Raw genomic sequence first — 68781 nt, forward strand, 5'->3', positions numbered from 1 at the left:
TCCCTTCAGCTATGAGCTGTTGTTGGAGGGTGTTATCAATCGTGAGGTTGTGACCCCTAAAGGCGTCCATGATCTCAATGTCCACATTGTTTCTGTCGGAGTTGAGATGATGGAGGATAATGTCACCAATGTGTATGGTGGCTCCTTGGGGAACCACTAGGAACATTGTTTGGTTGATTAGGCTTAACTTAGTGGCTGTATCATGGCGGCCATAGGCCATTAGGGCTTCAGTGGCAGGTGTATTAACCAGCCATTGGTTACCGGCTTGCTCTACTCTAGTTTGTGCTTCCTCATCTTTGATGGACATGCTTCCTTGGCCCCTTTGTTCTGGGACATAGATAATTTGTAACATCCCTGATGAAAGGGTTGCTGGGACAGATCCAATGGATGTCTTTTGTTTTGGTGCACAAACTTAAATTTGGGATGAGATAGAGCGAGGGGTCTTCTTCATGGTAGGCGAGTAGTGGTGGTGTTTTAAGGTGAACATGCGTGTTACCTTGCCAAAACCCGACGTTGAGAACCAACTTCAGACGATACACATTATGCTGCTCAATAATAGGTAAGTTGATAATGAATCCTATTTCTAGGTTCTGCGGGTCTACTGATATTGGAATTGCACTGCCAAGACTAAATGCCAAGTGTACCTGGGAAGGTTGTTCAACAGTAGTGGTAGTAGACTTCAGGATTCTCTCAGTTCTAAGGAAACCAGATAGGCTGGGATCCTACCGGCACTCAGGCTGTTAACTGATAAGCTAACCTCTCTGATGAGGTCTTGCATCAGGTCTTTCACTACCTGTACATATGTTATGTCATCCCTAACAATTACTGACAGAGTCTGTAAGGCATGAAAGCGGGGATAATGAGGGATTGCAACAACGCCACCTGGGGAATTTCACCTCCAGGAAATAACTAAACTCTTGTGTGCAACAGCACAGGTTCATGTATATCACAGGGCAAGAGATGTGTTTTACTCGTAGAAAATAACTTTAATGTAACTCAATAAATGCAAACAAAAAGCACAATGAAACAAATGAAACAGAACACAAATTAACATATGAAATTAAACACTTTAGACAAGAGCAACACAGGGACAGGGCTGGGACTTACCACGGCGACGAGAATCAAAGGAAAAAGGGAAGGATTAATAAACTAACCACCCGTGACACTGCAAACCAACAAAACAGGTCGTGAAGAAAACGCCACCACCAGGGATTGGGTCGCCGCCTCAGGCCCACAGCACCTGACCAACAATAAAAAGATAATTAAAACATGTCAGTGTTAAATCAAATGGTGGAGAAAACAAACAAAACATACAAAACAAAATAAACCGAATCCAAACCCATATAAACAACAATTTGAATGGAATTAGAATATTGATAAAAGTTAGGCGTCCCTCTGAGGTGGTCACTCCACGCTTCAACTCAAATGAGCGTGGAGAGCCACAGTGAAAGAGAGATAACACTTCTTTAAAAGCGGCGCACTTCCTTCAAAGCCAGGACAGTCTTTAACAGCACACTTCCATAGAAGCCAGAACAGTGCCTTATCAGCCAGAACAGCAGGGCCGTCTGAAGCGTGGTGGCCAATGACGGCCGACGAAGGAGCAGGGCCTCTAGAAAGGCGAATAAACAAATTTAGTAAATAAAATGACAAATACAGAATTTCATGAGTAATGGGACCATACGCACCACCCTGTCAAGCTAAGGTACAGCCACATCAACCCGGAGGGTGAAAGTCTCCACAGCCGTAGCTGAATCAAGCTGTAGCACAACATGCACAACAATCAACTGGGATAAAATAGGCAAGAGATAGGCAGACAACGTTACCTACCAAGCAGACCCGCAACTGCGCCCCGAAGGTCCTTGGCGGAGCAATCCCAGCCACACTGTGTATAGGGGGGATGCCTGAGTGGTGCGCTAGCTGTTGCGCCAAACGCCAACTCCGCCACGACAACAAAGCGACTTCGTCCATGCCAAAACCAAGGACTACGCCACAGGAGACGAGCGGAAACGGGAGGGAGAGCTATGCACGGCCGCTTCCTTAAATACGGGGGCGCATGACGACATGAAAGCAGGTAAAGCACCCCGCAGCAGCAGGGAGGGAGCGCACCTCCGGCTACACATGCAAGGTATTGTTTAGGAGAGCGGAGTGGAAGTTTACAGCAAGTACTGTACCCTGGAGTGTTTTACCCAGGTCCTGTAACTGCTCTTGTTGGAGGTTAAGTCTCTGTTGGATTTCCGGCATTTCCTCGTCCAGTTCGCTCATATGTCTCTGGAGTGCATTGAGACTCACCGAATTGGCTGCTGATAGGCCAATCGAGAAGAGGGACCCAATAACTGATGCTGCCGCGATTAGACCCCCAAGGAACCTGTTTGGTCTTCTTTTGTCACTGAGATTTTCCTCAGTGACAAGGAACTTGCTGTTCGAGAATATACACAGTGGTCTTCTTAGCATGTTCCACTGTGTCATGAGTTTGGATTCCGCTTAATCTCCCCTCAGTCAACTGTGGGGGAGTACGGATGTGTTTACGGTACACATCCCAGAGATCTAGGCGTGCATAGACTCTTTTGGTGTAGAAGGAGATGCAACTTTAAGATGTTAGCGGCATTGTTCGACTTTGATCATGCCTGGTCAGTGTGACAATCTCATATTAGGTTCTCACAACTTCAAGCACGTGATTCATGCCCTGAAACATGACGATAACTACTGGGACATTGCATCCAGACATGGAAATCAGTCTGACCCAGATGTTGAATGCTTTTTGTCAATGTTCACTAATGTCGAACGCTGGAGAGGGAGCACAGTCCCTGACAAAATTGGTACTGTAAAACTCACCCAGGCAGTGATGCTTCTCCCCAGACACGAGCACCTGGTCTGGGGAAGACTCCCTGCTAATGTGCCTATGTCTCCTTGCAGCACTGTTATCGTGGAACCTACTAGTTCCACAGCCATGCCACAAGGTGTTCTAGTGGGTGATAAGTGGATCCACATGTTTAGCCATTGTAGATCTGACTGCTTTTCAGGGTCTACATGTGGTTGCAGAGAAATGTCAGTTTGACATAGACAACCTTGAACCTGACAAGGAGAAATCACAAGCTGACATATCATCTAGCGCCAGCCCTGATGCTCATTTGACCAGAAATCTGTTGGGGCTGGTTGATCTTGACATTAACTCCGGTCAGGTCAGTGAAGCTTGTAGGTCTCAGCTTGCAGGATTGCTGACTGAATGTCATGACATTTTTTCCAAGCACTCTCTGGACTGTGGTGAGGTCAAGGGCTACACGCACCACATTCGCCTCACCAATGAACGTCCTTTTTCGCTTACCATACAGGAGGGTTCCCCCAGCCCATTATCAGAAGCTGAGGCAGGTTATCACTGATATGGAGGAAAAGGGGATTATCAAACCCTAAAGGACGCGCACCCATTGCCACACCAGTCTGATTATTTGGCTGCTCTTGGAGGCAACTGTCTCTTTAGCACCATGGACCTCACTTCTGGCTTCTTCAACATCCCGATGCACGAGGATGATAAAAAGTAGACCGCTTTCATGACTCCCCTTGGATACCATGAATACAATCGCATGCCATAGGGTTTGTGTAACAGCCCAGCATCCTTCATGAGGATGATGATTGGTATTTTTGGAGACATGAACTTCACAATGCTTTTGTGTTATCTCGATGATCTTCTTGTCTTTGCGTCGTCGGAGGATGAGGATCTATGGAGAACGATGGGGCCACACCCTCTGTTCTCAGAATCAAATCATTTTTGGGCATGGTATTCTATTACCAGCATTTTATTCCAAACTGTTCTTTTGTTGCCAAGCCCCTATTTGCTCTCATAGCTGGGCAGAAGAGATGGGGAAAGTCAGCTCAAGACAAGAGGTCTCAGGGCATATTTCGTAAGCTCACACCTGCGGATTGGACGATGGAATGTGGAAATGCATTTGACCAGTTGAAAACTATGTTGGTGGAGTGTGTTGTGCTTGCTCATCCCAACTTTGAAGAGCCCTTCATCTTGTCGGTTGATGCATCATTGGATGGACTTAAACGTAAATACAGTAAGATCATAATTCACGTCGGCAGCAACGACTCCCGGCTTCGTATGTCGGAGGTCATTAAAGTTAATGTTGAGTCGGTGTGTGCTTTTGCAAAAACGATGTCGGACACTGTAGTTTTCTCTGGACCTCTCCCTAATACAACAGGTGATGACATATTTAGCCGCATGTTGTCTTTTAACCGCTGGCTGTCGAGGTGGTGTCCTGTAAATGGTGTGTAGATAATTGGCAAACTTTTTGGAGGAAACCTGGTCTTGTTAGGAGAGACGGCGTTCATCCCACTTGGGATGGAGCAGCTCTCTTATCTAGGAATATTACTCAGTCTATAAAATGACAACCCAGAGTTGGGACCAGGACGCAGAGCTGCAGTGCTAAACACTTCTCTGCGCTCCCTCTGGATCAGTCACACAACCACAAACCCATAGAGATTGTGTCTGTCCACCGTCCCATTAAATTATGTAAATCAAACAATAACAGAGGTAGAATTATACACAAAAAACTAATACAAATTAACACAACCTCTGCAACAACTTAACAAACAAAGACTTTTAAATGTGGACTTTTAAACATAAGATCACTATCATCAAAGGCTATTTTAGTTAATGAGCTAATCTCAGATCAAAAAATAGATTTATTGTCCCTCACTGAGACCTGGCTGCATCCCGATGAATATGTCAGCCTAAATGAATCTACTCCCCCCAGTCATGTAAATTCACACGTTCCCCGAGAATTTGGCCGAGGAGGTGGAGTTGCTGCTATTTTTAACTCCAGTCTATCAATTAATCCTAAACCTAAACTAAGCTACAACTCATTTGTAAGTCTTGTTCTTAGTCCACACCCATCCAAGAAATACCAACAGCCAATCATATTTGCTTTAGTTTACCGTGCTCCTGGGGTTTTATCAAACCTAGTCCTAAAGACCGATAAAATTATTATTGTTGGTGACTTTAATATTCATGTTGATAATACTAAAGATAGCCTTAGCGTAGCATTTATTTCAGTACTAAACTCAATTGGTTTCAGTCAGTGTGTACACCAACCTACTCATTGTTGTAACCACACACTTGACCTTGTACTATCATACGGTGTCAAAATTGAACATCTAATAGTACTTCCGCATAATCCGATTCTATCAGACCATAATCTAATAACCTTCGATTTTTCATTATCAGAATATATGTCACGAATAAAAAAAATCCTTTTCTAGATGCCTACCTGATAGTGCTGTAGCTAAATTTAAGGAAATAATTCCAATTACATTTAAACCCGTATTATCCGTCGATTTAACCAACAAATTCTTTAAAAACCCTAGCTCCACTGAGATTGACCATCTCGTCGATAGCTCTGTAAAGTAATTACGATTAACATTAGACTCAATAGCGCCTCTAAAAAATGAACGTGTAAAACATAGTAAATTAGCTCCGTAGTATAATTCCAAGACACATGATTTAAAACAAGCGTCAAGAAAACTAGAAAGGAAGTGGCGCTCCAGCAACCGTGTTGAATATCTCCTAGCCTGGGAGAATAGTGTTAAAGCATATAAGAAGGCCCTCCACAAAGCAAGAGCTGCCTACTACTCCAAATTATTAGAAGAAAATAAAAACAACCCCAGGTTTCTCTTCAGCACTGCAGCCAGGCTGACAGAGAGGCACACCTCCACCGAACCCAGTATTCCTCGATCCCTTAATAGCAATATCTTTATGACCTTCTTTAATGATAAAATTCTAACTATTAGAAATAAAATCAACCATCTCCTGCCCTCAATTGGCACTAATACCTCATCAAGAATAGAAATCTCAGAAACAGCTGAGAATCCTACCAATTATTTAGACAGCTTCTCTCTGATCACCCTTGATCAGCTGACCAAAATAATCTCATGTTCTAAACCAACAACTTGTATCTTAGATCCCATTCCTACAAAATGTCTTAAAGAAATTCTGCCCCTAATTGATAGTACGTTACTGAACACAATCAATCTCTCATTATCATCAGGATATGTACCACAGTCCTTTAAACTAGCTGTAATCAAACCCCTTCTGTAAAAAAAACACCCTTGACCTGGAGGTTTTAGCCAATTACAGACTGATATCCAACCTCCCCTTCCTGTCTAAAATCCTTGAAAAGGTTGTAGCTGTGTGAGTTTCTCCAGGAAAGTAATGTATATGAAGACTTTCAGTCAGGGTTTAGAGCTAATCACAGCATGGAGACAGCCTTGGCAAAAGTCACTAATGACCTTCTAATAGCTTCAGATCAGGGATTTGTGTCTGTCCTCGTGCTGTTAGATCTTAGTGCAGCATTTGACACTATTGACGATCAAATTTTATTACAGAGACTAGAACAGTTAATTAGCATTAAAGGAACCACCCTAAACTGGTTTAAATCCTATGTTTCAGATCAATTCCAATTCGTGCAAATTAATGATGAGTCATCTGTGCGCACTAAAGTTAACCACGGTGTTCCACAGGGCTCTGTGCTCGGCCCAATTTTATTCTCATTATATATGCATCCACTAGGAAACATTATCAGGACACACTCTGTAAATTTCCACTGCCAAGCAGATGACACACAGTTGTACTTGTCAATAAAACCTGAACAGTGTAATCAATTAACTAAACTCCAAGCATGTCTCAAGGACATAAAAACCTGGATGACCCGCAATTTTCTCTTCTTAAACTCAGATAAAACAGGTTGTAATACTTGGCCCTAAACACCGTAGAGATACATTATCTAATGATATAGCTGCGCAAGACGACATTGCCCTTGCTTCCAATGAAACAATCAGGAACTTGGGAGTGATCTTCGATCCTGATTTGTCCTTTAATTCTCACTTAAAACTAATTTCTACAACCGCCTTCTTTCACTTGCGTAACGTCTAAAAAATCAGACATGTCCTTTCTCAAAAAGATGCAGAAAAACTAGTCCACGCCTTTGTTACATCAAGACTGGATTATTGTAATTCCTTATTATCAGGCTCCAGCAGTAAGTCGTTAAAGACTCTGCAGCTTGTCCAAAATGCTGCAGCATGTGTCCTGACAAGTACCAGGAACAGAGACCACATTTCTCCAGTATTAGCTTCGCTACACTGGCTTCCGGTTAAATCTAGAACAGAATTAAAAATTCTCCTCCTCACCTTTAAGGCCTTTAATAATATGGCACCATTATACCTTAAAGAGCTGATAGTACCATATCAACCCACTAGAGCACTGCGCTCCCAGAATTCAGGCTTACTTGTCGTCCCTAAAGTCTCTAAAAGTAGAGTAGGAGCCAGAGCTTTCAGCTATCAAGCTCCTCTCCTATGGAATCATCTCCCACTTTCAGGTCAGGAGGCAGACACCATCTGTATGTTTAAGAGTAGGCTCAAAACCTTCCTTTACTATAAAGCTTATAGTTAGAGCCGGTCCAGGCTTGTCTTAGACCTGCTCTTAGTTATGCTGCTATAGGTGTAGAAGGTCGGGGGACACATGACACACGGAGCTTCTCTTTCCAGCTTCTCCTTCCTCTTCTCCATCCTTCACATCAAAGAAATTAATATCTCATCAATACATGTTACTGACTTGACTTCTTCCCCGGAGTCCCTTTGCCTTATCGTCCGCAGATCCAGGATTATCACATCATGGATTATGATGGTGGATCGCTTATCAGAGAGCGTGATAATAATGGCGGATCCTGTATCGTGTTGGCATCTGATAGTGGTGGTGGACCACGATTGAGGTGGCAGCTGATGGCAGATCCTAATGGCGGCAGTGGACAATGACTGTGGACTATAGTTGCATCCGATCTTGATGGTGGATCATGATCGTGGTGGCTGCTGACTATGGACGATGATTACAACTAGACTGCTTGATATATAATATTTCTACTCAGATACTCGACCATTACTGACAATAATCCATCAATTCATTTACCTTCCAATATGCTACAAAGTGTTTATTCTAATCAATGCTGCAAATACCCTTAGCTTTCTGATGTTCTCCTTTACATGTGGCATCTATTGCACTTCTGTCCGTCCTGGGAGAGGGATCCCTCACATGTGGCTCTCTCTGAGGATTCTACGTTCTTTTTACCCTGTTAAAAGGTGTAGTGGAAAATTGCACTGACCAGTGTCTAAGGTAGTGGAAATCCCCCTGACCAGGTGTCTCACTGCTGTGATACTGTCTACCTGACAGGATGGAAACCTTATTTGGTGGTGTCTCACTGCTATGACCTTGATAAACAGGGTGTATGCCCTTATTTGGTGATGTTTTCTTCCAACTGCTACAGCAGACCGACAGGCACAGATGATGATCTCATGTCTTTCATGTCTTTTTTTCATATTATGTTTTATGAAACGCCTCTTTGTATAAGTTCTGGCTTTTGTGAACTTGCGGCCAGTTCCATTTTGAGCACCCGTGCTTGTTGTGTAACCTCTTCAGAGTTTACTATTAAAAAGACTCAAAGGCAACTCCAGTCTGAGAATTTCATTATTAACCTTCAAGATGAATTTCCATCACAAAGGCTTTTTTTTTGTAGTTTTTCCTTACTCTTGTTGAGGGTTAAGGGCAGAGGATGTCACACCATGTTAAAGCCCTATGAGACAAATTGTGATTTGTGAATATGGGCTATACAAATAAAATTTGATTGATTGATTGATTGATTGTATGATCAAAAAGGAGGAGTGTAATGGAAACTTATCACTGTATTGATACTGCTTATGTAACTGCCAAAACTGACCTTTAATAACAGGAATATCAGAGCTCAAGCTCTCGTACTCGTCTCCTCCAGTTCAACCTTGTCGCACCCCCCTCAGCCTGTTTGTTATCTCCTGGGATTTCACTCCTGGGATTTCAGATTTCACCTTCTTCAAGACCTATGATCGCTCAGATGCATAAAAGAGCACGCCTGCAGAATGTTCGCCTTCGCATACTGTATGACTGACTGACCTTCTTTGCAAATAAATAACACAGAAAGACTATTATTCCCAGTACTCTTTATTTCAGAAGCCTTACCAGGTCAAATTTACATCACAGATGTCATCCTGATATCATATAGTATAGTAATGCATTGACTTTTGGAACCCAAAAAATCGAGACACAAGTTGATAAAGATTAAACAATCATTTATCATCATATAGTAGAGACAACATCATTATGAAATGGCATTACTACAGTACTTGAAAGAGCATAATTTACAGCAGTCACACATGTGTTGGCCTCGGGTCACTGGCTCATTATCCGTGTCCCAAAACAGGAGCTGCATCGTCATTCCTGTACTGGTGTGAAAGTTCACAGCCCTCAGCATCCCACAGTCCATTTTGTCCTTATTTCTCACTAGAATGAAGTCGCATTCATGCAGTCCATGTCAACTCATGAATCTGGAAAATATCATGTGACAACATGGTATTTGACAGATATTTGCCTTTAGGTGGTCATGAGTTACTGGTAAGTACATCACATGAACTGAATCAATGAGAAAGCTGCTGCATGATATAAGTAATGGAAACCAAGGCAGCCTGTCTATTGTAATCTACATCAAGTACAGCTTCAAATCTGGACAAGTTTTTGATCCCTGGTACTGACCAATATTTTAGCTATTTGAAAGTAAACTTAGGTCAAACTCACCCAGGATGAGGCTGAACATACTGAGGAGCCTGAGCCGTGACAAATAGATTGTTGCATGTCGCATCAATTTCCAAAAGGCTTTCAAAGCGACAAACTATTAACATGACTTTCAAGTGAATAATTCATTCATTGTGGGCCACTAAGTCGTAAACAAAAAAACATGAGACGTAAAAACGTTATGTTGATACATTAACCCTTGTGTTGTTCCTGGGTCGAATTGACCCAGAGTGTGTGTGTGTCTGTGTGTGTGTGTGTGTGTGTGTGCGTGCGTGAGTGCGTGTGATCATACGCAAGCCCTGGCCGGTCAGGGTTAGGGTTAGGGTGACCCAAGGATTGTCATTATCCAATTCTCCTGGGGTAATTGAGACCAATGGATTGTCATTCTCGATTGTCATGGGAGGGGTCATTTAGACCCCCAGAGAGGGCGCTGTGGTGCTCTGTGGGGTCATTTAGACCCACACCTGATTCCAATTGAAATCAAGGGGGGGTACATTAGACCCACATATAAGTCTCAGTGTGCCACTCTCTCACGGACCATGGCACGATGTCACGTCAGGAGCGTTTCACCAGAGAACAGGTTCTCCAACAGCTATTCTCCCAGCAACCATCCTCTGAACCCGAAGAGGACGGGATGCGGGATGAAGTCGTGGGTGGCCTGCGATGCAAAATCAAGCTACGCTTGGAAGATGCAAGTGTACACCGGAAAGCTGATGTAGTGCTCGATGTAACGGAGGGAATGCACGGTCGTAACGTCACGTGCGACAATTACTTCACCTCCTACGAACTCGCGCGGCAGCTCCTGGAGAGGAAGCTCACCGTGGTCAGCACTGTTCGGAAGAACAAGCCCGAGCTCCCGACCGGGCTGCTCGCGGTCAAGGGAAGAGAGGTGTTCTCATCCAAGTTCGCATTCACGCCCACTGCCACTCTTGTGTCCTACATCCCAAAGAAAAACAGTAATGTGGTGCTCCTGAGCACACAGCACCCTGAGGCCGACATCAGCGACCGCGAGGACGGGAAACCGGTCATCGTCCTGGACTACAACCGCAACAAAGGTGGCGTGGACAACCTAGACAAGGTGATCGGAATGTACAGCTGCAGGAGGATGACCGCGCGCTGGCCCCTGGTTGTCTTTCACAACATTCTCGACGTCTCTTCCTACAACGCCTTCGTGATATGGAGAGAGATCAACCCAGACTGGATGCCGGGCAAGCGGAACAAGCGGAGGGTGTTCCTAGAGCAGCTGGGAAAGGCTCTCGTGACTCCGTTCATCGCACGAAGGGAGTGCATCCCCCGCACGGACGCGTCAGCCGCGGTTGTGAAGGCTGTAAAAGCTGCCGCCGCCGCCGCACTGAGAGCTGTTGACTACGACCCTCGACCCGAGTGTCCGGCCTCCACCATAGCCCTAGCAGCAGCCCCGCTCGGGGCGAGTAAGAGGAAGAGGTGTCAGATATGCCCCAGGAAAAAGGACTGTAAAACTCACACCATGTGCCGCGGGTGTAACAAATACATCTGCAAGGGCTGCTCACTTGTCTATTGCGCTACGTGTGCGTCCTAATATGGGGTGGGCTATGTGAGGGGGCCAACAGCCGGGGGAAGCAGGGACAACACAAGGGTTATATGGCAAATCCTCCTACTTTCACTCTGGTAATGTTAGAAGTTTATCTTCCAGTCACACAGACTTTTAAAACAAGGTGATAAGTCTAAACAGCGGCAGCTTCTGTATATTCTAGAGTAGACGATGTGTAGGAAACCAGAGTAATGACGGGTTAACGTGCCTGGCATCACCAGATCCATTAGCAGGTCTAGAACCTCTTAGTTCCTTTTTGATTTCCAATTAACCGTTGCAGAACAGACCTAAAACTAATCGGAGCAATTAAATGTGTGACAAAGGCCAGAGCGACAGAAAAATGTTAACAGACTAAAATGAGCAGCAGTTATCTGTTCTTGTTTATGAGAAAATACACTGTCTCTTGGTTGTTAACAAAATGCTTCAGCTGGGCTCCCACTGGGTGCTTCTCTGGCTCTGTTTTACCAATTTAAGAAAAGATAGATGGATAGATAGATGTACTTTATTGATCACAAATTGGGAAAACATTGTGTTACAGCAGCATGTCAAGGGCATTGCACATAGAGCAAAGAACAAAAGATTAAATACAAAAGACGACAAAGGAGACAAGCATGCAAAATTGCAGTAGTTGTTTGCAAAGGTAAAGTTAGGAACATGACTAATATAAATGAATATGGATATAAGATGTGCAGTAAAATATGAATATGAATATAAGATAAAAAAAGATACAAAAAATATATTCTACAGGGACTATAGGGCTCATTGTTTTGAGAGTTCACCTTTGACAGAGGTGAGAAGTTGTACAGTCCTAATGCTGTGGGCAGGAAAGATTTCCTATATCTGTCCTTGCAACAGAAAAAAACATAACATGCCTCCATCCTGCGGTGTCATCCAACTGTCCGCAAGCCCCGACATTAATTCGACTCAAAACAGCATCATTTACCATGTTTTAAGCCTAAAAGTCCACTCCCTGAAGTAGCAATTCTAGCAGACGTAGTGATGAGTATGTGCACCCTGAACGTGCCCTTGGCTGAGAGTGTGTGCGGTTTTACAGTGTGTCTGTGAGAATGTGAATGGGCCTCCGAGGAGGATATCAGAGGACATTTAGGCTAAAGACACAGTGTAAATGACACCGTTTGGAGTCGAATATAAATGTCGGGGCTTGCAGACCCTTGGATGACACCAGACGAGCAGTATGGAGGCATGTTAGTTTTTTTTTCTGTTGTTTTATCACGTCCCCAATACCACAGTAATAAATCATTAACAGTGATAAGTGAAGAAACTAACAAAGAATCCAAGTTGAATTTCAGAGAAATAAAGGTCAGCATGATTAGAAAACTTGTTTGTTTACCTTTTTACTCTGTTCATGAGTTGTCCATATGAACTATCCCCTCTTGTGCTATTCACAAACACTGAATCTTCTGAAAGTTCAGAGTTCACAAGTTGTGACCTAAACATTTTTTTTTTTGCATGATGTTTTACATTTGAATGTGTTTAAATGGGTACGACTGGTAAAGTGAAGCTTTATTGGGGGCACTGACAAATAGCAGCGCAGGGGATGAAGGCTGGGAATTGAACAGGACTGGGCAACTGGTCAGCAGGCGTAAGAAAGAGCTGGGGAGCAGACAGATGAGGAAGGGGGCTGAGTGAAGCTGGAGACCGGTGGAGATGAACTCCTTATGGAGAGGTGGCAGTCAGAAAGCCAAGCAGACAAACATGCAAATTGAGGTGAGCCTGAAGCTCAAGGAAATGAAGCTTATCCTGAGGAAATTACATCAGGATAAATCGGAGCAAACATTTCAAAGCAGCCGGGAGCACTTGGACACAAACTGGCTGAAGCAATGATCTGTTATATAGTGGGTGAAGAACTGGAGTAGATGCACTGCAGGGCTTGTGAGTTGAGATATGGCTGGTAGACAGATAGGCGAATAAGACACAGGGAGGAAAGAGAAAAAAACACTAGAAGTAATCTACTTAAAGGGATAGTTCACAAAAAAAAAATCAATTCACTCATTATTTACTCACCACAAGGGGTGGGTGAAGTGTTTGAGTCCGCAAAACACTTCTGGAGTTTCGGGGGTAAACTTTGTTGCAGCAGAATCCAATACAATTGAAGTCAACGGTGAGTCCTTCTTCAGACGTAATAAAACAAAAACATAACATGCCTCCATACTGCTTGTGTGGTGTCATCCAAGTGTCCGCAAGACCAGACATTCATATTTGAATCCAAAATGAGGTCATTTACACCGTGTTTTAAGCCTAAAAGTCCACCAGAAGTGGCTAAGCTAGCGGACGTTAGCATTTCCGATGGTCTGAATGCACCTTGTCGGAAGATATCAGCGGACAGAGTTAATCTGTCACTTCATGCCTCTGGCTGCTGCACCCAGCTGCTCCACCTCTGGCCTGAATAATACAGAGGTAGGAATCTGTTCTTTACTAGCAAGACCTGGTAAACTGAACTGAAGAATCCTCTTGGATGAGTGACGAAACATTTCACTAAATCACATGATGTAGCCTCTTTAATGGGCTTTAGTTTGACACACACTGTCTGCACTGACTCTGAGGCCAGACTGTTGTGGAAACGTTTGCAATTAATAGTCAATAAAAACATATGGACCTATTTTCGTGCGCCTTGACCATACGCATTTGGTATTCTTGTGACAGGAAGTGCCTGACGCATCTGGAAACAGAGAGAGATCGAGATCTACTGAGACTTACTGAGTTGATAACCAGCGTCGTGTGACCGCTTAGCCTGATTGCGATTGTTAGATTAAGTTCTCCCAGATATCAGAAATATATCCTGGGTAAGTTGAACTTGTTTCGTAGTACAGGCCCCTGGAGCTCCTCACAGTAAGGATCTTCCAAGTGGATTAACAATAATTATGCAATTAAATTAAAGCAATTATGGCAATAAACCTTCCCACACAAGCTATGGCGCAGGTATTCCTTAAAAAGCTCATCAACAAACAGCTTACAGCTCGCCCAGATGACGTGATCATCATAGTAAGGGACTTCAATCATGCAGATCTCAAACTGGTTATACTCAAATGTCATAAACATTACCTCATTGCTATGCATCCTGCAAACAGCTGTGTCTATTTTTTCACTTCTTCCAAAACAAATAAACATACTGGCTAGACTAAAAGAGACAGTGGAAACACTACCGCCTTTGTCCACAAAGGCGCCAAAACCTTGAGAGAACTTCAATTTGGTGACTACTCACTGTGGGTTTATCATCATGAGGAACACCTTTATATTACACACAGTCATTTGATCCATGGTTAATATGAAAGTTTAAATGTGTCAGGTTTTGATAACAGGTGTTTCATAAATGTACATAAACACACTCTTTGTGTGAACTCAACCTGCAGACATGTGGAATGAAATTCAAATATGTAACAAAAATGCTATGTGATGTGTCCTTTGGTTAGATTAGCCTGTTTGTATGGTGACCTGAGCTGCTGCCTCTTGAAGCAGGGATGATGTGTGCTTGGATTTCAGATGCTGGTAAGTACAAACAGTGCCTGCAAATGTGTGGACAGGAATACAGAGGGAATATGTCTGCACTGGGTCAGGGAGGCTTTGTGGTGAGAGTCTCCTTCTCAGCTGAAGGACTTCTCCATCACCCAGTATCTGCTGTGTCGAGGATCCATGAACATGATCCTGAATCCTAATTAGCTTCAGGATGATCTTAAAGCCAAAATTAATCATACTTTCTAATGAAAGAAATTTTAAGAATAAACCACAACATTAATTTCACTTGGAAAAAATCTAGTATAGTGTTGAGACATTTTAAACAGATCTTTTTCCCTATTATACAAGACCAGGTAAAGAAGAGTCCAGTGGGTCCAGCGTCAAGAATGTAAATATGCTGTCCCCTGCTGGTGGAGCTATTGTAATGCAGATGGAGCGCATAGTATGTGCCATCATCCTGTACTAGACAGACCAGTGTGATTTAGGCACATTTATGAGAAGCCATTTTAACTTTTAATAGGTAGGTTTGACTATCCTGACTAAACATTACAGATATCTGCCTGATTACATTTTGACTAGTGATATTTCTATTTTGGATATCCATGACATCATTGTGACTATTTAAAATGACAGTAAGAGATATCTGTAACTCAGTTTTGACTAACAGCTCCTGCCAATTGTTCTACCCATTAAAAATGTATAATTAAAGACATCTTGAATTAGATTCAAAAATAATTTCAAGACATAAATAACTTGATATCTACATTTAAATTAAGAATATCTATAATTCCAGTTTGAGATATGTTCAAACTTAATTATGAAAAGTTCAAACTTATTTTAAGATATCTAAAAGGGACAATTTTCAGTTGAAGGGGAAATAGAGATTAACTTGAATTATGAGTGGTCAGAACTAAATTGTAAATATCTAAAACTGGAATTAGTTTGGTCTGTATATAGGGCTTTGCTAGCCTTGATGACCACTCAAAGCGCTTTACAGTAGGGTTTATTGCCATTCACCCATTCACATGCACATTCATTCAGTGCATCTATCCGCAGCACTTTGTTTTCTATGAGGAGCAATCAGTATCCTGCTATATACTATCTTATATGTCTGCTTGAAGGTCCTTCTATTCAAGCTGATCCTGACCCAGCTACAGCGACAACACATCCAGAACCATCATCCAGTTCACAAGTGTGTCCTACTACTGCTGGTCAGGGAAAATTAATACTAACTGTGTTATGTGTGACATTGCAGATATACAGTATGTCAGTATATGGTAAAGGTTTTCTGGTTATTATATATTATCTCAAATGTCTGCTTGAAAATCCTTTCTACTCGAGCTGATCCTGAACCAGCTACATCGACAACCCAACCAGAAACATCATCCAATTCACAAGTGCGTCGTACTACTGCTAGTAGTTTCAAAGTTAACACTGTGCATTAGTCTATTAATATAGTGTCTTATATGTCAGAGGTCCACTACAGTTAAAATCTGACTACACTTTCCCCAAAAGAAAAGATGGCAGAGCATGCCGCCACCACTACTTCTTTAGAAGATGGTAAATAGTAGCATTTGGCTACCTGGAAGAATTTAGAGTTGCATCTCAGAAAGGGGGAGACTATAGACAAGCACGAAATGCCATTACTGGAGGCTGAGAAGAGGCGTTGGAGGGATGTTCTTACTCATTTAGTGGCTATCATCCAATCTCTTGCACAGATAAACCTCGCTTTAAGTAGGTTGTACCAGCCAAACAATGGTCATTTTTTTAAAGAGGTGGAACTTCTTTTTGATTTTGATCCTGTGATACAGCAACATATTGCAAGGGTGCAAAGAGCAGTTGGATATCATCCACATTACTAAGGGAAAACTGTTCAGAATTAACTAATTGCAGCAATGAGTGGCAGAGTAATAGAAGAAATTCTAAACGTAGATTCAATCGGACATCTAACTTAGACCCAGGAGACGACTCTGCAGACAACGGGCCATAGTGTGGAAATGTGAAGGGCTTCCGTGTCGTTCCCTCCGGTCGGACAACAGGAGTTACACTAACGGGCTGCCCCATCCCCTCAGTTACCTCTGGATCAGAGGACGCCGATAAACTGATAATCCCCTTACTAATGAGGCTATCGAGAAGAAAAGCCTTCAGCTCAGCTTTGGCAAGGGAAATAGACACAGATATGTCATAATATTCCGCAAGTTTATAAAAATCACTCTTTTTTTCCGGTCAAATTTAATTAAAGTCGGGTTGGATATGAACAGATTTAAATCAAACGCTGTCATCTCAAAGACACACCGCAAAATAACCTTCAGCAATATGAAAATATTAATGTCTGATACCACACAAACTGTGAACACCGAGCCTTGCCCCACAGAAACAAAACTTCCCCGGAACCTGCCTGGTAAAAAACTTGTCCTTACTTATCTTCTGAAGCCGTGCCGGGCTCGAGGCGATTTAAAGGCACCAAATCAGCGGCCGAAACCCTGAAACGCCTGCCTCCTTTGGAGAGCACGGTCTCCGCCCAGGATTGGCTCCAAAAATAAAAAAGGAAAAATAATAAATGAGTGCCCGAAGGAAAAGCTGGATGAGCTAAGCTGGACACTCCCCTGCCTAGACCGAGGAAGCCGTTCAAACGTTAGTCAAGGCTACACTAGGGTTATACAACTTGTTTTGACCAAACTTGGCTGCAGTATTCCCAGTTGTAACCTTATCTGGACAAAAACACATGCAAGGTTGCACATACAATTGTTGGCTTGACTATAAGAAAGTCCTTCACATACACACTAAGGGCCTGATCTACTAAAGGTTTGCGCGTGTAAAAACGAGTGCAAACTTGAATTCACCCGCAAAAAAACACTCAAGCTGATCTACTAATGGTGTGCACTGAGGATTGCATGCAGAATAACACGCTCTGTCCATTTAGTATGTTTGCCTTAATGAATATGCAATATCGGGCGTTTCTACCCGAGTGCGCAAAATATTGGGAAGAGTAGATGCAAATACTTTAATTTAGCACACGCATTGTGATTTTCAAAGCCTGAAAATAATTGTGATTGTGACTGCGTCTATATTTAATATGTTTGAAAGGTAGGTGCTAATTGGCACAGCCTTGTGCACAGATGGCTGCAGCCAAACAAAACTGAGCATTCACAGCCACTGAAGAACAGAAAATGTACCTCAAGTCTAAAGAAAAATTACCTTTGACATTCATTATGTCTTCCTATTTCGCTACAATGGTCGCAGAAAGTGAACTGCACCTGCTGCTCAATATTGGTCAAGGGCATCTCTTCCACTGGCCCACCACCTGTTTTATTTACCGGTTTTATTATGAGCTATTTTTTCTTTTGTTCTTCTTCTCATGTCCTGCTATCTTCTCTTAATTTCATCGGTTGTTTTTTTTTTTCATCCACAGCAATTACTTTCTCGCAGATACTCTCCCATATCGCGTTTCTTTGAGTCAAGGCTGTAGTCATGAAGTGAACATTGGGGGGGACCAAAATCAAAATTTTGTATGTGTTTTGTTATTCAAAACAATGTTTAATACTGTATTGTAAGTCTAATGTGTGCATGGTAATATTAACTTGTTCATGTGTATTTTATACAACTATATTTATTTATTTTTTATATTTTTAAAACTACAATTACATAAGTATATCAAATTATACAAAATATACATAAATATCTTTAAATTAGCATGTATAAATTAGACTTAGATACCACTTGCTGGCCAAGCATACAGCTGATACAGAGAGCCCTCCTCCCCCTCACCAAAGGCAGACCACGGTGGATAGTTTGCAACGGAGACGCATGGACAACTCCACAAGCAACAAACCTTCAACAGCGATAGCTAAATGGGTGGCTACAGCTTGCAGGCCGATGAACATTGTCAATATGCCCATCTGTTGTTTATTGTTGGGCTTGAGTTTACCATGTTATGCTTTCACCATATGTTTTGAGCATGCAGTACTTTTGAGGGTATTCTGGAGAATATTCTGGGAAGGGGAAGGAAAAAGAGAGGAAAAAGAGAGGAAATGGAAAGAATCGAGAATTGAAACTGATCCTGGTGCCTGTCAGAAGTTATAGGATGTAGTTTTTATTGTATTAATTTGAGTAATATGACCAAAAAGACACTGCTGGAGTATGGCATAAGACCCAAAGGTCGCTGGATCAATTCCCGTCAGCAACATGTGTCTATTTACCTAAACTGTTACCTAGTATTATGAATCTTTCAAATGTCACTTAGTTACTTCATATTTGATACAAATTGGACAGTGACTCATTGAGAATAACCACAGAGCCAAATGGTCAAACATTCTGTTTGTAATGCTTATGTAGGCGGAGGCACGCTCCCTCCCTGCCGCTGCGTGGCGCTGTGCCTGCTTTCATGGCGCGCTGGTTGCTAGGCGACGTCATGCGCCCCCATATTTAAGGAAGCGGCCGCGCATGTCTCTCCCACCTTCCGTTTCCGCTCGTCTCCTGTGGCGGAGTCTTTGGTTTGACGTGGACGAAGTCGTCTCGTTGCCGTGGCGGAGTTGTCGTTTGGCGCAACAGCCAGCGCACCACTCGGACATCCCCAATACACAGGTAATGTGTACTACTTGTTGTAGTGCGGCTGACCGCTGGCGTGGGATTGCTCCGCCAGGGACCTTCGGGGCGCAGTTGCGGGTCTGCTTGGTAGGTAGAGTTGTCTGCCTATCTCTCTGGCCTATTCAATCCCAGCTGGTGATTGTTGTGCATGTTGTGCTACAGCTTGACGTGTTCTCTCTCTTTTTCACTGTGGCTGTCTATGCTCATTTGAGTGGAAGCGTGGAGTGACCACCTCAGAGGGACGCCTGACCGTTATTAATATTCTAATTAATATTCTAATATTCTAATTTTGTTGTTTTAACACTGACATGTTTTAATTATCTTCTTATTGTTGGACAGGTGCTGTGGGCCTGAGGCGGAGACCCAATCCCTGGTGATGGCGTTTTCTTCACGACACCTTTTGTTGGTTTGCAGTGTCACGGGTGGTTCGTTTATTAATCCTTCCCTTTTTCCTTTGGTTTTTGTCGCCGTGGTAAGTCCCAGCCCTGTCTTTTTTTCTCTGGTCTAAAGTGTTTAATTCCATATGTTAATTTGTGTTCTGTTGATTGTTTTTATTTAGCTTTTCGTTGATTTTATGCATTTGGGTTAAATAAAATTTATTTTCTACGAGTAAAACACTTCTCTCGCCCCGTGATATCAACGAACCTGTGCTGTTGCACACAAAAGAATTTAGTTATTTCCTGGAGGTGAAATTCCCCAGGTGGCGTTGTTGAAATCCCTCATTTCCCCCGCTTTCCCTCACGCTACACTTCCATAGAGATGTGATTCTTGTTAATTAAATAATAATAATAAATCTTGTTTTGATAGCAATGGAAAACAAATTCTTTACAATCTGTAGTTGCACCAACAAATATTGTTTATTTTGGCTAGAATGGTCTTTTCTTATTGAATAGTATATATATGTATGTATGTATGTATGTATGTGTGTGTGTGTGTGTGTGTGTGTGTGTGTGTGCTGTCAAAATTAACGTGTTAACGCAGGATGAGTTTAATATGTGGAATTAACGCGTTAATTTTTTTTGCGCAGAATGACCAGCTCGTTCACGTTAAGCAGCCAGTCAGTGACTTCGTAGAAGAATACAGAGTTTCTCTGGTCAAAGCTGCTCAGTGATCAGCGCAGAAGCTGCAGTTGGTTTGTACCGAGCTGGAGTCTCTGTGTCCTCCTCCACTCTGCTCTCACTTGAACTAATAAACTCATCACTAGTTATCAGGACCTGATCAGCACATGAAGTAAATTAGTGTTTGTTTGATTCGCTCCAGAGTTTATGAGGCTGCATTTAAACATCATGAAAATGACTCGTCAACATGAGACGTGATGCTCACAGTCAGAGATGGGCAAAAATACATCAAAATGTATTTTGATACAAAATACCCCTCAAATAAATGTATTAAAATAAAATACTGGTGCCAGAAAATGTAACAAAATACAATACATGTATTTTGTATTTAAAATATAGGAAATACTTTTTCTGGATTTTCCGTTTTCTCACAATTTGGTATAGCAGAGCATTCAGGTTTGGGCTATATAATGTACACAAAGCTCTGGTGAACCCCACAAAAAGGAAGAACAGTCACAGAATGTCAGTGTAACTAAGCAAAGCTATTAAAAGACAACTTGATTGATTATGTGTATATATATATATATTTTTATTAATGGGACTTAACAGCCCATAAACGTTGGCTTTGTATCAACAAGAAATATTCATCACATATGAATAGCATCACACATTAGGCCTATGTATACTATAAAAGCAAAATATAGAATTAAAACCAGTTGTACACAGGTAAAGAGCCTAAATAAATTACTGTACATCAAGTTCTGCACAGAAAAATGAATACAAATAAAAGGTAAATAGTAAATCAATACAGAAGTGAACAGGTAACTTAACAAGTGAGTAGCCTACTTACTTCTCTTTTACTGTACCTTGGCCAGTGGCATGGTAGCCTACTTATTTCTCTCTTACATTGGCCAGTGGCATGGTAGCCTACTTATTTCTCTCTTACATTGGCCAGTGGCATGGTAGGCCACATAGTTCTATATTACAGTGTTAAGTGTCTCATACAGGTTCACACTGACATCTTTATGACATAATAATCCTTCCATTTTGGTTAGGGGTATGAACATACAAGCTCCCAATCTCCCTCTTCCTATAGCTAGCTACTCGACTGATAAGTTAACTTGCTAAACACTGGCTATGCACTAGCCTAGACAGCATGCTAGCGTCATTAGCATGTTAGCATCGATCGCTAGCTTGATATTATAACCCTCACCATGTATATACAATAGGCTATGTACCCAGACATAAATTATACATCAAGCTAGTTGACATCTGTCACACTCAGATAAAATATTTACCTTGACAGACAATCCGTTGAACTTGAAGATCTGAAGACTGAACTCGTGAACTGTTTTTTGATTCGTGGAGAAAGTATTTTGAGTATTTTAAATACAAAATTACTCCACTCTAAAGTATTTTGTTACAAATTACGTTAGATTTTTTTATTGGCCCTATCAAATACAAATTACAAAATACTCAAAAGTAATTGAAATACGTATTTCAAATACAAGTAATAGAAATACTGCCCATCTCTGCTCACAGTCAGGACTCAGTGTTAAAGTGAGGGGAGCGACATGCAGACATGATCCGCCACCATCGATTCATAACCAAACACATGACTGTACGTTTGTCACCTAAATCATCCCAATAAAAAATTTACTATGAACGTGAACTAGTTAATTTTCATCTGCATGAACTGAACTTGAAACTTGTTCTTTTTAAGTGTGAACTGGCTCAGCACTGCTTCTACAGATGGGCTCAGATTCAGATTTCACATTTAATTGTGTAAAGGTTTGGTTGTTTGTTTGATTTAAAAAAAGTTTTATTAAACCATCCTATATTTGCAATCTTAATTATCATTTGGACTTGTCATCAGTAATAAACAAATGTTATAGCCACCTTCTGTCATTTATCTTTCCATTCCCACAACAATATACAGAGAAAATGGGGATTTTTCGGTCATTTAGAAATGGTGATTAATCTGATTTAAAAATTGTAATCGATGGCAGTATATATATATGTATGTATGTATGTATGTATGTATGTATGTGTGTATATATATATATATATATATATATATATATATGTATATATATATATATATATGTGTATATATATGTATGTGTATATATATATATATATATATATATGTATATATATGTATATATATATATATATATATATATATATATATATATATATATATATATATATATATATATATATATATATATATATATATTATGTATGGTCCTTCACTTTTCTGTGAAAATAAATCTGTTAAGAGTTGTCTGTGCTATGATGAGCTCTAAACCCTGACTGAAGAAACTCCCATAGCTGATTGGCTACAATCTTCTAGAGGATTTTAGACAGGAAAGGGAGATTCGATATTGGTCTGTAGTTGGCTTAAACCTCTGGGTTCAGGGTGGGTTTTTTGAGAAGGGGTTTGATTACAGCTATCTTAAATGACTGTGGTACATATCCTGATGATAATGATAGATTGATTGTGTTCAGTAAAGTACTATTAATTGGGGGCAGAAGTTACTTTCTTTAACTAACTCTGTAGGAATGGGATCTACGATAGAAGAATAAGAGAATATGGGTATCCAGTTTTAAATGATGCTGACAATCATAAGCGAAGAGGGAAGAAGAGAAACTATGATGGAGGTGAAGGAAGATTTATTACAGGAAGAGGAAGATGCTACTGATTTTTGAAACAAGCCATTTAACAAAGACAGAGCTATTTGAAAGAAAATTATAAATGAAAGGTAACATTATGTAGAAAGTAAAGGATATTTATCCAATTACCAGAGTAGCTTTGGACAGGTAGAAATACAATAAATCCAACTGTATGTTTGGAACATGAAATTAGGAAGGCGCAAATAAACAAAGAAAGTGTTGTGGCTGTTTTCTTTGATGTAGAGAATGCATAGGAGAAATGTATTATTAATAAGAATAGGCAAATTAGGCACTGAGGTTTGAATGTATAGATGGATAAAGGAATTTTTTATCAATAGGTTAATACAAGTCAGAACTGATTGAAAATGGCATACCTGAAGGCAGTATAGTAAGTCCTTCATCATTTTCCATAATGATGTGTTTATGGAAATAGAAAATGGGATAGGATTCTCACTGTTTGCAGATGATGGAGCAATTTGGAAGAGGGGAAGAAATCTGGAATTCATAGATAAAGTAAAGAAACTGCAGAGAGCAATTATGAAGTTAGACGAGTGGTCATATAAATGGGGTTTAAAATTATCAGTGGATAAGACAAAAATAATGTACAAGGAAAGTAATGTAATGGATAAATCTAAGAAAGTGTTAAATATATAAGGTGCTTCGTGTGAAGTGAATGGGGGGCAGATAGAACAGCTTTGAAGGCCATTTACAGTGGATTAATTAGATGAGCATTACATTATGGTTGTATGGTATATGGATTAGCAGCAATGAGATTGTGTACAGGTGCTTTTAAAACAACCCCAACAGCAGCATTACAGGTAGAAATGGGAGAATTGCCTCTAGATACGAGAAGGAGTCAGCATGCATTAAATTACTGGGCTAATTTACAGGGACGAAGTAAAGAACATGCAACACAGGACACTTTAAAACCTTGTTGGGGAGAGGAGAGAGACAAAAAGCTTTGGATGGGCAGTAGAAAAAAAGAGCAACAGAACTAAACATAACAGAATTAAACTTCAGTCCAAACGCACCATTACCAGCAATAGCATTGTGGATACTTCCTGATGCTAATTTAGATTTCACACTATTAAAAAAGGGTAGAGGGGCTATTTTCAATTTGAATACAATACAGGCACATATTGAAAGTTACTACAGTTATATCCAGTTTTTTACAGATGCATCAAATAATGTATTCAATAATGTGGGAATAGCAATTATAATTCCAGAATTTCATATTAAAATAAGGAAAAAGATCAGTGAGGGGTTATTGGTATATGCAGGAAAAATAATTGCAATAATGTTAGACTACATTGGATAGAGGACACACGACCATAAAGAGCAATTATTTGTTCAGATTCAAGTTCATCATTAGCCAGCATACAGAACAGTCATTCAGACAGCAGACTGGACATTTTGATTGAAATACAACAAAAGTTATACAGAATTCAGATGATGGGCCTGGCAGTAGTTTTTTTATTGATACAGGCACATGTTGGTGTTAAGGGAAATAAAATGGCAGATAAACTTGCAAAGGAAGCAACGGAAAAAAGCTGCACTGATGTGGCAGTCAGCCTCAGTAAAGCATAGACTAAGAGCATCATTAAACAGAGGTTGAAGGAAAGGTGGCAGAAACAATGGGAGGAAGACAGGAAAGGACGATGGTTTTACCAAATTCAAAGGAAAGTAGGAGAAATTAGATGTGCAGGAAAAAACAGGAGAGAAGAAACAATAATATCAAGACTGAGATTTGGACAAAAAATAGGAAAACAAGATACAGGAAAATGTGATTATTGTGGACAAGAGGAAACAGTTCATCATGTCATAGTACACTGTCCAAAATATGAGCAAGAAGAATGCAGCTAATTGAAAACCTTGGTAAGATTAAGAATTTAAATTTTGATTTAAGAGATATCCTACAAACAACTCAAAAAGCAAGTGTTATCGAATACTATTTGATTATCTTAGAAAAAAAGATATAATTAAGATAATATATATATATTTTCTCAATTGAATAGATAATATGACATCCTGGTCCTAACTCCATACCAGCTGTTGGTAATGTCCCAAATCGCTGTTTGCCAACCGCCAATAAAACCCCCCAAAAGATATGTTATTCATGCCTCTGACGCAAGACCAGACCGGGATAAAAAAAAAGGTGGTGGCAGTAAAACCTTGAATACATTTATTACAATATCAATGGCAATCACATAGATTTTTCATTGCCCGGTCTCTTAGGAAGAACAACAGGCAAGATTTACTGTGATATTATCAAGTTCATAAGAGACACGGATTTGGCTAAAAGGATATCGTTTTTTCTGCAGAATCTCATGCACACTCCAGTCCAGTTGATGGCGGTAATGCACCTTTAAGCTGGTTTGTCAAAAGCCAATATACACTGAAGAAGAAGAGGAGTAGGAAGAAGTTGGTGCGACATGCTTCTTCCCTACTTAGCCCGTGCTGCTTCTGCGTTAAACGTCATCCATAAGCCTGGTGGGCTCACATCCCGGACACCCTCGCTCTTGGCTCTTAGGAATGAGGAGAACGACGTTGTCTTGAGCTGAACACGTAACTTCCACTGTAAGTGTAGTTGCCTGTCTGTGCTCTGCATTAGTATGGTTAATTTATAAAGGTAAGACTTATTTACTTGTATGTCTCACGGTTAGCGGTGCAACCAGCTAGCAGCTAACAAGCTAACACCAGTCGTCAGAAGCCGAAGTTGGCAGCAGTTCAGACTGTACCCTTAGCAATAGCCGTCTGCCAGTCAGTGTCTAAACCAGGTGCTCCGTCTGCTTTAATGAGATAACGTCTCATCGCCTCCACAGAGAACCTTCCCCTTCTTGTCCTTCACAAAAACGGACCAAAGTCAACTAGCCTAAAATAGCCGCCTGTGTGAAGTTAGCACGAGTTAAAATGTAAACTTCCGGTTGAAACTTCTATAATAAGTGGGGAAAATGTTCGGGCTCATTGCTTTCCACAGGATAATTTTATTATTATTATATTATTACATTAGCAGTGGAATAAGTAGAATTGAAATGTTGCCACCCTTTTGTTTTGCTGGAGATGCTGCATTTATGACTCTGCAGTCCTAACATAAGGTATGTTTGTGACCTTTGTCCTATAACCCATGTCATCAGAGATTTAAAAATGAGAACATTACAACTAATGCATAATGGAATTTAGATCAAGACTGTTGCTCTGTGTTGTGGGAAACTTGCCTGTATAATGGTGATAAATTTACATCAGTGGATTTGCTGTCATGTAGGACTTGGTGTTGAAACACAAGTTGTCTATGTACACATGTACAACTCCTGAAGGGAGCAAATGTATATCTCTAGTAGTATTTACCGAGAAATATCATATACACTATAACTTGCTAGACTAACGATACTATAGTATTTATAATGTTCAGATCACACACACTGGACGATTTGGCCAGAACGTCAGACCACACACACCATTTGTAGGAAACATGAAATTTCTCAGAAAGTGAGCTGGAATGTGAAACACTCTAATGATTAAATGTTGCATCAGTTTTTAGAATATAGGACAAGATGGTCAAATCAATTGTACGTTTGAAGGTCTTCTGCAAAATTTAAGTTACCGTCAAACGTTTTGGCCTTGTAATCTGCGATACAAGCCGAACTTCAGGGTACGCTGAGGCGAAAGATAAATCTGACCGGCTACTGGCTTGTATGGCAGTACTATGAAAGCCATGTGGCTGGCATTTTATAGCATTTGGCTATATATTATATATTATTGTTAAGATCAAGGTCATAACATAGATGTACATATTATAACTGCGGCAGTGAGAGAAAGAAAACGCAGGTCCACAGGGAGGCACTGCAGGTTGTTCATTTTTTCCCACCTTCCACGCGCAGAATATAGAGAGAAATTCTTTCAGCACAGTTTTAGTGTTTATCTGACCAATATGTCACAAATGTTTGCAACACTCCCTGTAGGACACCCTTTTCCGAATAAAAGCACTCCAGCGTTTCTGTTGACCAAATCCATTCATTTGTTTTCAAAAGAGTTTTATTGTGAAACATTTTCAGGAGCAGAAGATGCATGGCTTATACTGTATGGTACCGGTATTTATTTGAGTACGTAGGACTACTTTTATACAAGGAAATACTAGGGATGCACGATAATAATTTTTCCGGCCGATACGATAACCGATAATTGCCTGCTTCGCATGACCGAAAAGATAATCATTTTATGTTTAATATTCCACTGTTAACACAACAAAAATAGGGCTGTCAAACAATTACAATTTTTAATCAGATTAATCACAGGGTAGCTGTGATTAATCTGATTAATCTCCATTTCTAAATGCCCGAAAAATCCCCATTTTCTCTGTATATTGTTGTGGGAACGGAAAGATAAATGACAGAAGGCGGATACATACATGTATTTGTTTTTTTTATTGATGACAAGTCCAAATGATAGGGTTATGAAGATTGAAAAATTTAAAACTTAAACATACAACACCATAATTAAATGTGGCTGTCTCTTTGCTATGCCTCTGAGCAAATATAGGATGATGTTATTTAGAACTTCTTTTTTTTTTTTTTATCAAACTCAAAGATAACTGTTATCCTAAACAATTGGGGCATCTTAGCCTTTGCTTTTTTAGCAAATATAGGATGGTTGAATACAACTTTTTCCATTTCTTTTTTAAATCAAACAAACAACCAAACGTTTACACAATTAAATGTGAAATCTGAATCTGAACCCATCTGTAGAAGCAGTGTTGAGCCAGTTCACACTTAAAAAGAACGAGTTCCAAGTTCAGTTCATGCAGGTGAAAATGAACTGGTTCATATTTCATTTTTTATTTGGAAGATTTAGGTTACAAACGTACGATCATGTGTTTAGTTATATGTGTCGGATCATGTCTGCGTGTCGCTCCCCTCATTTTAACACTGAGTCCTGACTGTCAGCTTCACGTCTCGTGTTGTACTGAACACAAAATGTTGAGTCATTTTCATGATGTTTAAATGCAGCCTCATAAACTCTGGAATCAAACAAACATTAAGTGACTTCATGTACTGATCAGGTCCTGATTATTAGTTACAGTGAGAGCAGAGTGGAGGAGGACACAGAAACTCCAGCTCGGTACAAACCAACTGCAGCTTCTGCTCTGATCATGACGCAGCGCCGCTGATCACTGAGCAGCTCTGACCAGAGAAACTCTGTATTTCACTGTTCTTGTACGAAGTCACTGATCGGCTGCTTCACGTGAACGAGCTCTGAACTCACTGCGTGTGTCACTCTGAGCGAGTGAGTAGGGGTGGGGCATATGGGTACATGGATCGGGTCATTCTGCGTATACTTTAAGGCGTTCAAAAAATTAACCCGTTAATTCCACAAATTAATCATCCTACGTGTTAATTTTGACAGCCCTAAACAAAAACAGTTCTTACTCAGTTCTGAGTGTTCATTTAGTTTCAACTTCAAACAACTTTAGTTTTTAGAACATTTCTCCTTCAAAATACTTTAAATTAAATAATTTTGACATGTCAATTTATTAAAATAGAAATTCAAATAAAATAAAGTGGATTTGAAAAGAAAGGCTGTTATAGAACTGAAAGCCTAATTAATAACTGACCAAAGCACATGGAATATTATGTGCAATAAAGGAAAAAGGTTGAGGATAGCTCATGTACTTTTTGTTTAGTTTAATTTGGGCTTCATGTAACATAAAGCTTATCAAATGTTTTGCATAAAAATTCAAATAAAATTTAATTCACTGACAATATCCCTGAACATCCTCACTCCGGAAGAAACGGTACAGAAACCTGTGTCTTTTGTGGCTTCCAACTCCGAATTATTTCAATTTCTGGTGTTGTGAAATTCTTATGTTTTTACCCTTTGGGACCATCTCTTATAACTTCAACTTCTCTGTTCAGCACACAGCTCTCTTACACCAAACAGATGTCCTTGTATAGAGAAATAGTTGTGGCAGTATGCAAAGCTACTGTGTGGGATAGAGGCCTCTCTTCTGTAGTGTTCAATGTCCCTCTCGAGCAGTTTCTGTCACTTTCGGCTCAGCTCCCAGAGCCCCCCTCTCTTCCATGTGTGAGCTCCACCTGCTGCCTCTTTTCCCCTCTCCTCAATCTCCTCAGCTGTGGTCTTTAAACAGCGGAAACACTGGCTTTAACCTTAATAAGCAGCAAAGAGCCCCCTTCTCCTTTTCAACACACACTCTCACTCTGATGCTCATGTTTCTATCACATGCACACACATTGCATAAATCCATTCATTTTTTTCAGTTGGTAGTACCATAGACCGTATAGATCAGGGGTGTCCAAACTTTTTTTCCCGAGGGCCACATACAGAAAAATATACGAAGGACTGGGCCACTCACTAGACGTGAGGTATACTGCCTCACCTCTCATGCACTAATATTGGCAAAATCAATCAAATGCAGGTAAATTACATTCGATAGTTGAACATGTTTGAAGAAAAAAAAGCCTCCATCAAAGCTCTCCATTAGTAGATTTTCATTTTATTTTTTACAAAAAGGTTGGCAGGTCATTCTCTCAGTGACAGCCTCAGATTGGTTCTTAGGGTGCTGATCCCCCTTCATTGTCCTGTATGAAGGGAGAGACAAGAAGAGAAATAGGGGATGTGGATATTTCAAGCTTATTACACAAATAAATGATTGGGCTTGTTAACACATCAACTAACGTTTGTTAAAAAATTGTCATCAACTTTAATTGACTGAATTTATTAAGTAATTGGGTTTATTAACAAATGAAAACTGTGTATATTTTTAACTCACCTGTAATGGGAAGAATGTTGCGCTCAGTGGGAGCAGTGATGCTGCGCTTTGGTCTGAAGGATAGCTGGCAGGTCAGGAGTAAGTTTGGTGGTTGAGATGCGAAGGACGTCACGGAGATGGCTGTCGGTCGTTCTGGTTCTCAGTCTGCTTCTGTTCAGCGTTAACAGAGAGAATGTCTGCTCACAGATGTATGTTGAGCCGAACAGACTCATCATTCGTTTTGCGTGGCGTCTCATCAGAGGAAACTTGGCCTTTTCCAAGCTCCGGTAGAAGTCAGGTAGGGAGAGAAGCTGATGCTGATTCTTCAGAGAATCATCACACTGAATTTCGATCAGTTCTAATTGCAGACTCTCCTCCACTTCTTCTGCATCCATTGAAAACGGAGCCGCAAACAGTGTGATTTCCTTCTCAATGACAGAAAAATCTTGGAAGCGCTGACTGAATTCTGTCATGAGAGATGTGATCACAGACACATATTCTCCCATTTTTGCAGAGAGCTTGGCATTTGGAAATGCGCATTTGATTTCGGTCAGCGTGGGGAAGTGCGCTACATTGAAGTTGCGCAGTTGTGACTCGAAGAGACGGAGCTTCGCACGGATATACTTCATAACTGGCTATTGTTGCATTTTCTTGAGCTTTGTTAGCACGGAAAAACTGTTGCTGCGTTAGCAGGCTAGCTGCCATTTGCTTTACCTTCTCTTTCCGCTCGGCGCCAGTGTAGGACGTGAAGGTCTGATGTTTCGTTTCATAATGCCGTCGTACATTGTACTCTTTCATCACGGCAACACTCTCATTGCAAATCAAACAAACACACTTCCCCTTGGTTTCTATGAAAAAATATTCATTTTTCCACCGAGTCTGACATTTTCTGCACTCGCTTGCAATCTTGCGTCTCTTCGGTTCTGGCATTTCTGGTGACCCTGAGCAAATTTTTTCTTCGATTGCTTGCTTTGTGGAGACGCTGCCTTGTTCAAGACAATAGCGCCACCTAGTGTTTAAACTAAGAAGTGCAATACAGTGGGCCATAGTCCATTATATTTTTAGACTTTGATACTGGCCAATTAAAAATGGATGGCGGGCCGCAGTTGGCCCGCGGGCCGTAGTTTGGACACCCCTGGTATAGATGGACGTAGCTTCTAGCTCCGATAGAAGAAGCCTATGCAAAGTGCTTAAAAGTGTAATACCGCGGAGATCCAGCAGGGGCTGGCTCCAACTGGCTAAAAGAAATCTCTTACTCCATAGACTGCCATTCAAAAAAACACCAATTTCTCCCATGAAATTAATTGCCCACCAGTGATTACGGTCTCATTCGCTAGATACTCTCCTTCTTATCACAGATCTGGTGGTCCATCTGAAAATAGTATCCTAATTAATTAGATATTAGACCTAAAATATTAGACTCCCGGATGATTGACAGGCAGCAGCTGCAACGGGTCTGACTAGAGAGAGAATCACCGGAGGAAAACTGGAGCTTTATTTACATCGTGTTCAATCACTTCTCTCACATATAGTAAGATTCTGTAAGTAATATATAGTAAGATCAGTCACTGGAAAAGGTTTTTACACTGACACGTTAACTGTTAGTTTGTCTTTATTACTGTCCAAGCACCATGCAAGGACCATATTGCTTTAGCTTTGATTATTAGTTTTGAGTTTACTGGGTTTAAGGCCTGTTCTTCATTAACAACAGACACGGAGGAGCTGATGTCTGGTTTGTTCGGTGAGTAAACTCTTGCGTTATTAACGATTTACAGTCTTTATCTTCACGTGTTTACTATGCTCCACAAAAGTTAGTGTTTCTATGTGTTCTGACCGGAGAAGAGTAGCTAGCTAGTTAGCCGATAGCTTTGCAATGCTGGGCCTACCAGTTCCCTCAGTGCTGCTAACCTGTGTTAACAAGGTGTTAAAGTTACGCTTGATTTAAAAAGGTAATTTTATAAAGTCCATGCAAATGTGGTGATAGTTAAGTTTAACATAATATTTAGGTAACTTCTTGTGGTTAAACAGTAGCATTAACATTTTGTTTTGTTGTGATTACCTGCTGTATGTCTAAAGTTAATCAGTTAAGAGGTTATGTAGTAAAGCTGTCATATTATACTGAGTGTGCATGAAAAACAGACAGTAAGTTAACTACATTAGATTTTTATGATTACATTAAGTTTTATGATTTCTCCTGGGCTGTGGATGCTGGATTTCTTGGTGCCAGTGTCTTTATTTCTACTTTTATCTTATTACTTATTTCTGATGTGCTAATGTCTGATTGTTACCAACTAATTCATTATTTTTTCTATCTCTCTCTCTGCTGAAGTGCTATTGGAATTATTATTATTATTATTATATATTTTTTTTAAATCATCAATGAATCTACCAGAGGCTGAAGGACTGAAGCTTTAGTTGATGATGTTGACCTGAAACAACTGCACCTCATCCAACGATCATGATGACTGGTGTGTAAAAAGAAGGAAGATCCATGTATGGAGCAGAATATTTGGTGCCATTTCTTCAGGATGTGGAGTAGAGAGACTGGATAACATATCTTTAATGAGATGTGATGATGTCAATAAGCCACCTTCAGTTTTGTCTGAGATGACAAACTAACAGAACATTGTGTTTGATTCTCTATATTCTCAGATTCCGTTTCTTACCTTTTACTTACTTTCTGCTGTTTTTAGAGGTGGTAGTACATTTTTTTTAAACATAACTTTCAAATGATTTACCTAGAATTAGTAAATGGATCAACTTCAGCAGACACAACCTTCACAGGTTAGTGTTTACCAATGTGACATGAAGAGTCTTCAATTGTAGAAAGCTGGAACTGTCCAACCTGAAGTTCACCTGGATAATTGTGACTACTATAGCCAATGCTTATGGCTGTTAACACTTTAAAAGTTTGTATTAGATATACATGATTAAGTGTTTACCTAACCTCTGATATTTATGATTAAACTGTACTGAGTACATTTTCCATTGACTACAGATGACTTGCCTGGTTTTTGCACATTTACCCCTTTCCTTATAAGTCAAACAGGACACTTTGGTGAACTAATCTTTTCATTGTCATTAAATTTAGCCATAGGACACATAAGGAAAGTATTAACTCATCTTAACTATCAATGATGGATTTGATTAAAACCAAAATGTAAAAGGCCTGTGATTAATTTCAAATTCCAACAACACGTTCATCAAAGTGTTCTTGTATGATTATAATACTGTGCATGTTGCTGCTGTTACTTTTTATCAGATGTGCTCCTTAGAATCATGAGTAGTAAAACACTTTCATAGATAACTTTATTGCACATTAAACTAAATTAATTATTTTAATAAAGACAAGCCTGGACCGGCTCTAACTATAAGCTTTATCGTAAAGGAAGGTTTTAAGCCTACTGTTAAATGTACAGAGGTTGTCTGCCTCCCGAATTGAAAGTGGGAGATGATTCCACAGGAGAGCAGCTTGATAGTTGAAATCTCTGCCTCCTACTCTACTTTTTGAGACTTTAGGGACGACAAGTAAACCTGAATTCTGGGAGCACAGTGCTTTAGTGGGTTGATAAGGTACTATCAGCTCTTTGATGTATAAGGGCCTTGAAAGTGAGGAGGAGGAATTTTTAATTCTATTGTAGATTTAACCGGAAGCCAGTGTAGTGAAGCTAATGCAGGAGAAATGTGGTCTCTTTTCCTGGTACTTGTCAGGACACGGGCTGCAGCATTTTGGACAAGCTGCAGAGTCTTTAACTGCTGGAGCTTGATAATAAGGAATTACAATAATCCAGTCTTGATGTAACAAAGGCGTGGACACATTTTTCTGCATCTTTTTGAGAAAGGACATTTTAGATTTTTGAGCTGTTACGCAAGTGAAAGAAGGTGGTCCTAGAAATTTGTTTTAAGTGAGAATTAAAGAACAAATCCAGATCTAAGATCACTCCCAAGTTCCTGAGTGTTTCATTGGAAGCAAGGGCAATGTTGTCTAGCGCAGCTATATCATTAGATAATGTATCTCTAAGGTGTTTAGGGCCAAGTATTAGAACCTCTGTTTTATCTGAGTTCAATAAGAGAAAAATGCTGGTCATCCAGGTTTTTATGTCCTTGAGACATGCTTGGAGTTTAGTTAATTGATTGCACTGTTCAGGTTTTATTGACAAGTATAACTGTGTCATCCGCATAGCAGTGGAAATTTACAGAGTGTCCTGTATAATGTTTACTACTGGAAGCATATATAATGGGAATAAAATTGGGCCGAGCACAGAACCCTGTGGAACACCGCAGTTAACTTTGGTGTGCACAGATGACTCATTAATTTGCACAAATTGGAATCGATCTGAAAAATAGGATTTAAACCAGTTTAGGGCGGTTCCTTTAATGCTAATTAACTGTTCTAGTCTCTGTAATAAAATTTGATGGTCAATAGTGTCGAATGCTGCACTAAGATCTAACAGAACGAGGACAGACACAAAACCTTGATCTGAAGCTATTAGAAGGTCAGGACTTTTGCCAAGGCTGTCTCCGTGCTGTGATTAGCTCTAAACCCTGACTGAAAGTGTTCATATACATTACTCTACTGGAGAAACTCACACAGCTGATTCTCTTCAACCTTTTCAAGGATTTTTGACAGGAAGGGGAGGTTAGATATCGGTCTGTAGTTGGCTAAAACCTCCGGGTCCAGGGTGGTTTTTTTGAGAAGGGGTTTGATTACAGGTAGTTTAAATCAGTGATTCTCAACTGGTGGGACCCCAAAAGTGGGTCGCGGACCTGTTTTCAGTGGGTCGTGGGGCTTTGCCTGGCCAAAAAAAATGTTCCGAAAAAAATCCTGTGCTTTTATTTTGAAGGGGATTTTTTTATGCAGTGGAGTGCTATCTATTCACACTCCTTAACTTGAAGTGAGTGCTGCTTAATTTTCTTCAAAGCACAATGTTTTTCAGTATTTACCTACTGATAAGGTAATCAAAAGAAAAGTAAATTTTGTTTACTTGAATCTTTTTGAATTGCACTTTTTGTTTAATTTATTTTGAGTTTGTGGATAAAAGCTGCTACTCAAGACACTGAATTTGTTCCATAGTGGAGTGTTGGTTGTCATAGATTCAGTGAGTGCGTATTCTCAGCTAAAGGTACATAATTTGAGTGTTTTTGAAACTACTTCTCAGTAGTTGGAATTTTTTTATTTCATGTTTGTGCATGAAAGCACTGTTGAGTCTGTTTTAAAAAAGGCTGAAGTTACTGAATTGTTATATATGTTGTATTACCTTGTGTCCTTAAGATGGACTTTTTGGTTTTTAATTCAAATGCAGCTAATTGAGTGTAAAAGGGAATATTTCCCTCTAGCATCGCCACCTGCTGGTCGTTTTGGTTTATCATTAAACTAGTTTTTTTGTGTTGGCATACTGTGATATTCTGTACTATCTCAGGTTCAAACTGCACCATCTTTTCATTAAATAAATTTGAGAAGTTGAACATTTTCCTCGATTTGGTGTCATTAAGGGGTGATGGTGAGTTGAGAACCACTGGTTTAAATGACTGTGGTACATATCCTGATGATAATGACAGATTGATTGTGTTCAGTAATGTACTATCAATTAGGGGCAGAATTTCTTTAAGTAATTTTGTAGGAATGGGATCTAAGATACAAGTTGTGGGTTTAGAAGATGAGATTATTTTGGTCAGCTGATCAAGGGTGATCAGAGAGAAGCTGTCTAAATAATTGGTAAGATTCTCAGCTGTTTCTGAGATTTCTGTTCTTGATAGGGTATTAGTGCCAACTGAGGGCAGGAGATGGTTGATTTATTTCTAATAGTTAGAATTTTATCATTAAAGAAAATCATAAAGATACTGCTATTCAGGGATCCAGGAATACTGGGTTCGGTGGAGCTGTGACTCTGTCAGCCTGGCTACAGTTCTGAAGAGAAACCTGAGGTTGTTTTTATTTTCTTCTATTTATGTGGAGTAGTAGGCAGCTTATTATATGCTTTAACACTATTTTTCCAGTGTTAACATGCTAACTTCAGCTTCAACTGAATATGTGGACATGTGCACCACTTGCTTTTCAGATTACTAAAACATTACAAACTTTACCTCAGATGATGGAAGCTAACTGTGTTAGCAGCTAGTTCTCAGTGCAGTTCAGTGTGGTCACTCCTCGAGTTGAAGGTCAGAGGTCAGGCTGGCTCAGCCTGGCTCCAAATCGCCAAGATGGCGCTGATCAAATTCAAAACTCTCGGCTTCAAAACGGCAGTTCACAAACCAATGGGTGACGTCATGCTTGGTTGCCACTTGGTTGGTAGTGGGAACATAAATTGAGTAGGTAGAAAACATTGTTACACACGCACATGGAAGAAAGCAATTTAAAGTGATATACCTGATTTTGCTGCAACTGTTTTGCCTTCTTCTCTACCCTCAGGAAGACAGCATGGCACTGTTTATGGTCTAGCTGTGGTTGAGCCTGGAACCTAGGGTCAAGCGCTGTGCACTCCAGCAGATAGTTGTATGCATCCCTGCTGTATCTGCCCGAAATATTTTTTTGAGGATTTGCTCTTTGTTCCGGCCACAGTGGTGGAATCGCCATTGTTTGGTGTCATGCTCTGTTTAATCATGCTCTTCAGTGGCACAATGAAGGACACTGTGGGGCTCTTCTCCTCACATAAGACTGTGGTGGCTGCCTTCAGCAGCTTCATGCTATATTGTCTTCGGTATCTCAGATATCGCAGCTGTCCTGTGTATAAATGATTCAGGCATTTTGTCTTATCTCTGCGCAGGTAATGATCCAGCATATCCGAGGTGCTGTTCCATTGCATGGTAATGTTCATGATTAACTTGTGTGATGGCAGTTGTAGCAACTTCTGCTTGGACATTAACACCGCGGTAGCTGTTGAACTCTGACGTCTCACCCGTCCGAGCAAACGAGTGAGGCGTGCTACACAGAGACCACCTTGGGTTGCAAGGTTTATAGTGTGCGCAAAGCACTTCATGTGCAGCTCCAATCCTGCCTCACGTGCAGCCACTTCCATATTATGCACATTTTCAGTCACAATATCGATGCCATGGTTTGGCCTTAAGCTGTCAGTTAGCTGCTTGTAAAAGTTTGGCTATGTTTGCCCCTGTGTGGGACTCAAAATGGGTCAGTCTGCAGTACAACATTTACCATTTCCCAGTCACTGTTGATTGTGTGGGCTGTAATTGTCATATAGCTCAGTGTAAGGCTTGTAATCTTCGTTTATTGTTTCCACCAGATTCCCAAAATACTGCAGAGTCTAAGTCAATGTTGTAAATATTGTGATTTTATTTGTGTGTTCAGCTACAAGCGGCATCTATTTCACTTCTGTCCCTCCTGGAAGAGGGATCCCTAACATGTGGCTCTGTCTGAGGTTTCTACGTTATTTTCCCCTGTTAATATATATATATATATATATTTTTTTTTAAAGGGGTTTTTGGGTAGTTTTCTCCTTTACTCTTGAGGGTTAAGGACAGAGGATGTCGCGCCTTGAGACAAATTGTGATTTATGAACAGAGCTATACAAATATAATTTGAGTACACAAACTCACTTGACAACTTTGTCTGTATTTTCTACGTGTATGGCATCACTTTTTCATCCTAAAATATGTTCTTTGTGTTTTTGCATCAGTTGCATGTTGAAGTGACATTAACACCCCCTACCTACTCACGCTTAATCCTGTGGACAATCTACTGGTGTGCTCTCACATTGGCTCATCCAGAGTTTCTTTGGGACTTTATACTAGGGGGCCAGACGGAGAATTCAGATGCAGGAATGACAGGAGCTGTAAAGCTGCCTACAGGTTTACCTGAGGGAGAAATATTTCAAGTTTAAACAACATGAGTGCTTTCAATGCTAAGGATAGATAACCCTTTCTTAATCACGCTAAGTCCTAATTTTAAACTGCACTCAGCCCCATGTCACCACTTCCTACATTTTGCAGTGAGGTCGTACGGTGGCCAGAATGCCACCCAGTTATTACTCTGACAGAAGAGATTGCAGATTTTTTTGATGCGTTTCACTGACTGTGGTTGTACATTTCTAGAAAGAGAAGTATGAAAGGTGCTGATTAAAAATTAATTAGATTCAAGAAATAAAGATTAATTGAAAGTGAAAATATTTGTTAGTTGCCACACTAGACTAAAATATAATCATTAGGTCACTGCCTGCATTTGGAGTTTATACTGTATTTAAAGACGGTGTTTTTTTTTGTCTGACCCCACAGTCTGGGTGAACATCACAGCAGCAGAAAGGAGGAGGAGGAGAAGAGAGGGAAGATCATGCAGCGTATTCTGACTCCTGGGACACTGTTGCGTATGGCAGCAGTGCGCCCACTGCTGGTTGACATCACCCTTCCTAAGCCAGCAGTAGCAATGTGCTGCTGTGCTCTCCGTCTGATACCAATGCCATCTGCAGGCCAACACTGGCTCTCAACCTCAGCCTCCAGCAGGGAGGCACATCAGCCGAAACACCAGCCACCACAGGAGGAGCCTCAGACCCAAGAGGTTCAGAGAGGGGAGGCTGGTCCTGATGCTGCAGAGGTGGATCCCCTGCAGGATAAGTCCATCGGCCTGTTCCAGAGGTTTAAGAGGACCTTCAAACAATATGGGAAGGTGATGATCCCTGTACATCTAGTGACGTCCTCGGTCTGGTTTGGAACCTTCTATTACGCTGCTATGAAGTGAGTTTACGTTTATTCTTAGTTTCTGGCTTTGTGTTTGACAGGATTTTATTTGTAGGGTTTTGTTTGTAGGCCCCCCAGTTGCAGGATAATATAATAATATTGTTCAGAACACAGTATAGCATTAGTCAGAAGTATAAGTCCTGGTCAAAGTAATTGCCATCTCTGAATTTAAAGAAAATAATTAATTATAAACATTAACAAACTTTGTCTAACCACTATATTTTAATAAAATGTCTAAGGTTACTGAACAGAAAAACCTCATAATAATTGCATAATACAGTGGAAACCACTTAGAGTGAACACGTTTGTTTTCCGGGCCGAATTGATAACTAAAAGCAATTGATTACTATATCCGTATTGTGTAGCCTCTGTATGATAGTCCCGGAACTTGAGGGAAAGTAATGGTGATATTTAAGTATGTGCGCGTTCACGCTTCTCTTTCGCTCTGTCTTAACATTAACACACACACCGACTAAGCTGACATCTCTGACCCGCCACAGTTCAAATGTTGATTTGTTTGAAATGACGCCACAATATGAATACTGATCACCACATAATGATCATAGCTTTTCTTAAATAAGTAAAATCTTTCCTCATATCTGTGCATTCATTCATAATTCAGCTTGTCTCTTGCGCTGACACACACATCACATGCGCACTCACACATAAAAATTGTCATGGGACACGTGTAAACAGACTTTGTTAAATTGGCAGCTCGAATGATTGACGGAGACAGGAGCAGTGAATTACTGACAGAGCTGGTAAAAACTGTAAAAAACAAAATCACTCTCTGACCCGCTACAGTTTAAAAGTTTATTTGTTTGAAATGATTATATCAACACTGATCACCACATAATGATACTTTTCTTGAATGAGTAAAATCTTTCTTTATATCTGTGTGCATTAATTCATTAATTCACCTCGTCCTGACTCCGCTTGCTCTCCTTTCTCTCTCACACTGACGTGCACATAGACACCCACACTCACACACAACAGTGTCATCGGATAGAAATTGCCCGACCCTACTGGGCGATATGACTTCAATATATTTATATCTATTTAATCAATATCAAGATTATTTGAAACTCCTACCTTGATTAGAATTAATGAACGATTATATATATTTTTTGAATTTATTTTTTACATTGCGCTCATATCTCTGAAAAGGTCTGCATTGGAAATAAGTACAAAATGATAACTTTGCATCTCTTGTAAACAAATTGATTATTTAAAAGAATGCCATGTTCAAAAATGTTATGCAACACTGCTGATTAAGAACAAGAGAAGGGCTTGCACTGGGCACCTACAATACTTCAGCAAGCTGTGTGCTCATAGTGTTGTAGATGTGTATCTCAACACTGGGCGGCTGTGGCTGAGGGGTAGAGCGGTCGTCCTCCAACCTGAAGGTCGGCAGTTCGATCCCCAGTCTTCCCCATCTGCATGCCGAAGTGTCCTTGGGAAAGATGCTGAACCCTGAATTACCCCTCATAGAACAAAAAAGTGCTGCTAATTGATGCACTGTATGAATGGGTGTATGAATGGGTGAATGTAAGTGTACTGTAAAGAGCTTTGAGTGGTCATCAAGACTAGAAAAGCGCTATATAAATACAAAACCATTTACCATTTACTCATACCCTCTGCTGAGAGATGAAATGATGTGAACATTTTGTATTATGATTATAGTGACCAAAATGATCAGTTATCAGTATTATCGCGGTAATTACTGATATCCTTACTATATTAATTTCACAAAATTTTACTTTGAAATAATGTATATCATCAATAAAAATTTGAGTGTTTTCATTATTCATCAAAGGTCAAAAACTTGTCAAAAACAGACGTCATCCTCAAATCAGGCACAAGTCGGGACAAAATATCCGTATTAAACGCACGCAATTTGGTGACAATGTATGTTAGCAATTCTTATCTATGGCCATATATTTCTAACAGCTCTCCTGCTGTTGCAGCCCCCACCTGCCTGCCAGACCTTTCCGCCATGTTTTTACAACACATAAAAAATGCTGCGCCTGCATCTTGGAGACTTGCTGACTTTGGTTGATGGACAGTATCAAGACTATATGTTGCTGGTTTTCCCATTAACATTTTTGAATTATTAGTAGGGCTTACTATCAAATTTATTTTACATTTAATTTGCCCCACCTTAGGGTTTCATGTTGGCACCCCCCTCCACAGTACCCACATAAGCGTCACTTGAGGCACCAACAGGCAGCACACATTCACACTTGGACCAATTGACTGGCATATATGCAAAGAACTATGCTGGAAATAATCACACACTTCTGCACTGACTCTGAATGAGTCCACACTATGGTGAAAATGCTTGCTGTTAATAGTCAATAAAAACATTCCAGCTGGTCTTCTCCATGCTAACTTGTTCCGAAGGCTAACAACATCTGCTCGCACCATTGCAAGGTAAATAGTGTCACAAAACCTGACTGGTTAGGGTTAGAACACCAACTGGTCTGTATTCTTACACAGTGATGCCTTTTGGCCTCCGGAATGCGCCAGCTACTTTTCAGCAACTCATGAACCGTGATTTGGTGATTTGTTGGGGTGTGCAGAGGATGATCTGGTGGTTTAATCAGACACCGGTGAATATCACCTAGAGCGTTTGTGCTTTTCACCCATTTGGCTTTGACAAGGCTCACTGTTAACCTCGCTAAGTGTGAGTTTGCAAGGTCAACTGTGACCTAGCTCAGCCTAGTGGTTGCGCAAGGCCTACTGCATCAATGCAAAATTACAGGGTTTAGAGCAGTTTAATCTTCACAACCAAAAAAGAGCTAATGCGCTTTCTCTGCCTCATTGGCTATATTTCAGTGGTTTTGGCCCCCCTTGCTGAAGGGAAAGGCAAAATTTCTCTGGTCCCTCAGTTGCCAGCAAGCCTTCAAACAGGTGAAAACACTTCTTTGCTTCACTCCTGTTCGCGTTGCTCCACGTTTTGAAAGACCATTTAAGCTTTATGTGGATGTCATGATCCAGCATCATCAAAAAATAAACTAAGCATCATGTTTTCCATTTTAATAAGAACACCAGCAGTCAAACCTACAAAGAAGTCTACAAGGTAAATGAATGACGCTGAGGCAGTCGATGAAAGGTTTCTGATGGACCAGATTGTGAACATCCCATATGGTTGTCAGTTTTGGTGTGAGGAGGGACAGAGAAGAGCGGGGACACAGAGACACACACACACACTCCCGCAGACAGAAGTTCCCTCCCGCAGATTATGACAGAGCAGTGTTTTAACTTCACTGTTGCAGAAGAAGTGATGCCCCGTTTATCCAGGTACATAATATGAATTCATCAGATTTTTATAAAGATTAGTTCAAAGTGTGATGATTAAAAAACATCAGAGGAGCAGAGTCACTTGTTGACCAGTGGAGTAATGTGCCTCAGTGCAGTGGTGCTGATATAAGATGAGATAAAAACTTTACTGATCCACACACCGGGAACATTGTGTTGTTACAGCAGTAGGCAGGTCAGAATGAGGTAGACACAGGAATAAAGAAATAGAAAAAGGCAATAGAAAAAAAAGATTTAAATAAACCCCCCCCCCCCGCTGATTATGTACATTATATACACCTTTTTACTGTAGTGGTTTGTATGAAATGTTATAAATAAAGTACAGTGGCAGAGGATGATTGTATGAGCAAGTAAAATCAGTTTTGTGCATTTGATTTATATTGCAATATAAATCGAAATCGACTGATATAAAAAAATTCCATATTGCCCAGCTCTATACATATGTCACTCAGTATTGCTTTGACATGGTTTCAATTATTTGCAAGCGACAGCTTTAATGCCGTGGGGAGCTGGGTTTGCTCTGAACTTGTTTTTTCCTTGTCCCACTAATGTTAGTGTTATTCCCAATGTTGGTGGGACATCACTCTGGTGATGCCGTTTCAAACGAGTCGACATGTTCGATGTGCTACCAGCTACATATCCGCATTGAATTTATCCAATAAATAATTAAGTTGAGAAAATTATCGACAGAGAAATCGAATATCAACATTATTGTAGCAACTAATGTCATACGCTCAAAAGGGTGCCAACACTTGTTTTTGCCGTGCATACTGTTTGTAGTTCAGTATTATGCAACTTATGTTACATTTTTTCTTAAGTAACTTTGGACATTTTATTTTTAAAATCTGTTTATATAAAAGAAGAAGAACTAAGTACTTGAAATTCAGGGGTGCCTTTAATTTTGACCAGGACTGTACTGATCATAATGTAGCTCACAGTTTATCATTAGAAGGCTATTTAATACTACATACAATTTGTAATATCTCTGGCGGATCTAATGCTGTGTTAAAATCTAATGTTACGCCACGTCAAACACGTACGATGCTCGAGAAATATTTGAACTCGGGCATCAATTGCGTGTGACATGATGTCACATCACCTAATCAGCGCTGAGAATGTTGGTCATGATTTGGTGGGAACACACCAAAATATCACAATTTCGAATGTGACAAATAATCACAGCAAGGTTATGAAATGTAATTCTGATGCAACCGTTTGAGAGGATTCTTCAACTTTATGCAGTTAGACAACTGAAAATGATTTGTGTGTGTAGCTACTTAAAGCCCCAACAAGTAACTTTTCTATTTGTTTCCACTGTCACCTGTCGTAAAAACCTCGGTCTAGACAAGAGGTTATTGCATCTTACAACACAACCAACTTAATTAAGCATCTGCAAAAGCATCATGTGAAGGAGCACCAGGAGTTCATGCTATCTAATACACAAAACACACCAGGCAGCAGGCCGTCACTGACGCATTTCAGAGTCAATGTAAGCTTCCAGCAGACAGTGCAAAGGCTAAAGGGATTACAGAGAAGTTGCTTAATTTCATCATACTCAATGACCAACCAATATCTGCCGTGGAAAATGCTCGATTTCGCAACCTCCTGGAGCACTTAGAGCGAAGGTATAGTTTGATGTCGAGGAAATATATATATCAGAGACTGCTTTACCCGAAATATACATCACAGTGTCCTCACAGTTAGCAGCACATAAAGGCGTTAGCTCCATGACTTTTACCACTGATATTCAGACCTCAGATGTGAGCCCAATGTTTTTAATAAATCTAACTGTACACTGGGTGAACTCGGATACATATACACTACAGAGCGTGTTGCTTCAAGTAAAAAAAGTGCTGGGGGTCACATACCAGCAGTTCAATTGTGGTCTCTATTAAAGGGATAGTTCAACCAGATAAAATTCACTCTATCTACTCGCCGATAGAGGGGTGGGTAAAGTGTTTGAGTCCACAAAACACTTTAGGAGTCTCAGGGGTAAACAGTGTTGCAGCAGAATCCAATGCAATTGAATAAATTAGTGACCAAAGCTTCAGATGTAATAAAACAATTGAAAAATATAACATGCCTCCATATTGCTCATGTGATTTCATCCAAGTGTCCGCAAGCCCCCACATTCATATTCGACTCAAAACAAGGTAATTTCCACCGTGTTTTAAGCCTAAAAGTCTACCAGAAGTGGCTAAGCTAGCGGATGTTGGCATTTCCGACAGTCCATGAATGCACTTCGTCGTAAGATATCATGAAAATATAAACGACGACGTTTCGAGTTGAATTTGAATGTTGGGGCTTGCGGACACTTAGATAGCACCACACGAGCAGTATGGAGGCATGTTATATTTTTTCTGTTTTACTACGTCTGAAACTTTGGTCACTAATTTCTTCAATTGTATTGGATTATGCTCTAACAAAGTTTAACCCTGAGACTCCTTAAGTCTTTTCAGGACTCAAACACTTTACCCATCCCTTCATCGGCATAGTGGTGAGTAGATAATGAGTGAATTTTCATTTCTGGGTGAACTATCCCTTTTAAAGGGCTGCTAAATGACTGGAAGATTCCGTTGGCTAAAGTACATGTGATTCTGCAAGATAACGCAAGTAACATGAAGAAGGCGATGGCAGAGATGTCAGTCCACAGCCTGGGCTGTTTTGCGCACACTTTGCAACTCAAATTCCCGTGAGCTGAAATGAGCTAGTAACACGAAACTTGGCACAATAACTGGCATTGATGTGCATCAACTTTCTGTGAAACATGAGCTCAATCGGCCTGATGGGGGCGTGCGTGCGTGCGTGCCAATATTTGGCTAGGTGCGCACACACACAGGCCCCTGGGCTATAGCATAACTATATATATATAAAACGCTCTGACCGAGCGGATAATCCATCCCGACCACAGACATTGACAATAGTTTATAGAAAAAGCAATTTTTCGCCCATATTTTCTCAATTGCTGTTGTAGGACATATAGACTGTTAAAATAAGATTGTTTCATAATATCTGTCTTCCCTTTACATTTTGTTTCCCCTCAGAGGTGTGAATGTTGTGCCATTCCTGGAGATAATGGGTCTACCGGAGACATTAGTGGGCCTTTTGAAAAACTCTTCGAGTGGCTACGCTCTGACTGCATATGCCATGTACAAGGTAATTTGATGGGTTTTTATTGTTTTTGAACATTTTGTTTCATTCCTTCATTGATCATTTTCAATTTGTTTTAAAACAAGCTTATTGTCAGGTTTTCTTAAATGTTCCCAATGCTGATTTGCATGTGTCTCTCATTAGGGCTGCACGATATATCGAAAAATGATCGTCATCGCGATAACAACATGCACAATATCAACACATGCGATATACGTATCGCAAAAGACTGCTTGAACTGCGATAAATGGTGTTCCATGTGCCATGCATTCATGATCTACATGTCTATATTATACACTGCTCGGGAAAATTGAGGGAACACTTAATTGTCACAGTAGAACACCAAGTCAGTTCAACTTCAGGGATATCAATCTTTCCATTTAGGAAGCACAAGTGATTGTAAATCAATTCACCTGCTTTGGTGCAAATAAAAGTGACAACAGGTGCAATGGAGAGGCTAAAGCAATACAACCCCCAAAAAGGGAGTGGTTTTGCATGTGATGGACACAAATATTTGTTCTCTCCTTATCCTTCCTGACTGATTCTTCTCTAGTTTTGTGTCCTGCTACTGTTGTTGTTACTACTGGTAGCATGAGGCTGTACCTGCAGCCCAAGTAGGTTGCACAGGTAGTCCAGCTCCTCCAGGATGGCACATCCATATGTGCGTTCGCAAGAAAGTTTGCTGTGTCTCCCGGCGCAGTCTCAAGAGCATGGAGGTGATACCAGGAGACCAGCCATTACACAATGAGAGCTGGACAGGGCCGTAGAAGGCCATCAACCCAGCAGCAGGACTGGTATCTACTCCTTTGTGCGATGAGGAACAGGAGGAGCACTGACAGAGCCCTCCAAAATGACCTCCAGCAGGCTACTGGTTTGCATGTTTCTGACCAATCTGTCAGAAACATATTTCATGAGTGGCATGAGGGCCCGACGTCCTCTAGTGGGACCTGTGCTCACAGCTCAGCCCTGTATAGCTTGATTGGCATTCGCCAGAGTACACCAGCATTGGTAGGTCCGCCACTGTTGCCTGTTAACTTCAAAAATGAGAGCAGGTTCACACTTAGCACATGTGACTGGCGTTAAAGAGTCTGGAGATGCTGTGGACAATGTTATGCTGCCTGTAACATCATCCAGCATGACCAGTTTGGTGATGGTCTGGGGAGGCATATCCTTGGAGGATCGCATAGGCCTCCATGTCATAGCCAACAGTATCCTGATTGCTGTTAGGAACCGAATGAAATCCTCAGAGCAATTGTCAGACCTTATGCTGGTGCAGTGGGCCCTGGGTTCCTCCTGGTGCCCAGCCTCATGTGGCCAGAGTGTGTAGGCAGTTCCTGGATGATGAAGGCTTTGATGCCATTGACTGGCCCTCACATTGCCCTGACCTAAATCCAATTGAGCACCTATGGGGCGTGATGTATCAGTGTATCTGGCGCCGCCAATTACCACCACAGACTGTCCAGGAGCTCACTGATGCCCTGATCCAGGTTCTGGAGGAGATCCCCCAGGTTACCATCCACCGACTCATCAGTAGCATGCCCAGACGTTGTCGGGAGTGCTTACAGGCACGTGGAGGCCATACACTACTGAGTCACATTATGAGTTGCCGTGATGAAATTCACGCAAGTTGGATAAGCCTGTGATTTCAATTTTCTACTTAGATTTTCGGTTTAGTTTTATATCCAGCCCTCAATGGGTTGATGATTTTTGACGGATCATTGACGGATTTTTCTGTTTGTCCCTGGTCAAATTCATCACTATGAGCGGTTGATTATATAGAAGAATTACGTAGCTTCTTTATGATAGTACCAGAACCTGAAGAAAAAGTAACCGCGTGCGCACACACACACACACACACTCTGCTGCTCTATATCTCCCTCTCACTCTCTCTCTCACAGACTCAGCTGACGTCTCTAACACACTACAGTTTAAGTGGTCATTTGTTTAAAATGACACCACAATATCAACACTGATCATCACATAATGATCAATACTCTTCTTAATTTGTTAAATCTTTCTTCACAGCAGCGCACGCATTCATCAGCTGACTCTGTCTCTCACTCACTCTCACACACACACACACACACACACACACACACACACACAACTTGCAACAAATTCGCATTGATTGAATCACTCTCGAATTGGTCTCAACACCATGGCTGCACTGGAACCATATGCTTAAAGAGTTGTTTGAAACTGGCAAGACGCATGCAGAGATGTTCACCACGCTGCAGCAGATGGGTATCCAGCGATGCTCTGAAATGCAGCAGCGCTGGGTGGGTGGTGGAAGGAAAAGCGGGTCGGGTGTGTTATTGGACGCTAGATGAGTTATCAACGCTGATACTCTCGTCATGCACCTCGTAATGCCTAAAGGGCAAAAGTGGCCATCACCCCCAGGAAATATGGCTACATTGCTGTCATCAGTGATTTAGAGACTGAGACCATGTAGCTTTTCAAATGTAAACAGTGAGGCAAGGGTTTCACCACAACATAACTTCCAGATCAAACAAATCATACAAATTAACTATCAAAATGACCCGTTTTTTAATTGTCTAATATCGTGCAGCCCTTTCTTCCATCCTTAGCATAGATTTAATAAAGCAGATGCAGTATAGTCATTTTATGAGGGATGGATTCAGGGATTCCTTGTGTTCCTTGTCTTTGTTTTCTTACAGATTTCCACCCCTGCTAGATATACGGTAACTCTGGGTGGCACATCACTATCAATTCAGTATCTCCGCAAACATGGCTACTTGTCCACGCCACCACCTGTAAAAGAATACATCCAGGACAAAATGGAGGAGACAAAAGAGAAATTTACAGAAAAGATGGAGGAGACGAAGGAGAGACTGTCAGAGAAAATGGAGGTTACAAAGGAGCGCATCTCTGAGAAAATGGAAGAGACTAAGGACAAGCTTTCTGAGAAACTGCAGGAAACCAAAGACCGAGTCTCTGAGGGAAAATCATTTTTTAGAAAGAAAAATGATTAGCGAAACACATCGACAGGTTGACAATTCATCAGTGAATTGGGAGCAAGACAGCACTTCTGAGACTGGGAGGAACAGAGAGAGACATTGCACTGTCTTAGGTCAGAAATCACCTCACACAGTTAGCTTTCACCTGTTGTCTGTTTTAATTGTCAGATTCCATTTCTTATTGTCTAAACCCTGCGACTGTTAGTGTTGACAAGACAGCAGCTTCATCTCTCTGATTTTACACAGGCTCAAGTTATCTGGACTTCAACTCTCTGCTGGCTGATGAAGAGGCATGGTCATATTTCTCTTAACAAAACTTTTTAACACATACATTTACAAGAGGGGAAAATGTCCATGTACCATTTATCTTTGTATAAACAGTAATAATAGAAACATAAAGATTGTAAAGCTATTTTCAGACATGCACTGAAATCCAGATATCCTCAGCAGTTTTATAGGAGGTGTATGTGTGAACGCAAATGTGAGTGAGAGTCTCTGTACTTCCTGCCTGGCCCCCGTAGATTAATGTGGGCACACAGCAGGGGATCCCCGTTGGATTCACTGTAAGTGAGTGGGGTGGTTAATGAGGCTTTTTACATGAGACAGACGTAAAAAGATAACAAATCTAATGGTGATAAGTGCCGATGTCAATATGCTGTGAACAAAATCACAAGTTCTCCGCAGCAGAATTAATTCATTACTTCCTTGCTTTGCCTGCTACCCCACCCCTCACCTGAATCCTATATGTGACGGGTGTGAGTGGAGAATCTCCAGCTGCGTTGCGCATGTCCTCCGCAGGACATGTCTGAAAATGGCTTATGAGAGAGAGCAGTCCTAATGCATCTGGGTGTTGAGAAAATAAAAGTTGAAGTTTGTGGTTACTTATGTGTACTAGTCCATCAAAGCCTTTCAGAAGAATCTTTTAAAACCTTATGTCTTTTCTCGTGAAATGAGAAAAAAATAGTTTTTCAGATGTATTTTTATCTCATAGCCAAAACGATTATTTTACTGTCTGTACCACTTTATGTTGTGGATGAAAGCCCATTCATTTTTTGGAGACTGCTTTTGGGGCAGAAATTGTCACAGTGCATGTCAGTTCACATGTGATGAGTTATTGGTCCGGTAAATTGAGTCATGTAAACATGGTGGGTCCAGTATTGTACATGCAGTCATATGTATGAACACAGGAAGTACTGTGTAATACACGGATATAAGAAAGTGGTTACAGTGTCCTCCCTGCAAGCTATCTCAGCTGGTAGGGGGGACACTGTAACCACTCTCCTGGCTTTTCTAGTCAATATAAAATGTTGTCTGAATTTCAAACAGATGTGTGGTTCAAACTACAGATGAATAAAATAAATTGCAAATCAACAGTTTGTTGGCTTTATTTATAAGCTTGATTATAAGACTAAACAATTTGTAGAATTAAGACTATGTGCATTCAGATAGAGCCTATGTTGCTTCTCAGGTTCTCACAGTTGATTTGTATTGAGCAATAATTCAGGTCAAAGGTTCTGTTGAACAGCCCCTCTTTAAATCCATCGTCATTTACCATAACTGACATTTGACTGAGACTCAAAATAATTCGCTGCAGTAACAACCTCAACCTACAACTGTGGAGGAAGCTGATCAGATTCTTTATATGAACCTAGCAACCTAATATCCTGAATTTGAATTCATATTCAAATAAAAGTACCAAATGAGCTAAATGTACTAAAATCTGCAGTTAATATGTTTACATTGTGGCAAGTGACTACTTGCAACACAAAGGGGATCCAGTTGTGACAAACCCATGGAAAATGATCACCACTTTCCAGACTATCGCAGTTAAGTGTCTATCAGTTCTGTGTTTTGGTTTTTGCGGACCAAAACTACTATATTTCTTCACCCTCACTAGCCTCTTCAAACTCGATCATTGCGACACTCCCACCAAGAATCATCACAACAATTACACAAACCTCTACAAAACCTTTAAGCATCTTTCAGCTTATTGATTTTTTTGTTTGGTCCACTCTCACCAATCTCATCAGTGTTATTTCCAATGGCAGTGGGGTGCCAAACGTTTTAATCCACAATACTTTTCCTGCCCAGCAGCAAACAGAAGACAGACACAGTAACTAGGTGAACATAGTATCAGATACTTTTTACAGGGGTAGTTAGAGACAAAAACAGCTAAAATTAATGAATATTGGACTTTCATTCAGCAGTTGGTCAGAAACATGACTCCAGTGAATGCTAATATTGTCATGTGTCTGCTGTATGTGTAATACAACTATTAGCAATATCACCTTTACTAGGTCAAAGTTGTCATTTTTAGCTTATGGAGTTGCTACTAAGTAGCCAAGAGAAAGATAAGTAATGCAATTACAGCTCCTGTAAGAGAAACCTTATTGTTATTGAGCATTGCAGTTGCTCAAGTTGGATCTTATTTTATCTACTTTAAATATTGCAATTACTCAATAAAATTTTATTTGCATAGTCAATATTCACAAATCATAATTTGCCTCAAAGGACTTAACAAAGAGGATATCATCCTCACTAACCCTCCACTAGAGATAGGAAAAACTACCAAACCAGGATGGACGGAAGTGTAATATATGTTGCATGTAACAGAGAATGTCAATAAAATAATATTTGTAACATTCATGAGAAAAAGACAGTGTCTTACATAAATGGCGAGGTTTATCAATGTTTGAAGTATTTATAAAAAAGAAAAGCCAGACAGAAATGAAAGGAGGAGTAATGAGGATTGTAATTATAGCAGTATGGCCTGTAATGATCGTACATGTGAGTAGGCATATTGTATAACGGTATCTAAGCAATCAGGCTGTAATCATTATCCATGATCAACGGTCACCACAATCCCTCATCATGAGCCATGGTGTGGCTGTGAGCTGCGATCCTGGATCTATAAAAATACAGCAAAAAGTAGTCAAGGAGGAAAAGCTCAAAAGTGAGTAAAAGCTACTGCTGCAACAGTCTGCCATTAGTGAGGCAAAATTCAATAAGATAAGACTGTGTTGCAGTAAGTAGAAATGAAATTATAATGGAAGCAATATGGGATATTGCCCATGATATTGAAATGTATAGAAATAAAATATTTTACATGATATTGAAATCAGTTGAAAATATTAAATATTGAATTAATGTGAAGATGACCAAAAACAAATGTTACACAAATTGCACGTGAATAGTGTTATTACATAAGTGCTAATATTGCACTATACACTATTGTGTATGTTGGAATTATGTCTAAGTGTCCGATTATAATCTGTGGCCCTCAGAGTTATACAGGTTGATGGCCACAGGAAGAAAAGTCTTCCTGTGGCACTCTATGGTGCTCCTTGGTGGTCTTCCGCTTAAGGTGCTGCGGTGTGACACCTGTGTGGCATGCATGGGGTGAGCAGCATTATCCATTATACTGAGTAGTTTCCTCAGCATCCTCCTCTTTGTCACCTCCACCAGAGACTCAAGTTCCACGACCAGGACATAGCCAGCCTTCCTGATGAGCTTGTTGTGACTTAGTTTCAGTTTCATTCACCCTGCTGCCCCAGCACACTACAACATAGAAGATATGTTGGCCGCCACCGAGTTATAAAAACATCTGCAGCATGGTTCTGCAGACATTGAAAGACCTAAGCCTCCTGAGAGAGAACAACTCTCTGACCTATCTTGCGTCTGTGTTTCTAGACCACTCCATCTTATTGTCTATGTGGACGCCCAGGTATTTGTATTTCTCAACGACATCCACCACTGATACCTTAATGGTGACTGGGTTCAGAACAGTCCATTGCTTTAGTCCACCAGCAACTCCTTGTAAATCAAATATTCTTTATCTTTTTAGTTCTGAACTGAACGTTTCTGGCCCTTTAGCTGCTAAGTGCTCCACTAAGTTCACCTGTAACTCGTTAACTTTGTCTGTCTGACATTTGGTTTTTAACAGTGGCATTATCAGTGTACCTTTTAAAGAAAATATCTGCTGCAGTTAACACCACAAACATGTACAGGAGGCAAATATTTTAAAGAACCAAAAGTATCTACATGGCCATGCTGGTATCGCTCGGTTACGTTGTAACCCGTGTTCTCTGAGTGAAGAGACCATCTCTCCAATCCGTTACATATTCCATATGTACGGGTAATGATCCCCTTGCTGTCTAGGTTCGTGGATATTTCTTTAAGACACACCGGCTTGCCTGTCTTCGTCCTACAATTAACCAATAAAACATGTGTCGGCGTCGAACCAGTTGATAATTTGATCGACACGTCTCAGAGCGGCCTATGAGTTGAAAAGATAGTCTCTTCACTCAGAGAAACAAGGTTACAACGTAACCAAGCATTCTCTATTGCATTCAATTCGATTTCAATTCAATATTATTTGTTAAGCGCCTAATCATAATATACATTATCTCAAAGCACTTTACACAGAAGGTCTAGACCTTAAAAATTATAGAAAAACCCAACAGTTCCCACAATGAGCAAGCACTTTTGCGACGGTGGAGAGAAAAAACGTCCTCATTAAGTTGAAGAAACCTCTAGCGGAATCAGACTCAATCTGCCTCGACCGGTTGCGGTGAGCAGAGAAAAATGAGGAGGAGATTAGTGATGGATGGAAAAGAGTGGAGAGAGACCAGGAAAAGTGCTCAGTGCATGATGGGAGCTATAGGTCTAGACTAACCCTAACCCTCACCCTATAGCAGCATAACTAAGAGATGGTTCAGGACTCACCTGATCCAGCCATTAACATAGGTTTAAGTGTCCTTGGGCAAGATACTGAACCCCTAAAATGGCCCCTCATAGATGTTGAATGCACTAATTTTAAGTCGCCTTGGATAAAAGCGTCCGGCAAATGACATGTAAATATAATTGTAAAAGAGGAACGGTTAAAGTTTAACCTTAAATGTAGAGATGGTGTCTGCCTCCCGAACCCAGAGTGGGAGCTGGTTCCACAGAAGAGCAGCCTGGTAGCTGAAGGCTCTACCTCCCGTTCTACTCTTACAGATTCTTGGAACCACAAGAGAGCCTGTATTTTGGGAGCTAAGTGATCTATTTGGACAATACCGTGTTATGATCTCTTCGATATAGGTGCTTGATTTTTAACGGCTTTGTATGTGAGGAGCAGGATCTTGAATACTATTCTGAATTTTATAGAGAGCCAATGCAGAGAAGCTAAGACAGGAGTAATATGATCTAGTATCCTTCTAGTTCCTATCAGAAGTCGTACTGCAGCATTTTAGTACAGCTGGAGGCTTTTATCAGACTCACTGGGACATCCTGATAAGAATGAATTTTTAGAAAGTGCTTTAAAAACATATATTATTACAATTGTGCTGTTTTCAATTCAAAAATCTGACTACAACAGTAAGTCTATGACAGTGGTCAGTGCTCTCCACACTGATTTGACAGTTTAGACTTAAGTGATGCACCTAAGGCTTGAAAGGACAAACTCTGATTATAGCCTTATTGTACAGTATCAAGGTGGCCCAGCCAACCTCTGTCTACAGGAGTGTGTGTGTCTGCTCGTCTCTGTTACTCTTTACACAAACAGATAATCATTTGTAATTAGTTATTAATCGACTCCGGGTCGTTCTGCTCACTTTAACACTGATGTCCTGACTGTGCGTCACATTACGTTACATGTGTCTCATAAACTCTAGAGCAGTTTTGTCAAACTCAATCACAGAGAGGGACAACATTTTAAACTGGGACGACGTCGAGGGCCAAACAGGGTCAACATTTATTAAACAGGATATTGGATAAAGTGCAAAAAGAAAACATTCACATTCTTCTTTTATGCACATGTGCCAGAGCCAGATGTTTGGCATCTTTTCTTGGCTGCCAGTTTATTAATGTTTGTGTTTAGGTTCTGTGCTGTGGAAACCCTCAAGATGGAGGAAAGGTGTGCATCAGTGAGACGACTCCTGTGTGGGTTGTTGTTCATCTTCATCACAGAGAAAAGCCTGTGGGTGAACTTGATAGGGCAGGCACTGGGGTCTCTGGAACGCTCTCTGGCCGAAGCGAGATGGAGAGAGAAAGATGGAAGGAAAAAGAGAGAGGGATAAGCCTGAGAGACACGGTGAACTACGTCGTCCCTAAAGTCTCTAAAAGTAGAGTAAGAGCCAGAGCTTTCAGCTATCAAGCTCCTCTCCACTTTCAGTTCGGGAGGCAGACACCATCTGTATGTTTAAGAGTAGGCTTAAAACCTTCCTTTACGATAAAGCTTATAGTTAGAGCCGGTCCAGGCTTGTCTTAGACTTGCTCTTAGTTGTGCTGTGATAGGTCTAGATTTGTTGGGGGACACAGGACACACGGAGCTTCTCTTCCCAGCTTCTCCTTCCTCTTCTCCATCCTTATCACATCAAAGAAATTAATATCTCATGAATACATGTTACTGACTTGACTTCTTCCCCGGAGTCCCTTTGCCTTATCGTCCTCAGATCCAGCGCCGCGGCTGCGGCCACAATCGTGGATTATGATGGTGGATCGCATATCAGAGATCGTGATCGTAATGGCGGATCCTGTATCGTGTTGGCATCTGATAGTGGTGGTGGACCATGATCGAGGTGGCAGCTGATGGTGGATCCTAATGGCAGCAGTGGATCATGATTGTGGACTATGGTGGCATCCGATCTTGATGGTGGATCATGATCGTGGTGGCTGCTGACCATGGACTATGATTACAACAAGACTGCTTGATATACAATATTTCTCCTCAGATACTCGACCATTACTGACAATCCATCAATTCATTGACCTTCCATTATGCTACAAAGTGTTTATTCTAATCAATGCTGCAAATACTCTTATCTTTCTGATGTTCTCCTTTACATGTGGCATCTATTGCACTTCTGTCCGTCCTGGGAGAGGGATCCTCACATGTGGCTCTCTCTGAGGTTTCTACTTCTTTTTACCCTGTTAAAAGGGTTTTTTAGTAGTTTTTCCTTACTCTTGTTGAGGGTTAAGGGCAGAGGGTGTCACACCTTGTTAAAGTCCTATGAGACAAATTGTGATTTGTGAATATGGGCTATACATTTCATGTCTGGTCCAGGAATGCACACATTTACACATTATGTTGTCAATGCACACATTTCTCTGGAAACATTCTAAAATTGCTTTTTTCCCCACATTAATTGTAAGATAAACAGAATAGTGTAACCATAAAAGATTTTGATTCAGTGCTTAACATAAATGTGCAATATTCAACTGAAAAAAACAACAGCCGCAAAAACAAATTACATTTCAAATCCTTTGAGAGATGTTTTGGAGTATGGGTAGATAGTTGTGTAAATCGCAGTCTGAAAAAGAAAGTCCATTTTTTATAGTCACACTGAAAACATAAAGTAGTAAAATAGATACATGTAATTGTAAATATTAACATGAACATAGAAACAATAATGCAGCATGGTTACATGAATGTAGAATGGGTCTTAGTTTGTGTGATGCAATTTACATAAAAATGGGGGGCAGTAATGGAAAGACATTTTGAATCCATCACAAGAACCTCTCTCTCTAACATATCCTCTCACAGACAGTGAATCCACTTGAACTGGAGGTAATACTAGATAATCTTTAGAAAGACTTGTATCATAAGGAATCTTGTCAATAAATGTATTAAAAGAAAATTTTAATTTACCAAAAGAAAGGGAAATTTAATATATAACTGTTAAATTACTTTGTTAAAGGATACAGTAATTACAGCTTATTCTGACTATTTTGGTTTTGGTGACACAGCTATACAGTCCTTGCTTGAGACTAATCTAAACTGTTTTACTTCTTGTGCTTTTGACACCATTTTGTCCACAGTCTTGCACCCATGACTTTAGTTTTTTTTTCTCAATTTTCAAAATGCAAAGTTCAACCATACTCACGTAAAATGTAAATCCTTTTAGTAAAGAACAGAGACAAAACTCTTTTGGAACCTTGAAGGCTTTAGAAATATGACACTTTCCAGGTCTACTGCCCAGTGTATGAAGGTAAGTGTTTGACAAAGTTTCCTACAGTAGCATTTCATTGACTAGACAGAGGATAATAAATATTAGTAGTTATCTACAAGTCCAAATATCATATCTAGATCTAACTTGATATGGTATTTGCTTAACTTGGTTAAAAATGTGAAAAGAAAATCTTTAAAATACAAAATTGAATAATTAATTAATCTTACCTGCTGGGTTGACTTTTGTGCCTCTTCTGCTGCCACCTAGGGAGTTCGGGAATGAAGAAAACGTTTGAGACCCAACATATAAAAGAATGTTACTAAAAATCTTTTCAAGGTTACACTTATTAATACTTAAATCTATCTACCAGGCACATAACTAGGGCAATACAATCTGTTTCCCATAGTTTAATAACATATTACTACAAATTGTATATGTTGCTGAAAACTGAAAATGTTGCTGTGGCAGTAGACCATGCCACGGGGCTCTCCCACACACAGCCAGAGACACACGTGTTGCTTTTAAGCATACTTTATTAATAATTACAACCAAACTCAGAACATAAAGGGCCAGCAAACTCTGCTGGGGACTAGCTTTCCAGCTCAGTGTCTCCGAGTCCTGTGTCGGAGAGTGTCTGGAGGCAGATGCTGCCTTTCAAGCGTGAGGACCAATCAGCTAACAGCTCTCACCTGTGCTGATTGATCCTCGGTGGTGCAGGTGAGAGGTGAGGGTGCTCTCCCAGCCCCCTCACCTCTACAGTTGCCAATGTGGCTGGTCTCTTACAGGGTTTATTTACAGGGTCTTACCTGGATACTTTGGTGGAAAGCTCTGTTTGGAGTGTGAGTGTGGGGAGATGAGGGTTGGTAACTTGGTCCAGGAGGTGAATGGGATCTGGATGGTGCTGTGGTAGGAAATGGAGGTGCAGGGTCTAATGTACAGCTAGGCAAAAGAGAAAAAATGTAACACAAGGTAAAGACATTTTCACATGATATTTAAGGGTGACAAAATACATTTTAAAGCTAGGAAGAAAAGTCTATGAGAAAAAGGACAGTGTTACACATGTGTCCAAGTGTCTTGTGGTGTCATGGCCTAAATTTACTCAAAAACTAGGATCATCAGATTTATCATGATGATCCTTATGATGAACTCAAAATTGTATGAACTGTAATGGAAAATTCCACTGATCAATGTCTTACTACTGTGATGAATGTCTTACTACTGTTTTGACTATTTTCTGTGCACTTAGCTGATGCAACCTCAAAGTTCATGCCCTTACTTGGTGATTTCACCTCCTCTTTGACCTTTATCTGTGCAACTGGGTGCTGGGTTTGATTCCTCTTGCTGTAGCAGTGATGCCAGACAGCAGACATTTCCTGTCTGCTTTCTGTCTTGTTTCCTGTTTATCACATTGTATAAAAACCTTCCTTTTTAACTACTCGTGGTTGCACTCTGAGCCATGTTGCTGGCTGTGTAACCCTCTGCAGAGCTAATAATTAAAACTCTAAGACAACTCTGGTCTGAGAAACTCATTATTTCACATCTCAAATTTCCACTACAGAACCCTGTTTAAACCATATTGAAAGTACACATTCAAAATGAAAATGTGGGGTAAACATACTTTACATAAAGGATTTATTTACAAGTTCTTACCTGGATACTTTGGTGAACAGCACTGATTGGTGTGTGAGTGTGGGGAACTTGGTCCAGGAGGTGAATGGCATGTGGATGGTGCTGTGGTAGGAGCTGGGGGTGCAGGGTCTAGTGTACAGTTCGGCGGGTTAGAAAGAATAAAGATTAAGGACAGGGTAAATACATTTTGATGTATTCCAGGATGTCGACTGAAAGTAACTTGAATGTTAATTAGATTAGACTTGTAAACATAAAGACAAAATCCCCAGTATTGGATCCTCCACAATTTGATGTTGCATGCAAGATATTCAGGTTTTCATTGTGGAGCCTGGCATTTCAAAGGGAATAGAGAAAGAAATATTACATAGTTACATTACATTAATACATAATAGTACATCCATCAGAGGCAATATTATCTTAAGAAAATAAATAAATTAGTCTTTCAATTACTATAGTCTCCTTATATATATATACACTACCGTTCAAAAGTTTGGGGTCACTTAGAAATTTCCTTATTTTTCAAAGAAAAGCACTGTTTTTCTCAATGAAGATAACATTAAATTAATCAGAAATACACTCTATACATTGTTAATGTGGTAAATGACTATTCTAGGTGGAAACGTCTGGTTTTTAATGAAATATCTACATAGGTGTATAGAGGCCCATTTCCAGCAACTATCACTCCAGTGTTCTAATGGTACATTGTGTTTGCTAATCGCCTTAGAAGACTAATGGATGATTAGAAAACCCTTGAAAACCCTTGTGCAATTATGTTAGCACAGCTGAAAACTGTTTTGCTGGTGAGAGAAGCTATAAAACTGGCCTTCCTTTGAGCTAGTTGAGTATCTGGAGCATCACATTTGTGGGTTCGATTATACTCTCAAAATGGCCAGAAAAAGAGAACTTTCATGTGAAACTCGCCAGTCTAATCTTGTTCTTAGAAATGAAGGCTATTCCATGCAAGGAATTGTGAAGAAACTGAAAATTTCCTACAACGGTGTGTACTACTCCCTTCAGAGAACAGCACAAACGGGCTCTAACCAGAGTAGAGAGAGAAGTGGGAGGCCCCGGTGCACAACTCAGCAAGAAGACAAGTATATTAGAGTCTCTAGTTTGAGAAATAGACGCCTCACAGGTCCTCAACTGGCAGCTTCTTTAAATGGTACCCGCAAAACGCCAGTGTCAACGTCTACAGTGAAGAGGCGACTCCGGGATGCTGGCCTTCTAGGCAGAGTGGCAAAGAAAAAGCCATATCTGAGAATGGCCAATAAAAAGAAAAGATTGATATGGGCAAAAGAACACAGACATTGGACAGAGGAAGATTCGAAAAAAGTGTTATGGACAGACGAATCAAAGTTTGAGGTGTTTGGATCACACAGAAGAACATTTGTGAGACGCAGAACAGGTGAAAAGATGCTGGACGAGTGCCTGACGCCATCTGTCAAGCATGGTGGAGGTAATGTGATGGTCTGGGGCTGCTTTGGTGCTGGTAAAGTGGGAGATTTGTACAAGGTAAAAGGGATTTTAAATAAGGAAGGATATCACTCCATTTTGCAATGCCATGCCATACCCTGTGGACAGCGCTTGATTGGAGCCAATTTCCTCCTACAACAGGACAATGACCCAAAGCACACCTCCAAATTATGCAAGAACTATTTAGGGAAGAAGCAGGCAGCTGGTATGCTGTCTGTAATGGAGTGGCCAGCGCAGTCACCAGATCTCAACCCCATTGAGCTGTTGTGGGAGCAGCTTGACCGTATGGTGCAAGAAGTGCCCATCAAGCCAATCCAACTTGTGGGAGGGCTTCAGGAAGCGTGGGGTGACATTTCTACAGATTACCTCAACAAATTAACAGCTAGAATGCCAAAGGTCTGCAATGCTGTAATTGCTGCAAATGGAGCATTCTTTGTGAAAGCAAAGTTTGAAGAACAAAATTAATATTTCAAATAAAAATCATTATTTCTAACCTTGTCAATGTCTTGACTATATTTTCTATTCATTTTGCAACTCATTTGATAAATAAAAGTGTGAGTTTTCATGGAAAACACGAAATTGTCTGGGTGACCCCAAACTTTTGAACGGTAGTGTATATATATATATATATATATATATATATATATATATATATATATATATATATATTGTAGATGTGTCCTGATATTAGCAGTTAACATCAGGACTGATATAGAACTAACATTACTGTCTTTTTGGTATCTTGGGTTTTTGATGCTCTAGAAAAAGTGTAAGGTACAAATGGAAACTATTTGAACTGACTTAGCTACATTTATGCTATTAGCCTATATATGATACCATAATATAGCATTACTGAATATAATTGTGCTAATCCAGACTAACTCTTGTTGGATGTGACACCTTATCTTACTTGAACACACTCTGGGGTTATGTTAATATTACTTTATGTGTTAGCTTAGTGTGTGCAGTTAACTTTAGAAGTCACAATCATAGACTGTATATGAAAAGGTCACAATTGACTAATGTTGGTCTTCACACCACCGTCACAGAGAAGAAATATTTTGAAAATAATCAAATTCATGCAGACTGTCCCATTGATTAATCATTTTCAAAGAACTGAGTTTTGCTTTTATGTATAATTAGTATTTAAAGATGAACGGTTTACTAACTTTTCAGTAATGAGTGACCTCTCGGCGAATGACACATTCTCAGTCGTTTGCATTCTTAGTCGGTAGCGTTGACCCAACACAACATCTACAGCGCCATCCTGCGACCTTTTGATGAAACAACATCTGTACAATCGTTTCGAATTTCAAGTTGATGGAAATCATTGCTAATTTGCCGAATCAAAATATACACTTAGTTTCCTCTCAGTGTCTCCTCTTTAGCTAAGTCCTGTTGTGCTCCTCTCTTCTCCTGGGACGGTCATACCATCCACTGCAGTGTTTGGTTCAGCCATTCAGCGTCCTGACTGGGTAGTCAGAAGAAAACATCTAAACTCAGGGAGGTGAATAATTCCTGGCGGATGGTCGGCAGTACAATGACCAGACATCCCTGGTTTGTCCGGGGCTCTTCCGGTTTCCTGATCTGGATTTCTATAAAACACTAAAATGTTTTCAACTTTCACTGCCTAATTTCCCCGGGTTTCAATCAAAATAACAATTACATCTAGCATTACATATGTTTTCAGTGCTTACATGGAGGGTTAGCAGGTTCTGGCGTTCTTTTAGTTACCTTACCCAATAAAAAAACATAAACAAAACACCATGTGTATGTATTCAACACTGATTGGTCTGTGTGGTTTGTAAATCAGTCGGATGTTTCGTTGTCAATCAATCAATCAAATTTTATTTGTATAGCCCATATTCACAAATCACAGTTCAGTCAGACAACTCACGTTTGAATGTTTATTCAACAGTAGAACAGGTTTAGTGTTTGGCGTCTAGGCTCCGACTTAATCACTCCCCCATATGATACACAGGAATGATGGGAGTGATGAGCTAATACTGTAACCCCCTGTCGGAGCCTACAGGTGGATGCTGGGGTGGTGGAGGGGCTGAGACAATTGTCTGTGATACTGCGTAGTAGTTAGGAAGCAGAGCGAGGGATGGGAATTCCCTCTGCTTAAATAGACCGCCTAATGAGGTGGATGAGTACTGTAGATGGTAGTGGCGAGTGAAGTATGTCACATGATGTATGTCACATGATGTATGTCACATGAAGTGTGTCACATGATGTATGTCACATGAAGTGTGTCACATGATGAGTGTCACACGATTGAAACAGCGCAGCTCGAGTTGCCTGCCAGAACTAGCTCGCCGGCGTCGCTCCATTTCAGTCAGACAACTCACGTTTGAATGTTTATTCAACAGTAGAACAGGTTTAGTGTTTGGCGTCTAGGCTCCGACTTAATCACTCCCCCATATGATACACAGGAATGATGGGAGTGATGAGCTAATACTGTAACCCCCCAAAACTGCGCAAATTCGGAGCCTGACGGTTGGATCGGTATCTGCTATGTGTGTGCCATTCGCCGCCGCGGCGTGGCCATTCTCCGTTGGCGCATTGGCCTGCGGGAGAATATACTACCTAGTGAAAACTGTTATGTGCGCCATTCACCGCCGCGGTGTGGCCATTCTCCGTTGGCGCATTGGCCTGCGGGAGAATATACTACCTAGTGACAACTGTTATGTGCGCCATTCACCGCCGCGGTGTGGCCATTCTCCGTAGGCGCATTGGCCTGCGGGAGAATATACTACCTAGTGAAAACTGTTATGTGCGCCATTCACCGCCGCGGTGTGGCCATTCTCCGTTGGCGCATTGGCCTGCGGGAGAATATACTACCTAGTGAAAACTGTTATGTGCGCCATTCACCGCCGCGGTGTGGCCATTCTCCGTAGGCGCATTGGCCTGCGGGAGAATATACTACCTAGTGACAACTGTTATGTGCGCCATTCACCGCCGCGGTGTGGCCATTCTCCGTAGGCGCATTGGCCTGCGGGAGAATATACTACCTAGTGACAACTGTTATGTGCGCCATTCACCGCCGCGGTGTGGCCATTCTCCGTAGGCGCATTGGCCTGCGGGAGAATATACTACCTAGTGAAAACTGTTATGTGCGCCATTCACCGCCGCGGTGTGGCCATTCTCCGTTGGCGCATTGGCCTGCGGGAGAATATACTACCTAGTGACAACTGTTATGTGCGCCATTCACCGCCGCGGTGTGGCCATTCTCCGTAGGCGCATTGGCCTGCGGGAGAATATACTACCTAGTGAAAACTGTTATGTGCGCCATTCACCGCCGCCGTGTGGCCATTCTCCGTAGGCGCATTGGCCTGCGGGAGAATATACTACCTAGTGAAAAACTGTTATGTGCGCCATTCACCGCCGCGGTGTGGCCATTCTCCGTTGGCGCATTGGCCTGCGGGAGAATATACTACCTAGTGAAAACTGTTATGTGCGCCATTCACCGCCGCGGTGTGGCCATTCTCCGTTGGCGCATTGTCCTGTGGGAGAATATTCTACCTAGTGAGACTGATATGTGCGCCATTCGCCGCCGCGGCGTGGCCATTCTCCGTTGGCGCATTGCCCTGCGGGAGAATATTCTACCTAGTGAGACTGATATGTGCGCCATTCACCACCGCGGTGTGGCTATTCTCCGTAGGCGCATTGCCCGGCAGGAGAATATACTACCTAGTGAAAACTGTTATGTGCGCCATTCACCGCCGCGGTGTGGCCATTCTCCGTAGGCACATTGGCCGGCAGGAGAATATACTACCTAGTGAGACTGATATGTGTGCCATTCGCCGCCGCGGCGTGGCCATTCTCCTTTGGCGCATTGGCCTGCGGGAGAATATACTACTTAGTGACACTGCATAAGGTTAGAGGGGAATGTACTACCATGTGAATGTGGATCCTCGGAAGCATGTAACAGTGAATAACCAGCGGATCGAATGCTCTAAACCCCGCAACCACCAGATTTGCAATGAATAGAATTTTACATCGGAACAAATATACACTTCATTCAGGCTCAAGGGGGCAGGAACTCATGATCTTTTGGGCATGCAGAATGTCCTCCTTATGGAACCTGACGTAGCGTTGGTATGCAGAGGATGACCAGCGGCCCAGGGATTTAAGAGTGGCGGCAGGCAGATGTAGAGCTGCAGTCGTCGCTGCACCAATTCTTAATGAGTGAGGAGAGTAATGTTCGGGTGGTAGGCCACAGCTCCGGACCAGATCATGAAGCATAGTAGAAAACCAGGATCTCGTCATGGGTTTGCGGCCATCGGTGGTGAAGAGAGGTGCCAATCGATGGGTTTGGAAGCGGTGATGCAGAAATTTTGTCATGGAAGAGAAGGGGCAGAAAGAAGTATTATTTTTGCAATGTAAATTAGAGTGCTTTGACTAAATCTATCCGTTTGAGTGTTTTTGAGCGGCCCTTATTGATGATTTCTACCGTTGCTGCATTGTCACAGAATACGGTAATTTGTTTCCTAGCCCAACTTTTTTCCCCATAGAGTGCAAGCCACGACGATGAGGTAGAGCTCATAAAGGGCTGTGGATTTGGATTCGTCATTGAGGCAATGGATTTCAGTTGGCCAGACATCTGCGAACCATTCGTTATTATAAAATCCCCCAAAACCAACAGAAGGGGGCGGCATCGGTAAAGAACTGGATGGAATCTGAAGATTCCACAAAGTCATTATAAAAGAATGAAATACCATTCCATTCTTCGCATAACAAGGACCAGAAGCGCAGATCTGCTTGACAACCTTCATCTAGAACCACCAGATCATTTAGATTTTGGACGAAATAAGCCAATTCTATTAGGCGGGATATGAACGAGCGACCATGTGGAATTATGCGCATCGCGAAATTCGGGTGGCCTAACAGAGATAAAAGATCTCTTTTAGTGATAATGGCATTAGTCGACCGGAATTTAATAGCTGCTCTGATGCGAGACAATTTTTTCTTGTGGCAGAGATGCCTGCATGAGTAAGCTGTCAAGGGTTATACCGAGAAAATCCAGGTGGGTGGACGGGCCTATTGTTTTCTCTTCTGAGAGAGGAACACCTAACTCGCTGAAAAGGTTCCTAATTGCAGAGATGTTGCGAGCTGGTGGTGATGAGGGAAAGTCTATGACTAGGAAATTGTCCGAAAGATGTAGGACGAACGGGAGTTTGTACGAGTTGTAAAGAATCCAGCATAGTGCTTCTGAGAGAGTGTTAAAAATGGAGGGGCTACTGCGGCAACCGAATGTCAATTTGACGGAATAATAAAACTTTGAATTCCATTTAATACAAAAAGGTGCCATTGAGAGGGTGAAGTGGAAGGACTTTGAAGGCATCGGTAATGTCGGCCTTTCCTAGCCATGCACCGACACCTGCTAACTTAATCATCTGTATTGCGTTGTTGATGGAAGCGTAGAATAAAGAAAAGGGTTCTTTGGGAATTAGGCTGTTTATACTGGGAATTGTAGAATTGTGAGGAGCTGAGAGGTCGATGATGAGACGTTTTTCTGAAATAATGGCTAAATAGGTATCAAGTTCCTCTCTGCGTAGTGGATAAACCTCACATATAGTGTCTCTGAAGACACCGAAAGCAACGTTGAATTCAGCCAAGGTTAGTGTTTTTGACAGTCTGGGGTCGCTGTCTTTTAAAACAACGGAAAACTCCCCACAATCCACGTATCTCTTATCAGCAGTTTCCGAACCTAGATAATATTATCTTCACAAGATTAACATCATGGCCTGCCAAAACAAACAACAAAATGGGAGTGGCATCATTTACTCACTGAGTGTACCCCTTTTATTTATTTGTTTATTTAATTCTTCTCTCCTCCCTGTTTATAAGTGTATGCAGAATGATGTGACAGATTACCTGTTAGAATGTGGTTCCTGAGGGAATCAGAAATTGCTGCTGCTGGAGGGAAGAACCTGGTGCCACGGTTGGGGCTGGAACTGCAGTTCCCAATGTCCTTTGAGGTGTGACGTCAGTCGGAAATACGCACGCTTGCGCCGGCCAGGAAGTAGCCGAGGATGGTCTGGGATTATTTGCATTGCCCATGGGGAAGGCGACGTTTACTTCTAAAATTTTGAATTCTTGTATTTATAACGTTTAGAGACGATTTCATTTCTCGTAGAGTGGACAGGATGGATGCTTCGGCGGATGGACCGTGTTCTGGTGTCTTCTGCTTTTTTGATGGTATATTGTCGGCGGTTTTAAGAGAGGATGGTGGAGCACCGCGCTTCTTTGCTGGAGCTTTGCCTTTACCTTTTGGAGGAGCGCTGACTGGATTGTCGGCGTTTGAGCTGCGGTGTGCGTCATCGGTCGGATTATCCTGAGTCAAAAGGTAATCGAAGAGTTTCTCGTGGTTGAGGCCAGCTGGAACTGAAATCTTACGAACATACAATTCTTCCAAAATGCGGTGAATGGGCCACCCGGCGAGACGTTTGCGGGTGACGCGGGAGCTTCGGCGCTGACGTTGGGTGTCAGAATCGTTCTCGGATTGAACCTCGACGGAGGGAACCTGGGTTTCGGGATTGAGTCCGACGTCTTCCTCTGAGGACTGAGCCTCAAACTCAGAATCAGAGATGGCAAGAGACATGGCGATCGACAGAACCAGGAGGTAGGATAACAATCTCATAAGTAAGTATGCTGGAACGCTGAGACAATTGTCTGTGATACTGCGTAGTAGTTAGGAAGCAGAGAGAGGGATGGGAATTCCCTCTGCTTAAATAGACCGCCTAATGAGGTGGATGAGTACTGTAGATGGTAGTGGCGAGTGAAGTATGTCACATGATGTATGTCACATGATGTATGTCACATGAAGTGTGTCACATGATGTATGTCACATGAAGTGTGTCACATGATGAGTGTCACACGATTGAAACAGCGCAGCTCGAGTTGCCTGCCAGAACTAGCTCGCCGGCGTCGCTCCATTTTGTCTCATAGGGCTTTAACAAGGTGTGACACCCTCTGCCCTTAACCCTCAACAAGAGTAAGGAAAAACTACTAAAAAACCCTTTTAACAGGGTAAAAAGAAGTAGAAACCTCAGAGAGAGCCACATGTGAGGATCCCTCTCCCAGGACGGAGAGAAGTGCAATAGATGTCAAGTGTAAAGGAGAACATCACCAAGATAAAGGTTTTAGCAGCATTGATAAGGGTAAACCTTTTGAAGCATAACTGAAGGTCAGTGAATTGATGGATTATTGTCAGTAATGGTCAAGTATCTGAGGAGAAATACTATGTATCGAGCAGTCCTGCGGCAATCATAGTCTATGGTCAGCAGCCAGCACGATCATGATCCACCAGATCGGATGCCACTATAGTCCACAGTCATTGTCCACTGCTGCCACTAGGATCCACCATCAGCTGCCACCCCGATCGCGGTCCACCCCCACCACCAGACACCAACACGACAAAGGATCCGCCACCATCACCACGATCAGCCAGGACGACACAGAATCCGTCATACTGGATCCACCATTACGATCTCTGATACGCGATCCACAGATCTTAATCCATGATGTGGCCACAGCTGCGGCCCTGGATCTGCGGACGATAAGGCAAAGGGACTCTGGGGAAGAAGTCAAGTCAGTAATATGTATTGGTGAGATATGAATTACTTTGATGTGATAACGGTTGAGAAGAGGAAGGAGAAGCTGGAAAGAGAAGCTCCATGTGTCATGTGTCCCCCGACCTTCTAGACCTATAGCAGCATAACTAAGAGCAGGTCTAAGACAAGCCTGGACCGGCTCTAACTATAAGCTTTATCAAAAAGGAAGGTTTTAAGCCTACTCTTAAACGTACAGATGGTGTCTGCCTCCCGAACTGAAAGTGGGAGATGATTCCACAGGAGAGAGGAGCTTGATAGCTGAAAGCTCTGGCTCCTACTCTACTTTTAGAGACTTTAGGGACGACAAGTAAGCCTGAATTCTGGGAGCGCAATGCTCTAGTGGGTTGATAAGGTACTAACAGCTCCTTAAGGTATAATGGTGCCATATTATTAAGGGCCTTGAAGGTGAGGAGGAGAATTTTAAATTCTATTCTAGATTTAACCGGAAGCCAGTGTAGCGAAGCTAATATTTGAGAAATGTGGTCTCTTGTCCTGGTACTTGTCAGGACACGTGCTGCAGCATTTTGGACAAGCTGCAGAGTCTTTAACGACTTACTGCTGCAGCCTGATAATAAGGAATTACAATAATCCAGTCTTGATGTAACAAAGGCGTGGACTAGTTTTTCTGCATCTTTTTGAGAAAGGACATGTCTGATTTTTGAGATATTACGCAAGTGAAAGAAGGCGGCCCTAGAAATTTGTTTTAAGTGAGAATTAAAGGACAAATCAGGATCGAAGATCACTCCCAAGTTCCTGACTGTTTCATTGGAAGCAAGGGCAATGTCGTCTAGCGCAGCTATATCATTAGATAATGTATCTCTAAGGTGTTTAGGGCCAAGTATTAGAACCTCTGTTTTATCTGAGTTTAATAAGAGAAAATTGCGGGTCATCCAGGTTTTTATGTCCTTGAGACATGCTTGGAGTTTAGTTAATTGATTACATTGTTCTGGTTTTATTGACAAGTATAACTGGGTGTCATCCGCATAGCAGTGGAAATTTACCGAGTGTGTCCTGACAATGTTTCCTAGTGGAAGCATATATAATGAGAATAAAATTGGGCCGAGCACAGAGCCCTGTGGAACACCATGGTTAACTTTGGTGCGCGCAGATGACTCATCATTAATTTGCACGAATTGGAAGCGATCAGAAAAATAAGATTTAAACCAGTTTAGGGCGGTTCCTTTAATGCTAATTAACTGTTCTAGTCTCTGTAATAAAATTTGATGGTCAATTGTGTTGAATGCTGCACTAAGATCTAACAGCACGAGGACAGACACAAATCCCTGACCTGAAGCTATTAGAAGGTCATTAGTGACTTTTGCCAAGGCTGTCTCTGTGCTGTGATTGGCTCTAAACCCCGACTGAAAGTCTTCATATATATTATTTTCCTGGAGAAACTCACACAGCTGATTGGCTACAACTTTTTCTAGGATTTTAGACAGGAAGGGGAGATTAGATATCGGTCTGTAATTGGCTAAAACCTCTGGGTCTAGGGTGGGTTTTTTGATAAGGGGTTTGTTACAGCTATTTTCCTGACGATAATGAGAGATTGATTGTGTTCAGTAACGAACTATCAATTAGGGGCAGAATTTCTTTCAGTAATTTTGTAGGAACGGAGCTAATTTACTATGTTTTACATGTTTCTTTTTTAGAGTATTGTTTCTATTGAGTCTAATGTTAATCGTAATGAGTCTACAGAGCTATCGATGAGATGGTCAATCTCAGTGGAGGTAGGGTTTTTTTTGTTTTTTTTTTTGACTTATTTTTTATTTAGTTTTCAACAAAACAATATGCATTTTCAGACAGTTACTTTCTTTGTCCATTTTTCAACTGTATATAGTATTGGTATACATGGTATTCAGGTACAGTGTGCAATGCATAGAAAGAACAACAAACATCAAATAGTGCTCACTCCAAGATAAAAAGAGGGGGGATAAGAATAAGAATAAATGATTGATTACATACATAATTAATTAAATTAAAAGAAAAAAGAAAAAGAAAAAGAAAAAGAAAAAGAAAAAGAAAAAAGTAAAATGAAAATAAAACCAGGGATGAAGAAATAGTAATTGTCCACTCCTGAATGTAGTATCATAGGTGCTATATATGCTTTTCAGAGAGGATGGTGTATAATGTGTGTGAATAGGGAGAGTTAACAGATAACCGCTCAACCAGAGGCCCGAGCAACATAAATTAGTAACCCTCATTGTATTAATAACGC

At 41.0% G+C, this 68781-nt stretch overlaps 1 protein-coding gene across 2 annotated transcripts; it reads left to right on the forward strand.

Annotated features, from left to right (window-relative positions):
- The first annotated feature begins 25399 nt into the window (after positions 1 to 25399).
- fam210ab (family with sequence similarity 210 member Ab) lies at positions 25400 to 49157 on the forward strand. 2 transcript variants are annotated; one of them, XM_035163529.2, is made up of 4 exons: positions 25400 to 25643; positions 38004 to 38459; positions 44828 to 44939; positions 47612 to 49157. In XM_035163529.2, exons 2-4 carry the CDS (start codon positions 38059 to 38061, stop codon positions 47924 to 47926), a joined length of 828 nt encoding a protein of 275 aa, XP_035019420.1. In that variant the 5' UTR covers positions 25400 to 25643; positions 38004 to 38058; the 3' UTR covers positions 47927 to 49157. The 2 variants fall into 2 exon arrangements, with proteins under 2 accessions (XP_035019420.1, XP_035019419.1); XM_035163528.2 differs by having other exon boundaries at positions 25401 to 25591.
- Positions 49158 to 68781: the final 19624 nt, after the last annotated feature.

Source organism: Hippoglossus stenolepis, chromosome 8 (assembly GCF_022539355.2).
Source record: "Hippoglossus stenolepis isolate QCI-W04-F060 chromosome 8, HSTE1.2, whole genome shotgun sequence".
Classification (NCBI taxonomy): Eukaryota; Metazoa; Chordata; class Actinopteri; order Pleuronectiformes; family Pleuronectidae; genus Hippoglossus; species Hippoglossus stenolepis.

Coding starts and splice junctions, on each gene's coding strand:
- fam210ab (XM_035163529.2), top strand. CDS start 38,059: ATGCAGCGTATTCTGACTCCTGGGACACTGTTGCGTATGGCAGCAGTG. Junction 38,460..44,827: donor TTCTATTACGCTGCTATGAA/GTGAGTTTACGT, acceptor GTTTCCCCTCAG/AGGTGTGAATGTTGTGCCAT. Junction 44,940..47,611: donor CTGCATATGCCATGTACAAG/GTAATTTGATGG, acceptor GTTTTCTTACAG/ATTTCCACCCCTGCTAGATA.